Genomic DNA, 64,020 nt, shown 5'->3' with positions numbered 1-64,020 from the left:
TCCATGTCTTTCTTTCTTCAGTCGAAAAGAAATTAAGGTTTTTAATGAAAACGTTCCAGAATTTTCTCCATATAATGGAGAAACTTTTCCTTTCCAATTTTCCTGGCCGAGAACCGGTGCTTTGGCTGTCGAAACACAAAGAACTGGTTCGCGAGTAGACACCGGCTCCGAACTGGCTCTCGAAATGCTTTGGTAGAAAAGGAGTATGTGAGATCAAATGACAAATCTTGAGGAAACTTAATGCAGCTCTTTCCATAAGTGAACACGTCTGTCAAGCTTTACAATCAATTATGAAATTGAATGTAATCCAGAAAAATCCCAAAATTTGATTATTTAAAGGAACCATGAAATAGTTCTTATCACATTTTTCTACCTTAATTTCAGTCTCTTCACAATATTAATTCATTTAGTCATAGCAAACAGAATCCATTCTAGAATGTGTTTAAGGAATAGATCACCGAAAAACGAAACAAAATCTGGTCATCATTTCCTCACCTTCATTTTGCTCCAAAACTGAACAAGTTTGCTCTTTTTTTGTGGGACTCAAAAGGAGGCCTGGTGACCACATCTGTGAAATTCAAAGAGAACATCATTAAGAAAAAAAAATGCAGAAATAACAATCAAAATGTATTTAGTAATTTACTTTTTTTAAAACATAGCCCATTCTAGAATGCCCCTCTGAAAGGAATAGATCACCAAAAAATACAGAACTTAACTATAAAAATAGTCCATATATTAGTAACACTTTATTTTAAGGTGACATAGTTACTATATTGAGAGTCAATTATGCATAAGTAACTAACCTTACCCTAACCAAAATAGCAAGTAAATGTAGTTGATTAACATTACTCAGCAATAGTAAGTGTAAATAAGTACCGAGTAATATTAATTAACTACATTTACTTGCTATAAAGTTACGACTAGGATTAGAGTTTGGTTTAAGGTTAGTTATGCATAGTAGCTATGCATAATTTACTGTTTACTAATGTAAGTAGCCTATATGCAACAAGAACACTGTAAAATAAAGAGTTACCAAATAAAGTGTAATTCATCTTTTAAACAACCTAAATTTCAGTTTTTGAGTGAACTTTCCCTTTAAGACCACCATTAGACTGAAAAATGTAAACACAAGCCTACCTGTAGCTCAATAAAAATGTCCGTGAAGGGGACGCTGGGAGATTTACACTATAGAGTTCTTCGACAGCTGCTAATAATCATCAATTTCACACAGTTGCCCAGCACACCGTGTAGCACCTGCTAACCCACCGCTGATGGGGTGACTGAAAAGCATCTGATGGTAAAAGCGACTTTTTGGACCCAATCTTGCCTGACTGTGCAGGCTGACAAAAGATTGGCAGCTTGATGCTTTTACCCCTGGCAGGCGCTCCGCAAAGCAGGCCAAGAGAAATTGTTTAATCTGAGGTCTATACAATGGGGTCACGGCCGAGCACTTTGGCTGGAGTGATTTTTCTTCAACAGCCTAAATGCTTTTGTGTAGCGCTGGTCAAGAGGGCAGCAGTTTTTATCTTCCACGAAGCTCAGACCAATCCGAAAACAAAATCTCAAAAGTTTAGTTGTGTCACAGACGTTTTGAAATTAAACAAACAAATTCATTCTAAAATATTTTCAAGAACGAATTATAAGTATAAATATAATAACTATTTCACATGTAAGTCCTTTAATTAATACAGACAACACGATATCACATTAATATTAATTAAATAACATAGCGTTCAAACGGTTGGGGTCTTTAAGATTTTGTCTATGCTCACCAAACCTGTTATTACAATTAAAAACAACACTTTTCTATGTGAATATATATATATATATATATATATATATATATATATATATATATATATATATATATATATATATATATATTATAAAAATAATGAAAACTTTAATTCCTTTTATTTAATGGGACAAACTGAATGCCAAAGTGTAATATGTAAGGTTAGGGGTTTGTTCAAATAGTAATCCTTTCATTTGCCACAGCTTTGTAAACTCTACAATTATCTGAAAAAGTGATTCAGATTCAGGGATGTGTGTTGTGTTACACAGTACACCCTCCATCAATGCAGCAGAGATGACCAGCAGACCTTGATTTTACCGTACGCTTACTGTTCCTGCTGTATGAATCAAACCATTCAGCTCAGCAGCAGACAAGGGAAACAGAAAAACATTCAGTTTTGTTCACTTTTGGCTTCCAACTCATTGTATAGCCATTCACACGCCAGTTAAGGTCAAATATAAGGTAACAAAGCAACAGCCGAGTACCTAAGAAGATGAACAGATCTAAGATGTAGCGCTTTAAACTAATGTCATCATAAACGCCCTGTGTGTAATCCCCACTCTTATTTTAAACCAAACATGGTCACAAAGTATTTAAAGCACACAGGACATGATTTAAGTGATGCCAGAAGAGTCGTTTTAATGATTTATTTGATAAAAGTGTAAATTAAGATGACTATTAATGCAAATCAGTGGATTTCAGAAGACAAATTAAGCTTGTTTGGTGTACTCATTCCCTGTGGAGTTCATTTCAGTAAAAAAAAAAACTCAATTTTTGCCACATGGTAGAAGGAAAGCATTTTCTGTCTGACTAAGCAGAGAATTTGAGCTGACAAACTCCTGCAGGTCATGAAACGGCACACAGAATACGTTATGTACCCTACTGCAGGGCGCAATACTCACTTCATTTGTTAGTTATACTGTACAATGAATCTGTTTCCGTAGCCCACAACAAATAGCTCACAAGGTCATATTTACACAGTTATGTCGCTACTCTGCTTTGTGGTTTAAAGGGATAGTTCACTTTGAATGTTCACTATGATGTTTTAGCTTACCTCAAGGGCATCCACAGTATTTTCAATTTTGACATTTTTCGGTCAAACCGTTGTCGTCTATCAGTCTTATAATGGAGGCTAAGGGGGTCCACCAAAAAGCATGCACAGAGAAGTCAAAATTAAACATGATTTAATGACTTGTGAATGTAAGTACACATTGATGGCCTAAGACACGAAACGAGCGGTTTTTGTGAGAAAACGAACAGTATTTATCTAGTGTAATCACAGTGACGTCCAAGTGATCTGAATCAGTTGTTCAATGTGCAACTGAACCGAACTGAATCAGTTCAATGTTACGCCGGAAGTGATCGCTTGCGTGTGACGTCACTCAATATTTACACAGAGATTTCGGAAGTTTTACCTTTTACTAAACATATTTAGACATACCGAAATCGTCTTCCATTGCGGTTTCCCGTATATCTAAATATGTTTAGTGAAAGGTAAAACTTCTGAAATCTCTTTATAAACAAAGAGTGGCGTCGGCACGCAAGCGATCACTTCCGGCGCATGCGCAGACCGAAACGCCCGTGCCGTCAGATCATTTTGTCATGGCTATGATTACAAGAGGTAAAAACGATATAAATACTGTTCGTTTTCTCACACAAACCGCTCGTTTCGTGTCTTAGGCCATCAATGTGTACTTACATTTACGAGTCATTAAATCATGTTTAATTTTGACTTCTCTGTGCATGCTCTTTGGTGGACCCCCTTAGCCTCCATTATAAGACTGATAGACGACAACGGTTTGACCGAAAAATGTCAAAATTGAAAATACTCTGGAAACAAAGACACCTACATCTTGGATGCCCTTGAGGTAAGCTAAAACATATAAAATCATATCATATCAAAGTGAACTATCCCTTTAAAATAATAGGTCACATATTAACTTTATTATTTAAAATAATAGGTCACAACATTAAAAGCCGAACCAAGAGCTGTATTATATATTTAATATATAGTCTTTTTGTAAATGTGTTTTTGTGTATTTTATTATTGTAATAGGCATAGTGTACCCTATGTTATCTTATAGTGTTATTTAGATATTTTTTAGTCAATTTGCTATAGACCTATAAATGTATTTTCTTGTTTGTATTGTAATGCTTTTTTACATCTTGGCCAGGGGACTACAGATGAAAAATAGCCTTTTGGCTAATTCTGGCTTTTTTAACCATGTTTGTTCATGCGTTTTGTGAAATTGCACTGTCCCCTTTTAAATAAACCAATAAATCAAATCAAATCAACTGAAGGCCCTAAAAACTTAAAATAGTGCTTACAATGAAATAGAAGCATTTTAAAGGGATCCTCCACCGTTTTTTTAATATTAAACTATGCTATTCCCTTAACTAAGACGAGCTGATGCACACCTCTCTCGTCTCAGTGCGTGCGCTCAATCGCGAGACACTTTGATAGCCCAGTTTATTCAATAGGATCCAAGCAGAGAAGCGACCAAACACCATCATTAAACGGAAAAGAGCGGCTTAAACATTCTGCCAAGCATCTTCTTTTGTGCTTCAAAGAAGAAAGAAAGTCATATGAGTTTGGAAAGACGTGAAGATGAGTAAAAGATGACAGACTTTACATTTCCTGCAATGGCAGAAAAACTGCAACGGATGTTCATTAAAAAAGGATCACAAGTTACGAGCGTGTAAATCCTAGTGTTATGTGCAGCAAATCAGACTTCAAAAAGGTACGTTTCTTCTTTAATTTGTCCTCTTCATTTTATGAATGAAATCCAACGAGAAATGAAGAGGGGTCTGTTCTGAATAGTGTGAAATGCAGATGTCCTGTGCTGAACCGCCACCGAGGACTCGATTCGGTATCATCGAGAAAATACACACACATTTCAAGGCCACAGAGATTCAACAGACACATGAGGAAACCATTCAAGTGGCTAGAATGCCTCTTTCACACCAGCCATCTGTGAATGTGTCACTAATATCCATTATACATACACTCTAAAAGAACAAACATGATATGTGGCTCCAGTAAACGTTTGCTCCTGCTTGGAAAATCAATCCAAGCTTTTTGCAGTAGCACCGGATCAAAGAACCGCATGATCCTTTTAATCGAATCTGGGAAAGATCCCGAAATCATTGGTCGTGGTCTATAGGTAAGTCTCTTTCTACAGACATCCATCTCACCTTTGAAATGTTTGAGAAAGCAGGTGCCAATTCACACAAGACTGATCGAACACCTACTGCATCAGATTCAGGATCATTGAGCGTATTCAGAGTATACTTTCTTGAAGTCATTAATAAATTGGGAAATCCATCCGAAAAGTTCTTGGGAGTCTTGATCCAAAGGCTCTCCGAATTTTACCTGTTGACGAAAAAGAAACTGAAGAGTGATATTGTCGAGTCAAGTTTATTTATATAACAATTGATCAAAATTGCTTCATATTGTGACTGTAACCGTCTATTTCAAATTCAAAATACAAAATATAAAAGTTCTAATTTAGTTCCTCTGATCAAATCAAAACACCACAAAATACCACCTTGGCACTGTTTACACTTGCTATTAAGATGGTAAGACACTCGGTCGATCGAATCAGGGAGACACATTCTCGTTTACACCTGGTGGTAAACCGAGAATTCGGGGAAGGGCCTATGGGCGGGGAAATGTATGGGTTTTTTTTTTCAGATCTTTCAACCTGATGCACAAAAAATGCTCTCGCAATTTACATATAGATAACAGTTTATAGATACCAGTAAGGGTAACATATTCATACTAAAAGCCAAAAAAATGTAAATGAGGCACTATTCGAGGGAACTGCCATTTGGGTGTGCATTGTACCATTGAACCATTGTAGACGTTATTGAGTGCACTTATTCAATCTCACATTCAATCCCACTACTGGAACTTCTAGAAATCAATTTGATATTGATATGAGGGTAGGTAGGCAGGCATAGATTCAGAAGCATAAAGCACTGTGAGTATTACATACAACAATAATAAAACAATGCATTGGCATTTACTTTTGATACTTAAGCGAGTACTTCTGTACTTTTACTTGTAACGGAGTAATATTTGGCCAGTAGTATCTGTAGTATATTTGACCAGTTGAGTACTCTGTCCACCTCTGAGAAACATAACACATACAATACAGCTCAAAAGTCTGGGAAAGTCTCTTTTGCTCACAAAGGATGCATTTATTTGATTGAAAATACAGTTAAACAGTAATATTGTGAAATATTATTACAATTTAAAAACACTGTTGTCTATTTGAATATATATAGAGACCAAAATTGAAATCGCCCAGTTTAATATTTTAAGATGTAATTTATTTCTGTGATGCAAAGCTGAATTTTCAGCATCATTTGCAGTCTTCAGGGTCACATGATCCTTCAGAAATCATTCTAATATGCTGATTTGCTGCTCAAGAAACATTCCTTATTATTATCAATTTCAACATTGATCTTTTTCAAAAACAATATTTTTGTGGAAATCATGATACATTTTTTAAGATTATTTGATGAATAGAAAGTCTAAAAGAACAGCATTTATTTGAAATAAAAATTATTTGAAACATTATAAATGATTTCACTGTACCTTTTTTTATCAATTTTAAAAGTTTATTATCTTATATAGTTTATTATACATACTGAAGTGGTAGAGTAAATGATATTGCAACATAACAAATATGATCAATTTCAGTCTGAAGTGTGTCAAATGTCATTATATGCTGAATTTTAGGATTAACTTTGAAATGCATGGTGGCCCAAAAGGGCATAAATTAGCAAAAAAAAACGTATTTATTTTTTAAATTCATTAATATAGAGTTGTATTGATTTTTTGTCTAATATATTTTATATTTAAAAGTTTGTTTTTTTAATATTACTTTTTAGACATTTATTTTATTGAAGTATTCTTTCTTCATAACATTTGTTAAACTGCTGCATTTCTAGTTGCTTTGCAAATTTTTGTAGCAAATACCCCTCTGGTATACCCAAGACAATCTTCAGTGCTCATATCATCTTTAGTGCTATAAACAACCCATGAATATCATGGAGAACTGTCATCATAAGTCATTCTCAATCCAGCATCATCTCCCTCACAGTGAGAGGGGAAAAAACACAGTAACCTTGGTGAATGGGTGGGCTGAAATATATTCCCCTTTCCCAAAGTCCACCTGGCACAGATAAGCAGAAAAAGCCAATCTCCAGATAGCCAGTGACTCCGGCCCATCCATCTCTCAAGGCAACACAGCGGAAGATATTGAAATAATAACTCAGGGATTACCAATATGTCAGTGTAGAGCTTCCTCATCTCCTCACACCTCTTCATCAGCTGTCTGAAATCAGCCTCTTGCTTCTCGATGGCCATCTAGAGCGGGAGATAAAGGAACAGCAGGTGTTTCGGGTGTGCATTTTCCTTCTTTCTGTTTTTTGGAGAGGTAGCGCTGGCATTCTTAGCGCTCATCCTCAGAGGATTTTCATCACTGATATTTCTCTCCAACCAGACCACATCAGAAAAAGCTTTTATACAGTCAAAAGATGTAACAAACCACAAGCTCACAAGGGTCTGTGCTTCATATGATCTGAATTAACTTCCTTTCTCTATGGAGTTGTGAAAGAATGATAAAGTACATTGGATTTTTTTTTTTTTTTTTAAGAATATCCTGGCCAGTCTTTTTAACATAATGGAAATAAATAAGGAAAGGGGCTGTCAAGCTCCAAACGGACTAATAAAAGCATTAAAATGTATTATATATTCTTTTGAAGTAATATGATAGCATTGTGTGAATCGTTCAGTGAGAAAAGTAGCTTTGTCCAATATAAGTAATTCTTTTGAATCAGATCTTTTGTTCCAGTTCACAAAATCAATCTAAATTATTAAATTCAACTCACTGACTTAATGATCTGATCAAGACAAGTAGATAATGGTTTTGCACAGAAGAAACCAATTGAATAAATCATATTAATCAGAAAGCATGACATTAAAGGAGTAGTTCACTCTTTAAAAAAACTTTTTCTGATAATTTACTCACCCCCATGTCATCCAAGATGTCCATGTCATTCTTTCTTCAGTCGAAAAGAAATTTAGGTTTTTGATGAAAACATTCCAGGTTTTTTCTCCATATAATGGACTTCAATGGGAACCAAACGGTTCAAGGTCCAAACAGAGCAAGGCGACCATTTGAGCTTATAAAACTTAAACTTTGTTATTTTTTTTTTTTAAATGAGCGATCGTTTTGCTTGATAAGACCCTTATTCATCATCTGGAATCGTTTAAAGCCCTTTGAACAGTTTGCACTGAAACTGTCTTTTGGACCTTGAACCGTTTGGTTACCAGTAAAGTGCATTATATTGAGAAAAATACTGGAATGTTTTCATCAAAAACCTTAAGTTTTTTTAAAAGTGAACTACACCTTTAATATCTATATTTTGTATGTGATGTACAACAACAAAGCAAAAATAATTGGGTAAACCAGTAAATTTACCTTCAAGTCTTTGATGAATTTGGGGTGCTGATTGGCCGCTGTGTTTTTCCGTTTTTGTGCTTTCCTGTACTGGATGACTTTCTGAAACTCGTTCTTCACAACTAAATAGTGAGAAGGGGGGGATCTCTGTTTGAGGAAATTTTTAATGGAGTAGCTAAACTCTATGAATAAAATTGCAATGCTTTCATGCATTAATGCCCAAGCAAGCCAAGCAGCAACAGGTTTGAATCGAACGCTCTGCTGATTAAAAAGTTATAAATTGTATGAAATGCCTGACCACACTTGAATATAACAGTGAAAGGGTTTGTTGATACTCTGAAAGCAAAAGTGCTCAATCATGCATCTACAAAACAAGTTTGGTGCAGAAAACATCAGATAAGACCACGTACCATCCACCTCAGCTGTAAGACCTTTAACCGAAGCTGCAGGAAAACCACAGAATCACACAATCAGAAGGCTTTCAATCAAATCAACCCCAAAAACATCTATCACATCTTCCCTTCCAATGAAATTTTGATTAGAGTACCGCCAGAAGCAGTCTCGAATTCTGCAAGCTCCAGGAAAAAGGTGGCCAAACGTGGTTCTCGCAACATGATCTGCTCCACAAGGGCATGCAGCAAGGTGAACTTCCGATTGTTCCCGCGCAGCTGAGAAAGCTGGAAAAAGGAAGGGAAAAATAATGATTGTGTTTATCCATGCACCTGCACTTGAAAAGAAGATGGTACATTCATGTGTTTTCCGAAACCTATTGAGCTGCCTATGGAGGGAGCATTTTAATGCATCATAGACACTTTTTTGACACTTTGTACTCCATAAAATACAGAAAAAAATAATAAAAATTAAAGTTAATAAAAATTTAATTTAATACAATTCATATTCATATATATATGAATATATATACAGTATACACTCTTAGAAGAAAAGGTTCTATCAGCGCTACGTATTTGGAAACCCTAAAAGTTCTATACAGAACCCTTTTTAAGGGTTAATTAAAGATGAACTGAACTGAAAAATTTCGACTTTGAAAACGTGTTGTTTATGACAATTAAAAATAAATTACACTAAACATTTTTTTAAAATATATATTAATATAGCTTTTTTAAGCAACGCAAAATTGCGCTTGTTTGCGCTGGCAGTTCCGATGACGTCACTGGCATGGTAGGACCCGCGGAACGCCATAGACAACAGCTGTAGGTCCTGTATACACAGACGAAAATGAGCACTTTTAACGGCATGGATTACGCATTTGAGCCCGTGAGGGACAGGCCGGTAGTGTCTGACGACCACCACATGGAGGACGATCAGTTTCAGGCTTCACTTGCAGTACAGGATCGTTAGGGGGAAAGTGACTGTGGGCGCGAGCGCTGTGGAGCATAGACACTGCACGGAGACGATCTGTTGCAGAGAGGTCAACATGGACATTTATTGATCGGCGAAAAATGCATCACCATGCACCGTTCATTTCGGATGCTGTTCGGTGAGAGAAACGTGTTGAAGGAGGCTATGCTGTCTCTAATGGATGTCCGAGCTGAGACGCGAGCGCCCCATAAGTAGCAGGGTATTTTACGAATAGGTGACGGCTGGGCTAACTTGTTATACTTTTCTCAGATTGTTTAGATTAACAACGTACTGGCAGTTCACTCTATGGGCGAGGGTGCATTTAGGAAGGAGAATCCCATCCTTTACAGTAAACTATACATCAGGGATCTTTTCCCCCTCACCCGAATATCAAGGATTCGAGTAACGTTAACGTGATGCATTGAACTTGTAACTTGTGTAAATAAAACATTTCATGCATTGTCAGACGTTTCATGTACTCATTGACGAAAGTACACATCTCTAAATAGTGTGTCGCTAAAAAATCTGTTTCCTCAGCCATGTCAGCGAGCCTCAGACTGTTTACAAGCTACGGCTGTTCTGCTGGTGCGGGTAGGCAACGGAGTGGCTTACCATGCCAGTGACGTAGTCGAACGTTGAAATCCAACATGGCGGCGCCCGTGCACCAAAAACAACACTTTCAATGTACTATTTTATCCCTTTTAACAAATTCTGCCATTTTAAAAATTGTACCAATGAGAATAAATAAAATACATCTGTTATATCACCTTTTCTCAAATTTCAGTTCAGTTCATCTTTAATAAGAACACTTTAGGGTTCTTTGCAATCAGGAAAAATGTTCTATATGGAACCTTTTGGGTTCATTCATTATCATTTGTTTTGTCCTTTCCGGATTAAATATTTCATATTATTGACAAACATCAATAATTAAACAAATAAATAAAACATCAATAAATACATTCATAATGTATTTATGAATGCATGAGAATGATTAGAATGGTTAGAAAATGTACATATTTATATAATTTTATGAAGTTAATCAATATCACACGAAGAGTGCCATTTTAGTTTTTCTCCTCCAAAATAAACAGCATGATTAAAATGTGATATTAAGTTACTACAACAGTTTAATAAACAATAATTTAACAACAAAATGTTGCAGAATAATGTACCATATGAATGAACAATAGCCTATAAAGAACCTTTGTGCCAAAAGGGTTCTTTCTTGTCATTATAGAACCTTTTTTTTAGCATAAAAGTTTCTTTGGAGTTGAGTAAAGAACTCTATGCTTCATATGAAGAGTTCAGATGCAAAAGCCTCTAATGTGCCATTTGAAATTTTCTTCTAGAATGATCATTTTTATCAAGCTTGCATATTTAAGTTCAGTGATTTCACTTAAATGGCAATGATAATTACCTATTAATTGTTATTTAAGTGAAATTACTGAACTTAAATATACAAGTTTGATAAAAATCGTCATTAAAGAAGAAAATTTCAAATGGCATTTAGAGGCTTTTGCATCTGAACTCTTCAAATATAGAACCCCAACTCTTTATTGCAGTGAAGGCATTCCCAGAATTGCATTGTGACAAACTAAGTGAATAAAATAAATAAAATATATATTTAATATAATATAAAATAAATAAAAGTATATAAATATTTATTGATTTATATTTGTGTTGTAATGCTTATTAATGCCATTAGCAACAAAAAATTCTATAGGAATCAATTGTCGGTCAAGTGCCGAGTGCTATTTGTGTGACAAATTGGTCACTTATAAGGTTCCATGACAATCGGGATGCTTTCTTATGTTGGCAGTAGGGCAGAGGTTTGGGAACGGTTGGTCATATATCCCATCTGACCAGAGGGTGTTATATATTTAGAGGATCAGGTAAACAAATATTTATCTTGGGTGTGAGTGTGCATTTGTGAGTATTTATGCATGCACATGCACGCATTTCTGAATACCAATACCTTGCCCAAGGCCAGAAAAAGAGCGAGGTTTGACAATTCAACACCCACGTGCATATTACCATCAACTAAAAATGGAAGATAATGTCCTTGTACCAAAGAGCACCTCTATTGTGCACATGAGAAAAACCAGTTAACGTTTTTCCAAAAGGATCTCCTTGACATCTGAAGGTTCTGCTCTCTGATTAACCACACAGACAATAAAAATGCTGTTGGAGTACCGCAGCAATGCTTTTAAAGATTGGGAATTTGTACAGCAAGCTAAAGGGTAATAATGATAAGGAATGGATGTCTTGATTCATCATGCAGAATAAATATAGTTGCTATTTCACAAAGGTTTAAATGGTAATGTGGATCATTTAAAGGGACAGTTCACCCAAAAATTAAATCACTTCCTCACCCTTGTTTCAAACCTGTATGAATTTCTTTAGGCAGATATATTGAATATTAAATTAAACGTCCCCAACGCCCAGCAACAGTGGCGTATCATTTACGCACCAAAAAGGTAAATGATAACAGAATAAAACATTTTGGGTGACCTATCCCTTTAAGCACTGAAAATTCATAAAATAGTGCTAAACACAAAACAATCTTATCTAAATTGCATCCTCTTAAAAGAAATAATATGTAAAGTGAGTGTGCATGCTACAAAAACCAGAGAGCATGTTCAAGAGTGATTGTTTCAACCGATCTTCATATGAAGAGGCCTGTAGAGAACAAGAGTGGTGATATATCAAGCTCTCTAGACCCATTCTTTATGGTAATGCATGTAGACATGAAACCACTGCAACAATTTCAACAGCCGCTAATTTAAAACTCACAGGGGGCTAAATGCTAATCTTCAGATGGGTGGAAAATTGGGCTATCCTCTGTTTCCAGTTTGTTTTGTTTACCATTTCAATCCCCGGACCCATTCTACAGAACTATAAGATGACCTGGAGGCATCAAATACACTGTTTGTTCGAAGCTTAGGCTTAGTTCAAAAAGGATCAGTTTCAAAAAGTCCAAAAGTTTTGGGTGAGTAAGATTCTTGACTTTTATTCAGCAAGGATGCATTAATATTGATGAAAATAACGGAAAGAAGGAAAAATGATCATGGTTTCCACAAAAATATGAAGCAGCACAACGGTTTTCAACATTGATAATAATAATAAATGTTTCTTGAGCAGCAAATCATCATATTAGAATGATTTCTGAAGGATCATGTGACACTGAAGACCGGAGTAATGATGCTGAAAATTCAATTTTGCATCACAGGAATAAATTACATAATAAAATATATTAAAATAGAAAATAATTATTTTAAATTGTAATAATATTTTACAATATTACTGTTTCTGCAGGATTTTTGGTCAAATAAATGCAGCCTTGGTGAGCATAAAAGACTTTCAAAAACATAAAAAAAAACCTTTGATTGGTAGTGTATTAAATATTGATTTCAAGTTATTTTATATGATGGGAAAAGAAGAGATGGGATTTAAAAGATACATAAAACAACAGTTATTTATATTTAGCTGTGATTATACAAAATTATCTGACTGTAAAATTCTACAAATGACCAATCAGAATCAGCCTGTAAGTACATATTGGTCTTAAATGTTGTGATACCTTCAGATTTCATTACACTGGTAACAAAAATATGATATATTAAATTATATTTTTGAAAATTGTAACTGCCCTGTACTTCATTATAGAGTGAGAATGTTGTGTTTCTATGGAGGAATCACAGAGATGCTGCACTCATTAGCAAAGGAGGAAGTCATTCAGCTTATTCTGGAAGTGCCCTTAAATCTTGCTACTGAGGAACTGGGTTTACAGCATCCTGGCCGGAAAAAAATCGATACAAATTACCACCATGTGTCGCTAATGACTCAGCGAGCTCGGGAAAAAAGCCATGCCGTGTGGCTAATGAATTGGGCCTCTGCGGCAAGAGTTTGTAGAAATGAACAACAAAGAGAAACTCATAGGTACTGCATGTCTGATTTATGTAGTGGATGGAGTCATATAAACATGACAAACCTATTGGGAATTGTTGAAATTTGATACACGTCACAGTACATATATGCCATGCAATGCATCATAACTGAATGCAACAACAGGGTTCTGGAAATACTAGCTTTGCGTTAGTTCTGTCGTGATGACTTGTTTAGGTACGTCACTCATGCGTAAATTAGGTATCTATAATTAAGAGTAATTACTTCACTCATTCATTTTGTATTTCTTGTTTTTGAGTCTTGGTAGAATTTAAAATCTTATTCACTTTATAAGTAAACAGATTTTTAGCATTAATGTTTAAAGACAGACTGACCATAATCCCTGCGGTTGTAAAGCAATGATTTATGCTTTTGAAACTACAAAAAAAAAAAAAGCAATTGCTCACTCCAATGAAGTAGTTTATATATTTTATATATATAAGTTTATATATGAATATTTTTTATATGAATATTTTTTAATACATATATGAATATTTTTTAATACATTTACAAAATACTGTTTTTATTCTTAAGGAACAATATTAAATCCAAGCTAAAATTAATTAAAAATAAATAAATAAATAAAATAAATAAATAAATAAATCGCAATATCAATTAATTAATTAATTTATCAGTAATGCGCACCAATTTTCAGCATCATTACTCTTTATCGTCACATGATCCTTCATAAATCATTCTAATATGATGATTTTATGCTCAAGAAACATTTATTATTATTATTATTATTATTATTATCAATGTTGTGGACAGCACATTGCATTTTTTTAAGGATTCTATGACTGAATGACTACTTTTTCTATGACTACTTTTTTAAGGATTCTATGACTCAACTTTGCTGAATAAAAGTATTTATTTCTTTAAAAAAAATACTACTGGTTTTGAATGGAAGAATATGTGAGAGTGTATTTCAGTAGATTTTTTTGGTTCATTTGTGTGAAAAGCTGTGTGTACAACACATTGTGACTAAAAACAGAGACAGCTACTTCCTGAAAACAGGAAAACCATAACTCATATTATTAGTTACCCTTAATGCTGTTACCAAGGCTAAACAGATAGAACAAAGAATGAAAAAGAGAGAGAAATACAACCTGTATGTCAATAAGATGTTTTATTTGCCCTGCTCTCCTCGCCATTGCCCAAAGGTCATTTGCTGGCGGTGCGGGTCCTACCTTAGTTAAGGATGAGAGGCGGAATCCCTTGGTCCTGTCCTTGCCTGCGTTCTGGTTGAGGTAATTGCCCACGGCCAGAAGGTACTCCAGCACACTGACAAATGGCTCACAAGCCCACAGCTGCTGGCACATGCGGATCTTCTGGATAATCAGCTGCAAGACAAACAGAGAGGCCAGAACATGTCATCTCCAACTAATCCAACTGCAAACTTTTCCCTGCCTCTCACTTAACGGCCACAGACACTTAAGCACAGCCGGATTTCTCAGCGGTCTTGTTGACACAGACCGTTCTTGTCAAGTGTGTATCAGAGCCTACATTGGAAGTGCTGTAATATATTATTTGAAGCTGGAAAGAAAGATAACCTGAGGATTGATAGCCGTTAGGTTAAGGGGTTCTTACTGAGGTAACAAGTATAAGGTACAATCAACGACTGCCATTCGTCAACAAGACACTTAAATCAGTGCTATTGCAAAGAGAGCTAGACAAGTATACGTGCCAAATCAAAACTCTGAACAGGATGGTGTATGACTAAGATTGATATTACAGAAAATGGTGCCAGTGAATTATCTATTTAAAGCAACGTGAAATCAAAATTGACCCTGTTTTCTTCTTTAATGCAAGTAACATTTAAAAAAAATATATATATATTGTTTGTAATTATTTATTAAAATATAATGGCTTATTCGACCTATGCAACAACATTCAGCTAACATCATCTCAGGAAAAATAACAGCTATTTCATCAGCTACTGTTGTAAGTAATGCGTCTTTTCTTTTTAAATAAATGCTGGCTAATGCAATAACAGCTGTGGTGATGAAATAAATAATAACATAATGAATTATTATAATATAAAAACATTTTAGAGAGTGAACGAATGAAGTGATTCACAGGTCAGAATATAGAATAAAATTAAAAATAAATAAACAATATCAAAATTTGTAGGAATGAGTGAAATTATGATCAAAACAAGCAACTCCATGCTGAAATTCAAGCCTTGTATCCTACAATATTCATCCGGAGCAAATGAATCGAGTGAGTGAGACGAGGCGGGTTTGTGTGTGACTCGCTGTCGGAGAGATGCTGGTGTCCGGAAAATGAGCATTGAAAGCATTTCAGATATTTCAGTATTGATATGTATCGAAAAATCTGTATTTTTGACAACACATTACACTTAGTTTATTATTTCAGGTGCCCTTTTAAAAGACTACAACTGAAAAATGTATATTATATATAAAATTCAAGCCGCAAAAGTGGCTATAGGAGTGACTGCGTTACACGCCACTGCTGAAATACAGGTAGGCGGGTGTTAATGTCAAGCCCTGGATGTACAGATACCAAAATGCATAAATAGAAATAAATTGCATTTGTGAAAACTAAACTTACAGTGGATCAGGATACAGATTGAATCAGTAAAATATTCCAAGAACCACACTGGATTACTTCCAATTAACTTCATCAAATTAGATATACCATATTAATTGAGGCTGTCTGATTAACATTCATATTAGTAACAAGTTTATGGTTCTCATGGGGCAAAGCCCTTGGGATTAACAGGTTTGCGAACGGCATTGTGAGCCATCCGTTTCTTTTTCAACCCGTCTAACAATCTGGTGTACTGAACCCCTGAGCAAAGAGCAACAGCAGAGACAGGAAAAAGTCCAGACACACAGCTTGAGTTGACGTCTACGAAATAAGAGACAAACCATTCGACCATATGCTCATCTATTTCCATCGCATTCGCAACCTCAGCCTCAATCCATTACCTTTGAGCCCTCTCCTTCATATCTACCTGGTGATTCACACCTTTAAACACTAATTTAACCCAATGCTAATCAAGTCCCAGTGGGTTGAAGCTTCCGCTAAGCTTCTTTCCAACACTCAAAATGAGTGATCTTCTTGCATTTGTTTTTTTTACTCTAGTTCTCTCAAACTCCTGTGTTTCGGTAACCTCGTGAGCTCTTTGAGCATTGCACGCTCTCTGTTTACTAAAAGCTCACAATGCCACAAGGAGTTAGCATTCCTCAGACAGCTTTTAGACAAAGCACAACACACATAGAGAGCTCTTCAGTATTCCCCACTCTAAGCCAGACCAATTTTCCACTCTATAGCACCCAGCCTGTCAGATGGTGGCTAAATCCGCCTTAATGTTACAAGTTTAAAAAGTCAACCATGTCAGACAATCCTATGGATTTAATAGCAGGTGTGGAAACAGAAGCCTGAGCACTTGTTTTGGGAGCTCTTAACAATGGAAGACCTTTTCTTGGGGTCCAAAGTTAACACTATAACATTTTCAGACACAAATATAGCGTGGGTCTTAAAAGGGATAAGATCACCCAAACATGATGACTCGTGACATTCGAAACCTGTATGACTTTCACAACACAAAAGAAGACATTTTGAAGAAAGTTCGGGTCAAAATAAACACTGACAACATTTGGACCCCATTGACTTTCACTGTATTGACAAAAAATGCATGTTCAACAGAGGAAAGTCATATCGGTTTGAAACGATATGAGAGTAAGTAAAAGATGAAAGAATTTTCTAATTTTGGTGAATTATCCGTTTACGTCCTGTCTGTATACTTGAAGTGGACTGTCTTTATAAAGTATCTTCTTATTAAACGGTCTGTACACTTACAAAGTTTTCAATGCTTTGTTTTGCATGTATGGACCCTCATTATGTTACTGCGTTAGTGTGGGGCTATTTTGAGCCTTGTTAGTGGTATAAACTAGCGATATCTTTTTACTTAGTAAATGCCCCCAGTACTAGCGTTATACACTAAACAAACTCTTTACATTCGATTATCATGAAAACAAATCTCAGAGAACGGTTGACTAGGTACCAATGTTTTCTTTAAGCCCTAACCAAATAGCTATTAAGGAATTTTAGATTTCTGTTGTAAATAATGTTGCATTTCAGAAATACTTCGCATTTTAATGCTTGTTAACATGAATCTAATAAAAGGTTACCAGAAAAACAGCAAATAGCGGAAGATTAGGAAAATAAGCATTATCAGACCTAAGGTTCAGCATGGCAATAGAAAGTTAATTTCTAAAAGACATTAACATTAACTTGTTAAGGATAAACACACATTAACAATGACTAATAGTATATTTGAAGAGTTCAGATGCAAAAGCCTCTAAATGCCATTTGAAATTTTCTTCTTTAATGATGGTTTTTATCAAACTTGTTTATTTAAGTTCAGTAATTTCACTTAAATGGCAATGATAATTACCTATTAATTGTTATTTAAGTGAAATTACTGAAGTTTGATAAAAAAATCATCATTAAAGAAGAAAATTTCAAATGGCATTTAGAGGCTTTTGCATCTGAACTCTTCATTTATAGATTAAAATGAACTTAGATTCATAAATGCTGTTCATTGTTAGTTCATTACACTTACGGCATTAACTGAACTTGTAAAGTTTTATAGAAATATGGCTAACACTTCACAATAAAGGCCCATTAGTTAAATGTTGGCTAATGCATTACATACAAATTAACTAACAATGAGCAAATTCATTTGTTACAGTATTCATTTATAGATAATACAAATACAACTGTTCATTTTTCACATTTTCGTCAAAGTGGGAACAATTCAAATCTGGCATCTTTGACGAAAGTCAGTGACACCACGAGCCGAGCAAGGTGGACAGAACAGCAACATCGGCTAAAAAAGCTGTCAATTCCCTGAGGCGAAAAAAACGTAAGCCCTTACTGACACACAAATGCTGAGTCAAGCCTATTCCGATGCCATACAACACCCATAACCTCTGGACCTCTCCACACTTACTGGCTTAAACTTCCAGCCCTCTGTCCAAGTACATAATCATCTGTTCACACAGAAAAAGCTTCAGAAGACGAATGTCACATCTCGCATCCCTTTAAAACACTACATTAGTTCATTACAGGGATTTCGGAGCACTTAACATGAGAGTGAGAGTCAGGTGGGTTTAAGAGACTCAAATAAAAAAGAACTTTTGAGATGCATTGAAAGTACAAGAGGGATTTACAACTTTTTTTTTTACTCACAGGTAGAAAAAGCCTTCAGAGTGCTCTTTGGGTTACATCTCCTTCTCCTCGGCACTACCTCTCTCTAACTAATAAATGACTTGAAGGAAATTTGCCATTAGGAACTCCTTCAGCCCACTCTAAGTGCTGATTCGTTGGGAACAGAGCCCCTGTGTATTAATGCATGATTCTTTTTTCACCTAAAGTCCATTTCATTTTTTTTTTTCCAAGCACCAAGCTGACAAGATTATCTTTTGCATTAGTAAATTATCTTTTTTATTCCTTCTCTTTGCTTTTTTACATCCCCCTTCGTTCAGCCGTGTGCCTCAGGAGCCACTGTTGCGAAGCTTTAATACTGATTTCCTCCAGACGTACTGTGAGACCCGAGTTCACATGAGATTGCTTTTCCACAAACAAACTTTTCATTTTCTTCTTCTGTCAATCATAAATAATCATCAGTGCAGTACTATCCTAACTGCGAAACAAATGCCAGCACAAACACAAACATGCAAATGAATACACGCACACACCACATGCTGTTTATCATAACTTAAAGGTAATAATGAATGCATCCAAAAGTGCCTCTCTTTTCTTGTATCATCTGGAAAAAAATGAGAATGAGCCCTATTGGTAAGTAATTCAGAAACAGAGAGGCAAAAGAAAAAGAGCAACCGAGACAGGCTGACACAAACATGACTGACAGGTGCATATGAGGTGTTTGTAATGCGAGTCTGACCGGCGTGAGGTCCTCCATACAGATGGGCAGCTCTCGCAGCGTGAGCAGCAGGTCCAGGCGGGCGCTCAGGTCCGGGATGTTACACATCTGAGGAAGAGGTGATAAATCACAAAGATATGTCACAAAGATATGCAGTGACACCTTCACACATGCTCTGCGTGGTTCGTACGGGTGAATCTCACAAATTGAAAATGAAATAATCCAGGTCATATTTCACACCAAAAGCAAACAAAAACCAAAAAAGGACTCTATAGGATTCTACATGTTAAAATTTGTTAATGCATGCATAGGAATCATGTAGTAACATTGAACAATACATTTTTATAGCATTTATTAATTAATTAACTAAATATTAAAATATACTAGTATATGTAGATGTATAATGTTTTTGCACTTTGATACATTATTTTCATGAAAAAAAAAAAATTATTGTTTATTTTTTCATTCTCATTATTTTTAATATCAATTCTATTTTAATAAAATCAGTAAATTAGTTGTAGTACAGGGGGTACAAAACACCTTTGGATATTTAAGTATTTTTCTATTTAAAAAAAAAAATATATATATATATATATATATATATATATATATATATATATAATTTCTCACATTATGGTAATGAATAGATTGTTGTGCATTATATCCTTTTGAGAATTTGGCAGGAATTAAACTTAATTTTCATGAAAATAATGTCACAATGTTAAAAAACAAAAAAAAAACAATGATCCTATTATTAAACTATTAATATTATTGTTATCCTATTATTGTTTTTATTAAACAGAACATTTTATATAATTTTAGTCTTTTAATATTGGGGTGAAATATGACATGTTTTTGCCTGAGATTCATTCATACACATTCAACAGGTTCCCAGATATCAGCTGAAATACAACACATCACGTATTACACTGAGGTTCTACACGCACATATATATTTCAAGGTAAAGATATTTATATTTTACATGTTTTATAAATTATGTATCTCACATTTCTGATGCAAAGTGACCACCACTGCTGGAAGGTGTTCTAGTAAGATCTCATTATGCAGGAACGATGTTTGCCAAAAATCGTGAAACACTAAAAATCACTTCTATAAATTCCAGCCTCAAAACTTTGGAACGGACTAGCACTGTGATTAATGCATCACAAACGGCATGTCCACGGTTGTTAAAATTGGAAACAGAAGACAGCAAGTGCTAAAGTCTCTTAAAAAGAGACGTGTGGTTCATTTGCAGTGTGAAGATGAAGGTTAAGAATTCAAACCAACAGCTGTCAAATTAAATCCCCTCATGGATTTTTCCACATAATGAGGATCAGAAAAATTCGATGCACTTAGACACATGAAAACATGGCCCTGTGCAGTGTGCACATGGCCCAGAATCTGTAGGTAATGTATAATGCGGATTAAAATACATGAGAGATGGGACGCTTCTATAAAATGCAGAGTATAGTCATTAATGATGTCAACAACAATGTCTGGATGAATCTCATGAAGCCTTTTAAGAACATAGCAAATAAAATAAGAAATTATATTTCGCAATTGAAACTTGTTTTGCATCAATTTTAATTTAGAATTGTGATATTAAGCACATTTTCTCAAACAGTAATACAAAATAAATGTGAAGACACAATTCTTAGTATTTATAAAGTACTTACACATCATGGGGCCTTTCATACACTAGCATTATTGGCATGTAAATAGCGAATACGCCATGTTACGAGCGCAACTGGCATTTAAAGGGAATGGGAAATGAGACTCTGATTGTTTTTTGCATGTTATGTCCAAAATTACTCATTAAGAAAATAGGCACAACACTTTTAGACCATGCACTGGGCACACTGACCATTATTCCCGTCATTAAACTAGGAAAAGTGGATTCGGACACGAACTAAGTGTGCGCTTAGATGCTTAAAATAGGGACCCATGTATTTGCAAAGATGGTAGTATATAATAGTATACATTTCTTCAATTTATGTTGATTTGAAATGTACACACACACACACATACATACTGTATATTACATCCATTATTTCAGCGATTACCTCCATCATGTACTGGTCCACCACATGCAGTTCAGTCAAGTCTCCTTTATTTGATTTATACATCTCAATGTCATCTGCGGTGGGCACGTATCTGATGAAGAAAACAACAAATAAAAACATGGCAAAGCACTGAAATGTCTGCCCTCATTTAGTTTTACACCGGTCCAAACTTTCTGCTTCATAAATGCTTCATAGATGACCATTTTAAGTGTGCACGATTCTAAAAGGATGTCACACAACCCTTGTTTCTTTTTTACAAGTTGACTGCCAAGCGAGCCTATTTTCTCCTCCAAGATTGCCTCCTTTTCTCTTTGCATCTCTCCATCTAGTCCTCTTAAAAGGGCGCATGCTACTCTGATTTGCAGTGGCCCGAGAAACAGAGGTTGATTAAAAGCCAAGTTGCAGTCAGCTTGTATAAAGTGCTCAGGTAGTTGATGTTTGGCTGTACCTGACTTGCATCCCTGTTTGAACTCCGCTCACCTGCAAAATGGACCTGTGTTCAGGTCGTTTTAGTGTGTTTCAAATCCATACCACACTGACTATTTCATGAGCCCAAGGATGTTCTGATGGAGAAACAAGCTAACTAAAGCCACCATTAATATTGCAGTTTCAGCTGGGACCATCTCGATTAAGATTGTTTTCAGAAGCCCATGTGGCCGCACTTAAGATTTCCATCGTATTTGGCTAAATAAATATAAATCACAGTAGGTACATTAGATTATGCCTCCACGAGTCATTTAAGGATGATTCTTGCAGTCAAATGCAGAGGAGAAAGCATTTCTCCAGCTTCCCTCAGGGCAACTCAATAGTTTCCTTTTCCTCAAATACATCAGATAAAACTTTTATAAGCAGGCTGTTCTGTTAAGAGAGCCTGGCATATGTTCTTTTATATTAGCATTAAAGCAACGCTACGGTGTCTTCCTCAACATGAACTGGCCGTGACTTCTCGTGGTCTCTGTGGTCTTCATTACATCTACCACTGGAGTATCTTACAAAACACAGACCTCACTCTGCTGGTCTGCTGATCTCAACCGCATATTTTATAAAAGGGTCATTAACTAATAACATGGACAAGAATTTTTTTACTAAATACTAAAACTGTGTTTGACCCCCTTTCGCCTTCAGAACTGCCTTCATTCTACGTGGCATTGATTCAACAAGGTGCTGAAAGCATTCTTGGCCCATATTGATAGGATAGCATCTTGCAGTTGATGGAGATTTGTGGGATGCACATCCAGCTCCCGTTCCACCACATCCCAAAGATGCTCTATTGGGTTGAGATCTGGTGACTGTGGGGGCCATTTTAGTACAGTCAACTCTGTCATGTTCAAGAAACCAATTTGAAATGATTCGAGCTTTGTAATGTGGTGCATTATCCATTAGGATGGGTACATGGTGGCCATAAAGGGATGGAAAAGGTCAGAAACAATGCTCAGGTAGGCCGTGGCATTTAAACGATGCCCAATTGGCACTAAGGAGCCTACCACCAGCCTGCACAGTGGTAACAAGGCATGATGGATGCATGTTCTCATTCTTGTTTATGTTACAAAAAATATTTCAAATAAATGGTTCTTTATAATAAAAAATGGATCACGCTTTCCAAAATAATATTGAACAGCAAAACTGTTTCAAAACAAAAATCTCAGCATTGATAATAATCAAAAAATTTTCTTGAGCACAAGTTCAGCATATTAGAATGATTTCTGAAGGATCATGTGACACTGAGGACTGGAGTAATGACGCTGAAAATTAATTGTTTCGCCATCAGACATATTGAAGAAGTTCCATAAAGTCTTGTGTGTCAAATTATCATTTTCAATTAAAGGGATAGTTCACTTTGAAATTAATTTTTGATATGTTTTAGCTTACCTCAAGGGCATCCAAGATGTAGGTGTCTTTGTTTCCACAGGATTTTCAATTTTGACATTTTTCAGTCAAACCGTTGTTGTCTGTCAGTCATACACTGGCTAAGGGGGTCCACCAAAGAGCATGCACAGAGAAGTCAAAATGAAACACGATTTAAAGACTCGTAAGTGTAAGCACACATTGATGGCCTAAGACACGAAACGAGCGGTTTGTGTGAGAAAACGAACAGTATTTATATCGTTTTTACCTCTTGTAATCATAGCCATGACAAAATGATCTGACGGCACGGGCGCTTCGGTCTGCGCATGCGCCGGAAGTGATCGCTTGCGCGCCTACGTCACTCTTTGTTTATACAGATTTCGGAAGTTTTACTTTCACTAAACATATTTAGATATACGGGAAACCGCAATGGAAGACGATTTCGGTATATCTAAATATGTTTAGTAAAAGGTAAAACTTCCGAAATCTCCGTGTAAATATTGAGTGACGTCACACGCAAGCGATCACTTCCGGCGTAACATTGAACTGATTCAGTTCGGTTCAGTTGGACATTGCACAACTGATTCAGATCACTTGGATTACACGAGGTAAAAACGATATAAATGCTGTTCGTTTTCTCACACAAACCGCTCGTTTCGTGTCTTAGGCCATCAATGTGTACTTACATTTACGAGTCATTAAATCATGTTAAATTTTGACTTCTCTGTGCATGCTCTTTGGTGGACCCCCTTAGCCTCCAGTGTATGACTGATAGACAACAACGGTTTGAAAAATGTCAAAATTGAAAATACTGTGGAAACAAAGACACCTACATCTTAGATGCCCTTGAGGTAAGCTAAAACATACCAAAAATTAATTTCAAAGTGAACTATCCCTTTAAAGAGACCAGCATAACCTAGTTTGGATCTAAATGGAATTTATAAACCTCCTGTACACGCTTTTAAAACTTGACTTAAAAGCATCAAAGCAGCAAAACAACACCACAGCCACAGACATCTGTCTGCATGTGTTACTAGACAAACAATTAATCAATACACATTCAATTTAACTATTGTTTCAGGTGTGGAGTTTGGCAGGCTGCCTCGTCTCCATGTATCTCTTACCTCCTGAGAGAGGCAATATGCTCGTCTGAGAGACCCCCTTCCTCTTCATTTATAATCAACAATTTGTCCTTGAGCTCTTTTGGATGCACAGGGAAACTTTTGAGGAAAATATCTGTGGGGACAATACGCAATATATTTACACAGGTACACACACAACTCTTGAAACAACCTCTCCTGACCACAGATCTCCCCCACCTGTGGTGAAAAACTCCAAGCGCATTTCCAAGACAAAAGTGTTGTGCTTAATTACCTCTCTATACATGATCCAGGGAGGGCCAGATGCATGCTGATTTGCATTGTACAAAACCTGAATTGATGGGATTTTCATTTTACCTAATAAACCTAGCTGTGCTGAAGTTGCAAACAGAAAAAATGGGAGCTGTGGCAGCTGGGATGACGCTCATTACAGCAACATATTCACACTTTGATTGAGTAGCACAAGGTTCAAGGGTACAATCACAATGTTAAGCCTCTTTTCCTGTTTGCACCAAGTTGCACTACAGAGAAACCATTAGTTGTGTGAATGGAAGGTTCTTTCATGGTTAACATGATTTCATCTCGGCAATGAGCCAAGCGAGAAAAACTGATTTCATGCATTCTTCTAAACATGGGAGGCCAACAGCCTTACAAACACAAAACAGATTAACAGAGTATTTAGCATTCACAAACACTTTGATTGATTTGATTCAGCAAAAATTAAGAGTGAGTCTCTAGAATTTATCCACTGTGGCTTAACTGGACCGAGAAAAGTGTTTTAATATCAGTATTCGCAGTAAATCTCTTTGTAAAAAGACAAAAATGTGACTCCCACTCCACATGAGCTTGATGATTGTTTTATTCTGCACACTGCCACATTCTCAATTATAAAAGGGTGAGCACACTTAAGCAGTTAGTCATTCCAAGTTTTTTTTTCTTCTAAACAAATGAAAAAGTTCTGATTTGATTTATATTTGTGTTTATCTCATTTTAATGAATATTAATGTGATATTTCAATATATGGCTCTGTGTCAATCTAGAACTATGGACCAATGGTGACGCTTAAGCCCGCCCTAATTTACATGAAATTCGAACGGCAACATTTGGAAGCGCAGGACACAAGAAGAGCGAAAAACATGAATTTAAGTTTTGTGCAAAATATTTTTTAATGTGTCATGCTTGTGATTTTTTGATTGACGCTTATTATGACCACGTTCTTTGCTTTTCTGATAATTTTGCATTATATTTTTCAATTTGTGCAATATATTTTTACATTTTTGAATCACGCTTATTATTTTTTGATCCGTGGCCGCAACACATTTGGTGGGATTTTGATCCCATACAACCGTTAAAAAAACTCACCAATACTAAACTGAAAAAATTTAAATAAATGATTGAGAATAACATCTTCACTGCATTAACACATCATTTAGTACTTTTATGTTTCAATTATATGCCGTTCATCTTATTTCAGTGATTGCACTGAAAACAGCCAGAGCTGTAGAGGCTAACAGGGACTTCAGACTACGTTCCTCACTCATGATTCCAGTAGCTCACCACCAGCCAAACCCCTATGAAACGTCTTCAAGCTGTAATCATGGGTTTTCGATTAGCAATTTATGTTCTTTATGGGTGGTTGGAGCAGTTGGAGCAAAAAAAGTTCAGATACATTAAAATGGAGTACTATGATCCAGCCCTTCAATTCAGAAATAGGCAGGACAGTTTGTTTTATTTATGAAGACCGTGTGGTACCATCATTGTTCAAGGACTGGACTCAAAGAGTGATGCTCACTTTAAAGCCATTAGCTATACTGTAGCTCTAAGAAAGGTTGAAAGAGAACATATATAGTCATGTGAAAAAGAAAGTACACGCTTTTGAACTCGTCAAACAAGTCCTGACACGTAAAACCATAGATATCAAAAAGGTGCGCTTTGTTTTTCATATGACTGTATAGTGGGTCCAAGAGTCTGAGACCATTAGTGAAAATGCTTTTCTTTAGCAGCTTTCTAGTTAAAAACGCAAAAAAAAAAAAAAAATCATTACAAATAAACACTATATGGACAAAAGCATGACCATTACACCAACGGGGACTGTTATGACATCACATTGGTCCTCCCTCTGCAGCTATAACATCTTCCACTCCATTCTGGAAAAGTTTTCCACAAGAGTTTCTCATTTATCTGGTAGAGCATTTGTGAGGTCAAGCATTGGTATTGGATGGGGAGGTCTGGCAGGCAATATCTGTTCCAGTTCGTCCCAAAGGTGTTCGATGGGGATGAGGTCAGGGCTGGGCTATGTGAGGGCCAGTCAAGTTCTTCACATCCAACCATGTCTTAATGAGCCTTGCTTTGTGCACAGTCATGCTGGAATAGAAAAGGGCCTTACCTAAAATGTGCCCACAAAGTTGGAAGCATAGCATTGTCCAAAATGTCTTGGTATGCTGAAGCATTAGGAAAAGTAAAGGGCCAACCCATGAAAAATAGCCCCATACCATTAATAATGGTATCCCAGAATCTTCCAAATTCCTAAAACTTTCTGATTATTTTCTTGACTATTTTCAATTACATTGTAGTCTCAGACTTTTGGACCCCACTGTATATACAAAACTATATATGGGGAGAAAAGGTTTATTGTGAGATATAATTTAAGACATCAATGACCGTAACCTTTTTCTCCTAGTAATCTCATATTTCATGTGTGTCACCTCTTGAGTTTAAGAGATCTCAAACTGTGCCACCAAAGATCCCAAAGCCTACAATTATAAGTCAGAGATCTCGTCTTAAATCTTCAGAGACATGAAAGTGCAACCTCGAAGCAATAAACTGTCCTCTGGATAAAAGCGCAGCCACTAATGCTGACTCTAAGGTTGTGTTAAAAGTCTCAACAGAGTCCTCAAAAGTGTCTGGCATTAGATTAGTCTTTGAGTTTGTATTATTAGGACCTACGTGTGCTATAAAATATAGCAAGAGCCAAATAAGTAGTCATATTACAGGACATAATGAGTCTGTTCCAAAAGCTAATGAACTGCCCTGTGGCCACCTACCTAAATATGCAGTTTTCTTCTAAGGTAGCATTGTAACAAAGCAGCAACCATACAAATAAGACTAGGTAATACACTTAATATGTATTTTGATCAAACTGGTGCAAATCAGGGCACTAGCCTAAATAAGCATATAAAATTCAGTTAAAACAGGTTTATTATTGAATTGATGAGGAGCATGCTTATTGGCAACGATGTGATCGCTAACGAATAGGGTTAAGGACCAATCAGCCTGCGCCATCTAGAGTTTCGTGACAGAAATTTGTATTTCAAATAAATGCTGTTCTTTTCAAAGAATCCTGATAAAACATTGAGCACGGTTTCCGTAAAAAAAATATTAAGCAGCACAACTGTTTGATAATAATAAGAAACATATCTTAAGCAGCAAATCATATTAGATTTTATATTGTAGTCATTTTTCCACAATATTACTGTTTTACTGCAAATTTGATCAAATAAATGCAGCCTTAATGAGTATAAAAGACTTTAAAAGCAATAAAATATCTTACCGACCCCCAAATTCTGAACGGTAGTGTACAATGTTCTTAAAATACTGCTTCTGTAGACAACTCACAATTTTTTTTCTGTGAAAATCAAGCTTTTAATGTTGTTCATATGTCTATGTGGTGTTTCTAATGTGCTTTAAGACAAACCATGTGTAAATTCATAAGTCAACATTATTGCAAAGTATTTTCTCTTTAAAACTGCTGTTTGCTGGTGTTTCTGACGACACAAACTACCTTGTAACCAATCGCATTAACCGTGTGATCGTCAATGGGTGGATCTCTGAGCTGCTGTGAGTGAGTGGAGGCGGGGCTCATTTGCATATTCATTGGACTACGCAAGGATATAAAGTTACATTCAAGCTATTTTAAGGTATTTTTTTCAAAGAAATAACGGTCCCACTTTATATTAAGTGGCTTTAAGTACTATGTACTTACATTGAAAAATAAGTATAATGTACTTATTGTGTTCATGTTGTATTGTAAAACACTTTTGCTGCTATTGAGAGTAGGGTTAGGGACAGGTGTGGGTGTATGGGTAGGTTAAAGTGTAAGGGATGGGTCAGCTGTACACAATAAGTCCATTGTATAAAATTATTCGTTTTAATGTAAGTTCACAGTACTTAAAGCCACTTAATATAAAGTGGGACCGAAATAACTTTTAAAATTTGTCATTTTGGTGATTAAAGATGAGTTTGAAGGGATAAAGTTATTGGCTACAGGGAGGACTTTAAATAATATGTATAACATAACATAACCATTCTAGACACTTTATTCAAATAAAAAAATCTCACTGCGCTATGATTTGTAGTCATTTTGTTTATTTATTCACACGAAGGGGTGGTAAAGTTTAGCCGAAACTACTATTTAGGGATAGAAAGCAGATTTATGATAAGGCCCAGACACGAGTGAAATGCACAATCGCATAATTCCTCCATCTATATTTTCACTGCATAGTCATCTGTGTGCCGAGCAACTTCAATCTACATCTGCTTACAGTGTGTGTCTGTGGAATAAAGCTAAGAGTCATCGCATTTATAACCGTCTGTATTTTGTGTAATGCTTCAGTGAAACTCTGTGATATTCGCAGACGTTAAATACTATGAGCATTTCCTTCCACGCTAAACGCAACCACAGATGCCGTCATTCAAAAACTCCTAAAAACTCAATCACCTCGCGAGTCTCTTTCCTTTTTCATGCAGTCGGGGGAGTTTTCTGGCTGAGTTATTACTGATCAACATGCAATATTCATCTGAGAAGGCATTATCATTTTGCCGAGCTCCGTAGCCCTTTGCCCCTTCGTGTTAGACTGGCTGAGAGATAAATTGCCTGGGGGTTGCTCTGGGCCCTGATTGCCTAGCGTCGCAACTTGTCAGAGACTGGGGAAGAGGAAGAGGACACTTGGAAGGCATGAGATATCTGCCACATAGGCTAGTAAGGGTGCCATGCATTTTTCATAGCGCTCCCCTAATTGAGGCACCTGTGAGAGAAACTCTGCTGCTGGTGTTATTGTTTTCGTTCCGATTTACAAGGATTTGCTCTCTTTTGAAATCCAATCTCTTTTCTTCCCGAGTAGACGAGGCCATGCTTTACCTCTTTGTGAAGAGCTAAGGTAAAACTTGTGGAAATGTCTTTTATTTTGCATAAAATGGTGCTTGTCTAGTAGAATCCAACAGTAAAGCACGAAATGTGGCCTCAGCATTTTTTTTATAACATTTTCTAGGGGTGTTTTAAATTTTAATAGCCGAGATCACAAGGACCTACTTTTATTTGCAAATCATTTTTTTTGATCTTTAATGCTTTTTGGAGTCAGTAAACACTAAGTAAAAACAAAAAGCATTTACAAAGCTTCTGAAGCTATTCAAGTCTCATATAGTGGCAAAAAAATTGTATCCAAATAAACAGGGTGGTCAAAAATACCAGATGTTTTGTGCTACCTCTGACGTGCTTAAGAGAATATCAGCATCATTATTGTCTAAGATAAAGCTTGGCTTCTGGGAAACACGCATCACTAAGAGGTATTTTCAACAGAACACTTGAAACCCAGTGTGATGAATCAACATATTCCATGCTTTAGTATCAGTTGGCGGGCACTGGAACATTGCAGTAACTTTTTATGCTGCAATTTCCAAGCAGTGTATCCGTCAGTTTGATGCAACACTGCCACCTAGTTGTGTCTTTTAGAGCTCTTTTTTAGAGATGGTCGATATGTAAATTGTTCCTGAGCATTTGTTCTGTCTATACTCAATTTTATTTTTGTAGAAAGCTTAATCCAAAGGTCCAAAAGTCTGAGAAAAGGCACCACTGAAAATATAACATTTTTCTAATTATAAAATATTTATTTCATTACAAATTATAGCAACTCTGAATTTCAATCAACCACGCCATTGTTATTTTAGTATTATTTATAATTTACTGTAGTATTTATTAATATTTTTAATTGGCTTTTTAAAATATATTTTCAGTTTTTATTTTAGTTTAATCATTTTGTTTTGTGCTTTTTATTATTTTTTGTTTTTTTATAATTGCTATCAAAATCATTATTAATCTTATCTAACATATACATTTTGACAACACTATTTTATATTTATATTTAAATGTATTATTATTTTAGTTGTAGTACTTTTTCATTTGTAAATTTTGTTTTAACATGTATTTAATATAATATTTATTTTATATATTTTTTTTTCAGCTTAATTTCAATTAAAGGAAACCATTCTTAATAGTTAAGTAAAATCTTACATATTTCTACATTTATTTGTTTATCTTTTTTCAAAATGATAATGCTAAAGTTTGATTCCAGGTTTAAATTCGAAGATATTTTATATTTTGACAAAAGACTATGAATTGAAAAGTAAGCTTTTTAGCAGACTGCTCTGTGAGTATTTTAGAAAAGAGAATTGTTTCTTGATATTTCTTATGCTCATGTGTTTATTCAAGGTGTTTGCAATGGCAAACCTTACTGTTAGTATTGTTCATACTTTTTCACAAGCCAATTTAAGATTCGGACATGAATATTCATGATAATCAGCAAATCAGCATATAAGAATGATTTCTGAAGGATCATGAGACACTGAAGACTAGAGTAATGATGCTGAAAATTCAGCATCATTAAATTAATTAAAAAAAAAAAAACATTAATAAAAATTACCAACCCCAAACTTTTGAATGATAGTGTTCTACAATACATACAGCAGAAATTAGCATTTGATGCTCAGAATTTCAATGTGATCTCCGCTTTTTTTTGCACAAAGTGTTGAACGGTACATGACAACCTGAAAATGCATTAATAAATGCATTTTAACCTTCCAGAAGTCCAAGCCAAAACAATTGCTTAGAAAGGTGGCACACCACTCTTCAATAGGTCATTTGCAAAAACCTCTAATAAACAAATGAGCATAAGAAAGATCAAGAAACAATTCCTAAATTAATCAGCGTAGTCTGCTAGTGTTTTGTTAAACTACAAAATCTATTGAGGACTTAAGTATGTGAGAACTAAACTGTGTGCAAATTGTTTTATCAGATCCATTGTTATTCCGAGCCAGAGGTTTTTAATGGTCCTCTCTGTTGCTGCTCTAATCCTCCCACAGAGATCGATAACCCACACCATGACTTATTCCCACAAGCTCTACAACAAATACACCATTTATAACGAGACACGGCCTGACATTTCTCCTCAAGCAACAACATTAGGCCATGATGGAAGTTCACCTACAAATGAAAACCTGTCATCATGTCTCATGTCGTTCCATGTCGCTAATTTCTATTGTGAAAATGAAAAGGTACTTTGCATTTAAAGATATTGGCTGATAGCCTGAGAGATACTGCAATACTTACTGAAATTGTGAGCGATCCTTGAATTCAACATGATTTCCATAGTACTGGTGGACTCCGATCGGTCTGGGCCGCCTAACTCTCTCACTCCAAACAGCTCAAGCAAGCGTGAGGTGTCAATTTCAGTCTTCCTGGGGTTCCTGCTAGACCATATTGACTTCTCGATCTGCAAAGGCAGGGAACAGTCAATGCCATTATTTAGCAAATGATTACATATTAAGAAAACAGATTTAGCACAGCAATATGGAATGTTGAATGAGTCCTTTAGTCTGAATTTACAAGCAAACAACATCATCGTACCCACATTTAAAGGAGTAGTTCACTTTTAAAAAAACTTTAACGCTCTCCCTTCGCTTGAAGAAATCAGGACAGAAGTGGTTGAAAGTGGACAAAAGAGACGGATTAAAACACCAGGTGTAAACGAGAGTGTGTCTCCCTCGTCTACTTGCGATCCGCATCTTAACACCAGGTGTGAACAGGGCCGTAGATAAAACCCAACACAAGAGCAGATACCTTATCATGAGCCACTGGGTCCCAGTGAAAAGCTTTTGTCCTCTCTGAAAGCTGCTTGGATCTCATGGGCAGCGGAGGGGGCAAAGGAACAGGCGGTACAGGACCTGGGCCTGCTGACGGCACAGGCAAAGTCAGAGACGGCGATGGGCATGTGGCCACTGGTGAGGTTGGCTTGGGCACAGATCTGAACTCTGCTGTCCGGGCTGGCTTCGGTTCTGACGCTTTCATGGAAACGATTTCTGGCTCTAGTGTAGTTGGATTGTCTACAAGCTCAGCTGGGAGTGTTTTGGGTAAACGTGGTCTCGGTGTCGGTGGCACTGGTGGAGGCGTGACCTGCACGCGGTCGTTTGGTGTCTTACTTTCTGACTTTGTACCGTCAATGAGATCTCTTTCAGGGGCTTCATAGAAGTGTTCATGTTGTGACTTTCGTTTCCAGTCCACACATAATTGTTTGATCGCTTTCACCCAGGCGTCTCGCTCATATTTGATTGCCTCTGAGGTCATATATTCGCTTTTTGGTATTCGGAACCTGACAAAGATAAAAAAAAAAGAAAAAAAAGAGTGTTGTTGAGTTAACTTTCGGTCACACATTCATTTCCTCTTGACTAGTATTTATTGAGGTAAAGATCAGGGATTGAGAAAGAGCACTTGACTCACAGGAAGTCATTCTTGTCGTTGATCAGCGTGAAGGTGTCGGTGGTGCAGGAGGTCTCCACCCTGACATTACCGTCTGAGAGATGGATGATAACAGCTGTCCCATCAGCCTCAGCACACCTGATATCATCCACACTGTCGTAAATGTCTGAGAGAGTCCAGACGGTCTCACTGGAGGAAACCAAGTCGTCTGGATTACTGCTGGCAGATTGCTGAGCAACAGTCCACAATGTCAGCTGACCAGTCTGAAGATGAGCTTCATATCTAAGAGTGCAGAACATAACTGTTAATACTCTTCAAATATATATATATATATATTTGCCCCCCATTCAAAGTCCCTTTCAAGGAAAGTCTGTTGAGTCGGCGGCCATATTTGCAACACCTATGTGCAGTTATTTCGGGCATCCAAGACCAACTCCTATCTATTTGAACGGGGGAATCCTGATCTCTCAAAAACTGTTTCCCATACTCACATTTAAATAAAATATGTCAAATTAGCTAAGAAATCTGACATGAACTCTCATAAATTGTTTCTTATGCTTGAATGCAGTTTTAAAAAAAGCTTATTTAAAAAAAAAAAAGTTTTTTTTTTAATGATTTTGAAATAAGCCTCTTCTGCTTACCAAGGCTGCATTTATTTATTCAAAAATACAGTAAAAACAGAAATAATGTGAAATATTATTAGAAATTAAAATAAATGTTTTCAATTTTAATACACTTAAAAATTTAATTTATTCCTGTGATAAAAGCTGAATTTTCAGCGCCATTACTCCAGTCTTCAGTGTCACATGATCCTTCAGAAATCATTTTATTTGCTTAAGAAGCATTTCTTATTTATTTTTTCCATGTTTATATATATATATATATATTTATATATATATATATATATATATATATATATTTAGGAATAGAAAGTATTTTGAGGCACACTGACAAAACAGAAATACAGTCTTTAATTGTTAATTAACTATATTTAATAAGGCTTTAAGATTGTTGACATGTGGCAAGGGGTGCCAAAAAGTGTCAAAGACATTGTATAAATCTATATTTCTAATACCAACATACTTTCTATACAAACTTGCATTCAATTTGCAAAAGAACAAATGTTGTGCTGTTTGCTGTGCAAAACATGTCGCAACAATGCTGGATCCTTGCCAGAAATGTGCAGTTGCTCAGGTTTACAGTTTTTGTTTATTGCTAGGTGGTTGCAAAGCTGTTGCTGATATTCTGGTTGCTATTTATGATCCAGTGGAAGCCTGTGGGATTTAATTTTGCCGTTTTTATAGGTAAATACGAATCGAATGTTACTTTAAAGTGACATACATTCTATAATTTAGTATCTATGGTTAGGGGTTTGTTCAAAAAGTATGAAAATGACCACTAAAATGTTAACAAACATGACTTGAACATTCTAGTGACAGGATGTTTGTGACGACCAGTCTAACTGGTATAAAAACTGCCGAGGGCTGTTTTGCTAGAAGCAGACAAAACATAAAATGTCAACAAAATTATACCTTTTCCATTTGAATGATGCCAGTCCTCCTCTCTGGAGTAAAAGCTGTCCCTCTTTGACGTTGTCCGGAGGCAAGTGTGAGCTTTTCCTTTCAACAGACCCATTCACAGGAGGGCTGTATATGTTACTGTAGATGATCTGATTAACCAGCAGCATGATCTGAAGGTGAGATTACATGGTTTTTGAATACATCAATAAAGATGCTTTATCATGGCCATGCAGACTCATATTAATAATAATGGTTTTAAAAAGACAGCAGATTTGATGTGTGTTTAATGATCTGCCAAAGACTGTGATTCAATGCAGATGTTCTCACCTTCTGCTTGTCCTCTAAAGACGCAGCTTCCAGCTCATAGTCAGACCGACCTCTGAACGAAATGGAGAACCTGGTACCTGTAGCTTCATGACAGTTTTTCACATCAGAAAAGAGGAGCTGGCGTTTCACAATGCCTTTCTCGATGCTGCATATTAGGCTTGTGCTGAAATCAATCTGAAGCATAGAAGCGTGCATTTTTGTTACATCGTGGATTCAAACGTAACATGCATCTACGGTACTCGATACACACCTGCAGCACTCGCTTCTGCCATATGTAGCGGTTGAACTTGCGGACACTGAAGTTATACTGTGACGGCTGTTCTTCCTTCAACAGAAACATGCAAAACAAAGAATTCAAGAATACTTCCAAAAAGGTCACTTTACAATAGAGATGATTAAAATCACCATAGAGAGCTGCTCTTAATATCAGGGACAGTCCCGCTACGACTGGTTAAACAACAAATCATTTCCTTAACAAGAACTGTGCCAAAACTAATCAGCTACTTTCTTATGACAAATGTTTAATGAAATCAGTCTGATTGAATTACACGACCAGTTATTTAAGAAAAGAGACAGTCATCCTCATAAGGTTACTTGCCCTTTAAGGAATCTGCAAAATGGTAATTTATTTAATCAAAATAAGAGGGATCACACAAGATTCTTGTTACTTTTTATTTGTCTGAATAAGATGCTGGGTTGTTTCAACCCAAATTTGGGTTAAATGGGGACAAACCCAAATGTTGGGTTAAAAACTTAATTAAAAAAAATTACAGTTTAAAGTCAAATTTTACATTACATTTTTAACCCAACATTTGGGTTTGTCCATATTTGACCCACATTTGGGTTGAAACAACCCAGCATTTTTAGGGTGTATTTAACAGATGTTTGCATATGGTCCACAAGATAAAAAAGGAGCGATTAAGATTTTATAAAAATTTATAAAAATGACCCCATTCAAAAGTTGACATACCCTTGATTCTTAACACTGTGTGTCGTTACCTGGATGATCCACAACTGTTTTCTTGTTTTGTGATGGTTATTCTTGAGTATTTTGTTTGTCCTGAGCAGAAACTGCCCAGTGTTCCTCAGAAAAATCCTCCAGGTCCTGCAAATGTTTCAGTTTTCCAGCATCTTTTGCATATTTAAACACTTTCCAGCAGTGACTGTATGAACCTTTTTTAATAGTTGTGTTTTCCATCAATTGTCCTAAAGATGGATCTCAAAATCATACAGTAACTGCTGGAAAGGGTTCAAATATGCAAAAGATTCGAAAAATGTCGTGGATCATCCAGGTGACGCACAGTATTGAGAATCAAGGGTATGTCAACTTTTGGGGTCATTTTTATAAATTCAGAATTCAGCTATTTTTTGTCTTGTGGATTATATAAACATCTTTTATGTCAACTATCTTATTCAGAACAGTACTAAATAAAAAATAACATGCATTTTGTATGATCCCTCTTATTTTGCAGATTTTGCAAGGTGTACGTAAACTTTTGAGCACAACTGTATATTTCAAATGTTGATAAGTTCTATATTGGCAATGATTTTTTTTGCCCAACTCTTGATCAATGTATATCACCTCCAGGTCTAAGTTCCTTTGTTTCTGTTCTGAGCCACTTCTAGCCTGATTTACAGCTTCGTCGATACTCATTTTGCCCGATTTCACCATGTCCATGAGGTTCAGCTGCATTTCGTTGCTGAGCTGTAGAAACAATGAGAGTTTAAGTCAAGAACTGTGATTATTCTTTAGACAAGCACATGCTGTCTCCATGGAACATTGTTTGGCAACAATGAACTAGCTGACAAAAGACTGTTGAAATGAGGAAGTTTTGATGATTTTTATTTTTGGCACACAATTTACGGTCATTGTAATCTTGTATTTCATGCTAGTGCACTTTAGCGGACACCTGATTCCCTATGACACATGTTTGGTCTTGTAAAATTGTAACTTTTTAATACACTATATAGAGACACTATATGATTCTTATTTTGGTTAACACAATCATTGTAGGACATCAAATGCATTATATTAATCTGTTAATGAATTGGAGAATACAGCTTTTTTTAATTTATGAATTCACAATACTACATTCATTTACATACAGCCATGTGTTTTTTTTTATATCATTTTTGTTTATTAAATCTAAACAAATTAAGCAGCTTAATGATTATCTACTGTTTTACACTGAATATTTGAATAATAGCTTTAAGAAATGTCTCTTACCTGAGGTAAATGCATCGTCTTTCTATGATTCATGTTTCTTCATTGGGCTTCAAGAGACCAAAACATGACAGTTCAACCATCAGTCAAACTGAGGATTGAAAAGGTGTGTGTTTGTGTGAGAGGGAACTTGGTAGGCTTGTATGGAAGGTGTATTTATTACAAGGCAACTTCCTGAAAAGCGGCTTACCTGAAGATAAAAAAAGAAAAAGGTGAAGTCATACATCTCCACCCTTTATCTGACTTCTCGTCTTTCTGTGGGACTCACCAAAATGCGTGTCTCTCAGTGGAGTCATTTAAAAATCTAAATGGCTTATGTATTATGTTTTTGTCTCTGCTGTTGTGAATGTGGTTGGTTGTACTTGAACTGTCAAATTTGATGTAAAAAAAACATGTCCACGTTTGTTTAAGTTGTAACGCAAAATTCAACCACAAGATGGCGAACATCCACTACGACGCAGTAAAAGACAACTAAACTTTAAATAAAGTACAAACTAGTTCTATATTAGTGTTGTGATCATGAAAGTGGTTTGTAACTTACCCAAAACCAACTTTAAATCAGATATTGAAGCTGTAAAAAAAAATATTTTTAGCTTAAATGCTATGACGACTATTCACCAAGTTAAACATGTAGATTCAGACAAAATATCATAGTTACTACAGTTATTACAGAATATTTCTTATTCCTAACGCTTGGCGGTAGATGGCCGAGTCCATTTATTAGCCTAATACGTTAACATTTTAGCCATAGTCAACGCTTCATTTACACATGTGCTGGCTGATGAGCTGTTGCTGTGCCTCTCTCAACCACAAAAGCCTTCTTTCATCAGTTTTTTTGCACCCTTCTCTTTAACTTTTGGCAATCTATAGAACTCGAAAGGTATTTTCCCGATGCGACCGATTAGTACAGACCAAAAATCGACCATTTTCCAGCAGAAATAATCAGCCAAATTTCCCGGTCCGTTCAGTTCAATGGCATTGTTTATGTTCTGTAGCACAGAATCTGTGCCTCCAAAATGGCCGACTTCTTGATTGATGACGCGTCGTGAAAAATCGGAAAAATCCATAAAATCGGAATGTTTTTTGATACCTTGGCATTAATAAAAAATAAATAAATAAAAATCGGAATGTAGAAGTGCTCAGTTTGAGAGAATCCCAGAGAATTAACGGTGTTACATTAGTTCCCAAGCAAAATAGAGGAGGTTGATCATGAATTTGATAAGAGCCCGCAACACTATTTATAGGCAAGATTTTCGTGCTAGAACACTTTTTCAGCGGGAATGCAAATTATAACAGAACACAAAAGCCACACCACACACATATGGCTTTTAATTTGTTTATTTCATTAGAAAATATGTCACTATCATTTTAAAGTTTTTTCCATAGATCAATTTTCTGCAAAAATAACGATTGACATGCTTGTTTGCTTCGCGGTTTAAAAAATGATCTGGGCCGATGTAACGTAGGCTATTAAAAAAAGATGACACTGTTTACATTATTTTGATGAGTTAAAGTAATATAAAAACATTGTTTGAACTCTTGAATACACTTTCAAGCATTTAATAACCACAAGCAAAGTTTAAACATGTGTTATTATGTAAAGTATCAATCCCCCCAAACATGCTCATAACTGACTCCGGCTTAAAATAGCTTGTAGGCCTACGTCAAAATAAGTGACAGACTGAGAAAGGGAAGTGTTTACATCCTATTTCATTTACGCATAGTCAAGTTTACATATTCATGCAGATGTATTTTGTATACTGGTGTTTCTACCTTTTGCATATTTGTCAATTATTTAACATATAGACTGTGTGCTCATATTGTCTGATACCCTACAGATTTGTTTTATACAAGCCCCCTAGACCGTGTAACATGCCCTATAATAGCCCCCTCCCTCTGAGAAAATGTAACATGTGATGTCCATATTCTCTGAACTGTTCCTCATGGGACTGAAGGGTTTTTCACTAAAATGTTTAATTACAGTATGCCACACTCAAATCATTCTCAGAATGTATACCTGCATGGTGAGGAAGTGATACAGTAAGTATGAAAAAATCATCCAAGCGTGTCTGAAGTCAGACGTCACTGTGCTGGGATCTGACTTGTTGAATCATTGATGATCAGAGAGTATTTATTTTCTTCCATGGTATGTCCCCAAAACTACTCGTGTAGTCCAAAACAACTTCCTTGTTACATGGGGATTTCCTCCTGCTATCTCTTGAATCCAAACCTGGGCTTTTTTCTCTTTTTTTTCTAAGGGAGAGTCCTAGGGGTGGGATTCACCTGTGGCTGTTAAACTCTCACGCTATCATCTCTTTTCTTACTGTGGCAAACTCTCAAATGAGCTCTTTCAAAGCATGCTGGCATTATCTCAACATTTTTGTCTTATATTCTTATGGGCTATTGTACTATATTATATATCCTTCTTCTTATATATTATTTAATATTTATTAATATTTTTAATGTACATTTTTAGATTTTCATTTTTATACATATTTTATTTTAAGATTTAATTTTGTTATGTGCTTTTGTCATTTTTATTAGTTTTTCTTTTTTTATATTTTTGTTTAGCTTTAATTAATTTTTTATTTAAATTTTAGGTATTTGCCAAGACAACACTTCCTATTTTCTATTAAGTTTTGAAGTTAAAGGTTTTTTCACGTCTTTTATATTTCATGTTATTCCAGATTCATATAAAACAATCATTTTGTTAGGAGCGGGTCGAGTAGGACCCGGGTGGAGGGGTTACATTGGTGCCGTGACCCGGATGGGAGTGAGGTTTAGGGGGGTAAGTGTAACGGAGACCAGCTAGTAGTTGCTGTGCAAGTACACTTCACTCCTCTGATCTTAATAGGCGCTCTAGCGACAGACGCTAGAGGCTGTAGTTTTTAGCCTCCTTGTTAGAGCCTCCTTGTTAGACTCTCATGCCGGAGGGCTCGAGGCCTGCTCGCAGGGGGTCGAGTAGGACCCGGGTGGAGGGGTTACAATGACACACGGACCCAGAGGCCAACCAAACCTCAGTGCTCTTTGCTCCAGTTCCACCTGATCCGCCATGGGGACCTTTCTGATCTGCGGTTGTGGTCTTCTTCAGCTACGCCTGGTCATAATCCCTGTCCTGTCTCTAGTGTTTTGTAAGGACTTTTATGTTGAAGTGTATTCTTAGTTAGTTCCCATTATTTTATATTTTGCATGAAAATAATAATGTCATTGGATGGATAAATAATGTCATTTCCATGCAAGCCTTGTCACTGGTGAAGTGACTCATTACAATAACAACAGCGTTTGTCTGAGGAGGAAGTGAGAGTCAAGCTGGGAAGTTCTATCTGGTTGAGTTAAGTTAGATTGTTGAAGGATAAACCATCCCATGTTATAATCTGTCTTTTTTTGTTTGTTTGGATTTTTTGTTAATTATCGAAATAAAGAACTATCAGCTTTCCTTCTAGAACTCGAAACAGTACTTCTAATAAAATAATAAGCGTCATAACCAATCTTCTCAATAATCTTTGTCAGTCAATGCCTTTAAACCGACTTTAATTTGTAGGCTACTCTCACTTCTTGGAATAGCATGGGGAAATGGGAAATGGTCACATGTCACATGTGGGCGTGTCTGCGGGAAGAAATCCCCTCTTGCGTCTGTGATTCATAGTTGAAGAGCTGCAGCAGACTGTTTAGTGTCTTATGTGTTTGTGAAGCATTAACAACTGGTCAAAAGGATCCGTATCTAAAGATATTGCCATCATGAAGACAGTTTTCGTTATTTATTTGCTGGTAAGTTGTGTGCTGAGCGCTTTGCGCGTGCATGATAACTGCGCGTAAATGTTGGTGTCTGTTGTTATTTACATGGTTGATATTCATTGTAACAGTACTGTTATTACGTTTCAAGTGCATTTTTTTGGAATTTTTAGATTGGCGTTGGTGCTGAAAGAATGACTCGTAGCTATGTTTCAGGTTACTTTCACTTTCTATTTGAATGCGCATAATAGCAGAGAAGCGTACACTTATCTCTATAACTAAATGACATATGAAAACAAACATGTGCATTGTGTATTGTTAAATAGTTAGGCTATAAGAATAAGGTTGCAGTCTGCCTTGTTTAAAACGGTCATTCTTGGTGGGGATCTCAGGGACTTTCCGTATTAGCTACTGTAACGTCGTTTCATTTTTAGTGTGCCCTGTTGGTTTGTTTTGGGGTCTGGGAGTTCCCATGTCCTTAACCGACTTAACTAGCTCGAAAGCATACATTTCGAAATATAGGGTTGGTTGTTATTGACGCATTGTACGATAACTGATTATTAAAACGATTTTTTACTTGTATTTGCTAAATAAGATGTTTACAGTAAAAAAAAAAAGTAATGAAAACGACTGTAAACATATCAGTCTTCTTGGAAAAAGCTGTTTTATTCTTCATGAAGTGGGCCGGTCGTGTCATATCCTCATGGTCGCTAACATGTGGACATCACATGACCTGCCACAGTTTTATTCATAATGTTCCTCATGTCTTTCTCTTTGACAGGTCACACTGTTACACTTTGTGTTATGCTGTGAGGAAGAAATGCATTATAAGAACAAAAATGGTGATTGCTGCAAGAAATGTGGACCAGGTATGTGGATATAACAAATAATAAACTCACCATGCAGTAAAAAAGAGCTAGAGCTAACTTGAAAAAAGGCAACCTATCAGAATCAACTAGTTCGCTCCAGTTAAAGTCAACTTAAAAACCTTTGTTCATCTAATGATTAGCAGGTAGTTCTTTGAGTTAACTTGTTTTTTTTTTTCAGGTTAGCTAATCTTTTTTTTTTTTTTTTAATTCCCTGCTTTGTCTTAATATTGCCCACCAATAAACCCATCAACACTACCATATTTCACATAGTCTTAGTCCTCTTTTAATGTACGAATCTCTTAGTTGAATCCGAGTGGATAGTTACTCTGAGTGTGTCACAGGTAAGAGGATGATGATGGACGACAACTGTCAGGACCCGCGCTGTCAGGACTGCAGAATCGGAGAGTATCAGAGCGGCTACACAAGTAATACCAGATGCGAACGCCAGCCCAGCTGTGACGCAAGTAAGAGTGTATTACTGCTGAAATATTAGGTGGTCGGGGAGCTGTTAATAAATACAATGTTTAGTCTTGGCCTCAAAATTCTGTATGAGACAAATGTATGATTTTTTAAGATACACATTTAATTTTTTATCTATCAATATCTACAATAAATAGTTTTAAAACTTAATTATTCATATATTCATGATAAACCTGAGGATAAATGAATCTGCTAAATGAATACATTTAAATGTAATCTCTCCTCTTGCTTTTCTGTTTAAATCAGATTTACATTTAAAGCCACAAGAGGATAAACCCATAACAACCCGTCTAAACAAATGCGTTTGTGAGCCTGGATACTACTGTACAGAAGAGGATGACTGCAGCGCTTGTATGGAACACAGTGTTTGCAAGCCAGGAGAGAGAGTCGCCAAAAAAGGTTTGTGCTGTCAATACTTGCTGATTCTGTCCTGAATTGCACCTCCAGAATAATAATATGCCACATCCCTGTTAGACTATCACTTCAGATGTGATTTAGAGAATTTATAATCATTCTGTAATCATCTGATTCGCCTTAAAGACACCTTGGAGGAATCTGTTGAAGGCTGGTGGTCAAATGAAAGGTTATACACTGTAAAAATGAATACGACTGAATATGTTAAATCTAAATCAATAGAATTGAGGCAACAGATTACAATCAATATTATTAAATTTAACAAATTAGAATTGAGTAATAACTAACCAAATGAATTACTTAAAAGTTGAGTAGAATTTATACATTTATTAAAACAAAAATATCAGAAAAACAGACTAAAGTCAAAGATGAATTAAGAACTCTTTTTTTTTTTAAATTGCCAACACACCTGATGACACCTGATGATAACAAGCAGAAACACTGAAGGAGAAAATATATTTTTAAGTCACCATTATGGAGATCGGTGTGTGTTTCATTTGGGCCAATTCTTAATTCTTGAGTTCTTTCTTTGACGTCAATCTGTTTTTCCGATATTCTTTGTTAAAGAAATGTAAATTCTACTCATTTTAAATGGTTAATATTTAAGTAATTCATGTGGTTAGTTATTACTCAATTCTATTTGTTCAATTTAATTAATAATATTGATTGCAATCTGTTGCCTCAATTTTTTTGATTAGATTTAACATATTCAGTCATATTAATTTTTACAGGTTGGTTCAAACCTCTGGTCATGTTTAATCTTTGCCCCTCATCTCCTTGTATTTACACAGGTACACAGGAAAGTGATACTAAGTGTGAACCCTGTAAAAACGGAACATTCTCCGATCACGATTCAGCCGACACTTGCAAGGAATGGACAACGTATGAAAAATCGTTCTGATTTTTTCACCTATTTTAAAAAGATATTAATGCATTTATTCTTTTGCACTTTCTACTCATCAAAGAATCCTGGGGGAAAATATATCAGGCCTTTCACATGTATGAATATAATATGAAGCAGCACAACTGTTTTTAACATTGATAATAAGCATCAAATCAGCATAATAGAATGATTTCTGAAGGATCATGTGACACTGAAGACTGGAATAATAGCTTTGAGTTAGGAATTAATTTTGATCACAGGAATAATTACATTATAAAAATTAAATAAATTAAAATTAATTTATTAATTAATAAAATTAATATAATTTATTAATTATAAAAAAAATTATAATACATTAAAATAGAAAATAATTATTTTCACAATATTGCCGTATTTTTTGATCAAGTGAATGCAGAATAAGAGACTTCTTTCAAAAGCATGTACAAATGTTCAATTTTTGTTTATTATATTTTTTCATTTGGCCATCATATTTATAGCTTTATATTAGAATTTAAGTTAAGAGTTTTATTGACAATCATACAAAAGTTTATAATAGTTTTAAATGTCTCTTTTTTTCCTGTGTTTAGATGTGACTACGGGTATGATCAAAACACTCCTGGCAGTTCAACTTCAGACCGCAGCTGTTGTGAGTAAAACAGAATCTTGCAGCTTTTTAATCGCTATGAATTTTAAATGGTAAACAGAATTGAAATCGTTGTAGATTTGTTAGCTATTAAAAGACTTAATGTGGGTGTTGAAAACACAGTAGTGAAACCTGATAGTTGTGTGGGTGGAGTCCAGTTCCTGGACATTTGTGTGTTCACTTTTGATCACTCATGCTTATTTGAAACAAGACTGTGAAGCGTTTGCACCAATTGCAATACACACTCAAATGTTTTACAATGCTGTCAGTAGTATTGGTCTGATTACAGGTACCTTTATTAAGCATGAGGAAGTCTTCTCAGTTTGTTGTATGTTTTGTTTTTCTCATTTCAGTGGGTTCACCCGTTTACAGAGCTGCCATTGGCGTGGGAGTTGCAGTACTTGTGTTGCTTTTCATCATAGTTTTAGCTGTGTATTTTCACATGTTAAAGAGTAAGTACTGCAACCTACAAATTATCTACAATAACACAAGTATACTGTTTTTCACAATAGAGTGCCACAGAGCCGCCCACTTTTTCAGCGACATTGGTTCCGGAAGGATTTATTCCATTCATTTATTTTATAGGGATAACTTTGATTTGAAGCAAAAAGCATTTGAAAATCAGACAAAAATACAAAGCCTCAAGACTGTGTTCTTTACGGCTTTAGAGAGTGAAAGAACTACAATCCCATGAAGCTTTGTGTAGAGCATAATCAAATTAAAATTATATAGAAATATAAAACTACTAATTATTAGTTTTACAATTAAAAATATGTATATATATATATATATATATATATATATATATATACACATACATACAATTAACTTTTGTGCACAATATGCACATATATGCCAATATTTTCAGTAGCACCTCATTGCAGTACACGAGATCCAGAGGGCGGAGTTGGATCCAGATCTAAGGGGTGGAGATGGGTAGGATTAGGGGTGGGGTTAAGTATCAGGGGGCGGAGATGGGTAGGATTAGGGGTGGAGTTAGGGATCAGGGGTGGAGATGGGTGGGGTTAGGGATCAGGGGGTGGAGATGGGTAGGATTAGGGGTGGGGTTAGGGATCAGGGGGTGGAGATGGGTAGGATTAGGGGTGGGGTTATGGATCAGGGGCGGAGATGGGTAGGATTAGGGATCAGGGGGCGGAGATGGGTAGGATTAGGGGTGGGGTTATGGATCAGGGGCGGAGATGGGTAGGATTAGGGATCAGGGGGCGGAGATGGGTAGGATTAGGGGTGGGGTTAGGGATCAGGGGGTTGAGATGGATAGGATTAGGGGTGTGGTTAGGGATCAGGGGGTGGAGATGGGTAGGTTTAGGTGTGGGGTTATGGATCAGGGGCGGAGATGGGTAGGATTAGGATCAGGGGGCGGAGATGGATAGATTTAGGGGTGGGGTTAGGGATCTGGGGGCGGAGATGGGTAGGATTAGGGGTGGGGTTAGAGATCAGGGGGTTGAGATGGATAGGTTTAGGTATATGTAAGGTAGGAGGAGTTGGATCTGGATCCAACCCTGGATTTCGTGTTCTGCAGTGAGGACCATCTCAATATTTTGGTGCATTTTGCTGACTTCTACTTTCTGATTGGTGAAGTTTTCAGCGCAGAATCATGGGTAATGTAGTTTTTCACCACAAATTCTGCAAATATTTGAAAAATAAGTTGAAATAATGTGGGCTAACAGCTTCAAGAGAAGCAAATACAATCGATTAAAAACCTCGTAGCTCACAGTAAGGCTGTCTTTAAAGGTTTAAAATTTGTCATTTAAAAATCAATTTCCCTATATGGAGAAAAGGATTTTTTTTTTCTTCCGGAATCAGACTGTTTCACTCTATAGGCTTTTATATTACAATTTCTATGCGATCAAGTGCTCATTATATCTTTCAGAAACAATAAACAGTCATTGATAATTGATGTTTTTACTTTTCTTCTAGGAAATCAGGGGTGGAAAGCGGTAAAACCGGTAAATATTTACTATTTAATCATATGCGACATTCAAAGTCACGCACTGCATTAAATTCGAAAACAATGTGTGGAAATTAATTATAATGGTTATTTTGTTTTTAGTTCGCCGAGAACCCAATGGTAACGCACTTAAACATAAAACCGATCCATCACGTGGCAGATCCTGAGATAGGAGACCCACTGAACAACCAACAGCCTGAGGAGGACTTTGACCCCAGCGAGCCTGTGAGCCCCACGCCAAGTAACATGACAGAAAATGGAAATGTTGTTGATCAAGAACATGGCAAGGAACATATCATTTCAAGTACTGAATCAAATGCATATTCATATTCATATTCATAGAGCAAAGTCTTGTACAGCGTACAGAAATCTGTCCTCCCATCATGGTACAACCATCAATGAATGCATTACATTATAAAGCACTGCATTGCTCTAAACGTCCCCAAACCAGCATGTGTCTTATACAATCATACAAGTGTTTTTTCATGACTGAAACTGTTTCTCCATAGCATGAGCTGTGTGTTTTCAAACAAATGCTGTAGAAACTACTCTGTGCTGCTGAGAGTGTTTGCCATGTCCTGTGGTAGTTATGAAATATAATCCACCAACATAATAATCACAAGTCCAAAATAGAAAGCACATAAACAAAATTGTAGTGGTGGTTGAGGATAGCTTTTTGTTGAGCTAGCATACACACACACACGTTTCCTTCTTCTAAAAGAGCAAGGAAGAAAAGTGGTGACGCACTATAAAAAAGTTCCTATGGATGCTTTTCCCAGAATGCTTGACAAACCACAACTTTCTTGAATGGAAGTAAACTTTTCAGAACTCTTCAAAACTTTCCTAGTCAGAAGTGTTAGCTGGGATGGAGTACAGCGTTGTACATAAAAAAAATGAGTATATTGTTATATTATGCTCAACATCATGTATGTTTTAATATTTTGGCGTTTTTGTATGCATTTGTTTGCTGTTAGACAGATTGTTAAATGGGATTTTGGTGATGCTTTGTGTTGTTTAATGTAAATATGTCCATTGAAAATCACAATTTTTGTTTGTGAATTTGTTCTTTTATTGTATTTTATTTCAGGTGTATGTAAAATAAACTATATATCAAAGCATTCCTGATAACGCCTCTATCATCTACTCGCCACTTATGAGGTGTGAAATGTCCACAGAAAAAACTATTGACAAGTGTTATTGTGTGAAACTGAGATGCATTGTGGGATACTCTGATTGTCCACAAGAGGTTGCCATTTACATGTCTGTGGAGTTTTGGGAAAAATATAGCTTACAGTAGCCTAAAATCACATTGCAGCATTTTCTTAATTCAACTCACTTAACTATTTTTGGAAAATATACGTATTGATGTAAATATTTCTGACTTGACACATTCTTATAAAGCTCATATTTGTTGTATACATCTAAACAAACATAGCTTGTTGAACTATGAATCATGGTATAGCATGCAAAGCATAAGACCATATGCTGGGATCAGGAGGCCCTTGTGGGACACATTGATTGCCGATTTAGGCATTGTATCTCACACCATTGTTCAACACCTCAATCCTTATCTCAATATCACAGCCTTTTGCCTGTCATGTTTAGACTGGGATTACACATCATTTGGGCCACTGAAAAGGGGGCATTGGAGGAGATTGTTGTGCCCAGTGTGTGTTAGCTGTGAGTATGTGCTTGGGGGGTGGCTGGGAGGTTCTCCTTTTTTGTACCCAGGGGTTTTCTCATTATCCTTGGATTAACAGACCACAGACCTTTGAATTTACATGGAGGCCATAGTGATTGGCAAGGAAGAGTCTTCCTTTTATCATTCCCTCTGCAGAGGGGAGGCCGCAAAAAAACAGAATATTGTCCGGAGGCTTAATCATGTTAGTGTGTTTGAGTCTGAGATTTATTAAAGAAACCAAAGGATGCAAGATTTTTGTTGTTGTTGTTGCCAGTTTTTTAATTTTAGATTTTTTTCTCATGCCAGTTCATAATAGGGTGAAATATGCATTTTAATCGCTATCAGCATGACTTAATATGTATCATTATTACCATTACATTTCTTTAATTATATAATTCACTTTTTAACTTGTTGTGTCAGAATACTATTTATTTCCACATAAGTAACTTGTTCAGGGTTTGATCCTAGCTTTGAGCACCAAATGAGGGTGTAAAGCCAGGTCCTCTGGCACTTTCCGTCTGTCAAGTCGTGACTAAACAGGAGAATAATCTTAATTATCACCCTTTAAGACGGAACAATTCATGTCCTTAATCCGCGATGCCTTGAATTGTTTTAACAGATCAGAGCTAGATAAGCAAATCCCTTAATAGTAGTGTCCTCACTGATAACATGAAGCCTAAATCCAGCCTTGAAGTGAAACGCTTTGAACGCGTCTTGATCTGCCTCGAAAATCTGAGAATTCCTTTCGAACGACTGCAATTTTCATATTCATATATATATATATATATATATATATATATAAAGTTCGATTGTTTACATGTTTTTTTAAAAGGTTTTGGAGAGTTATGATGGCTACATCATCTGTGACTATAAAAATAAAACTATAAAATAGTTACTAAATTCTGATTGGATGAGCCGCGCTCCAAAGCGTTCTCAAACAGCCAATATTTACGTAAATGTATGTGGTTTAAGATTAATCTAACTAATGTTTTTTTTTTTAAATGATAACCTATTCGAATCAATTGTTTTTATCCCATTGCTGTTGTTGATATTTTATTTAAAAAAATCGCGTCTGATTTGCACTCGTAGGCCTTGAAACCTACATTGTAACGTCGAATATTACATTTAAAAAAGCAATTTTTCCGATAAATAATGGTCTATATTTTACTTCTGTTGCCAGTATTTTCAATGTTTTTGCAGCTACGAACAATATAGGCCTTTTCAGTAATTCACTGAACAGATTTTCGTGGTTTATTGCTCAAGTGAATTGGTCTTTCAGAAATTCAATCGATATGCTTCTGTAAAAGCAAAACAATGCAGAAATTCGCATTTGAAATCATTTCTCATTGTAAAAACAAACCCCCAGATCATTAACACTGCAAAACCTTTAGATTTTTCAACGTTTTATTTTAGCAAAAATAAGTCAGCAGGTAAATGCATTTATAATTTAAACAAAATAAATGTACAATATTTACAGAACACGTTTCCTTTGGTTTTTAAACCATGCAGGAATTTTGATTAAATCTTTTATGCAAACTTCCACAACAAAACGTCCCCAATGGTTTCAAAGTGCAAAATTGAGTCTAGAGTGTTTTGGATGAAGAGTCTCATTGACTTTGTTTGAGTAGGTCGTGTGTGGAAAGGTTCACGGGTGAGTAGGAGTCTCTTGAAGGCCATCCAGCCCACCATTTCCCAAAGTCTGGGCTTGGACGGTGTTTCAAATCGCTTGGTTTCTTGACGATATCAGAGGTCGCGGTTTCCGCGAGAGACCAGATTTTAGGTTTCTGGGCATCAACGTTTTGCTTACACACCTCTCTTTTGGTCTCACACGATGTGTCAGACTTGTCACTTTCTTTTTGCGGATCAAGTCCTTCCGCTAAACGGTCCTCCACCGTGACATCCTCCTCCTCATCAACCGTTTGAGGATCGATCTCATCTTCATCCTCCATGCCTTTCCTCAAGGACCCCTCCTCTTCGCTCTCACCCTCCTCTTCCTCATCCTCCTCATCTGACTTTCCTTTGGAGGCCCAGCTGACCCGGTTCTCCTTCTTCAGGCGGCGCCGGGCATTGGCGAACCACGTCGACACCTGCGTGAGGCTCATCTTGGTGACGATGGCAAGCATGATCTTCTCGCCTTTAGTGGGATATGGGTTTTTCAGGTGTTCGCTGAGCCAGGCCTTCAAAGCGCTGGTGCTCTCCCGGGTGGCCACTTTGGTGACCCGACTGGGGTCATCAGCTGGCATGGGACGATAAGGAGTGTAATAGGGTCCCCCACGTCCGAGGAGAGCTTGGTGATATGGTGATGCAGCTTTGAGGTCATAGGAATTGCTCTGAAAGTAAGCAAGAGATCCAGTTTTAGAATATGAACAGTTTTGCATTACAATAAAGACAGTAAAGGGATTGTTCACCCAAAAATGAAAGGTCTGTCATCATTTACTCACCCAAAACCTGTTGAGTTTCTTCTGCTGAACACAAAAGAAGATATTTTTAAGAATGTTGGCAATCAAACAGTTGACAGTAGCCTTTGACTTATTCCTACCATGGCAGTAAATGGCTGCCATCTACTGTTTATTGCCAAAATTCTTTAAAATAATCTTCTTTTGTGTTGAGGAGAAAAAACTAAACTTGAAGTGAGTAAATGATGACAGAATTTTCATTTTTGGGTGAACTATCCCAATTTGTATTTTTAATTCTATATACACTATAATTATACATATTTTAACTTTATGCAAAAAAAAAAAAGACTGTTTTTTTTTTTCTGCAATGAATTGCAATGCAATATGAGAAGAATTCAAAATACTTACAATGTGTGCAATGTGTCCCGGATGAGGATAAGGGATGAAGCTGTACCCCGGTATTCCTGAGAAAGGTAAGGGTACCCCAGCCATGCCCACAAAATGTGGCGGTGGCTGTTGCACTCCAGGTGGGCAGCCCAATAATTGATATCCAGCGGGCATGTTGATGTTTCTGTCCATGAAGAAGTTTCCAAACCCCGTTGGTGAAGCAGGCATCCTTACTCCCTGAGCTCTAGTGTTTGAATGACACTCCCACGAGTTCACGGGCTCTCTTTATAGGCGGAGCCGCATCAGTGGGCGGGACCAGAGTGGGTGATTGACAGCTGTGATCCGAAGGATTTCTCTGGGAGTAAATCCCTTCAAAGGAGAATTTCGGTTGTTCCTTTTAACGGCCTCTAAAAGTCTTTAAACTCATGATGCTTATCTCACGCTTATCCGTACTGAAGAGTGGAAAATAGTAGGGCTCCGTTTGAAATTCGCATTTTCTGGAGATGCTCTTGTGATACATCCACCTCAAATAGTTTCACATAATTAAAACTAGGCAACATTACGTAGTCTATAGTCTAGTCTACATGAAGAAAATCCGGCTGTTTTAAATTATATAATTTACAAAGTTTTTTCAAAAGTTAAGTCAAACGAGACGGCTAAATGATTTTATCTAGGCCTAAGAAATATTTTTTATTATTTATAGTGATGACAGAAGAGCAATTTTTAGTTCCTCAAAGAACATTTCAGTTCCTAAAAGAACCTTTTTTTGTGCGAAGAACATTAAAAAATAAATCTAAAGAACCCCTTTTCACTTTAAAAAACTTTGAAGGAATGGAAAGTTCCAAGGATGTTAAATACGTCAATAAAGAACCTTCATTTTTAAGAGAGTATATTTAATCTTGTTTACATGAAGCCTAACAATGAATTGAATCAAGCTCAGTCGGGAAAACTGAAAAGTGATAGCCTACTAAAGCTATTCGGAACAAATGTCGCACATTAACGTCTCAGAATAAACTTTTCTTTCCATCTTGCTGAGACTGTTTCATCTTTTTGTTTGAGCAAACCGATAGGCTACAAGACACAACATGACGAGCCATTATCAAAATTTGATTAGCAACACGGTGCAATGTGTCTGAAGCGTTACAAAAGTAAGCAAATACCCTTTAACTAATTAACACGGGTTTGAAACCTTTAGTCGCTTTGATTTGACATTAGATCTGATGTAAGTCTAAAAAAAATGTATAGGCTATGTATTTAGCATAGATTGGGCGTCTGATTAATTGGTAGGCCTAACAAAAATAGCGGCTTTTTTCTATCTCTTTTTTTACTATTATGGGCTAGACCTAATGCATTTTTGCTATTTTCATTTTTAAATAAGCATCGCTAAAAAAGTTCTTTAGTTATTACACCATATTATAGATTTATAGGCCTTAACGAATCGTAACGTGAGAATTTTACATATTTTTGCATATAATTTTATATATTTTACACACCGTTGTGTAGACGTTGGCTTAAAAAAAAACAAAATCTGTCTACACGACGCTTTTATAAATCAAATAGGCTAAGCGGTTTTTATTTTCCAATGCAATGCATTTAATTTTTTTTTTATCTTATTTTTTTTTTCGTTCGGTTCAAAATGAACATGGACTATGAATTATTTGGCTTTATTGTGACCGAACATCAAACCTATTTTAAAAGGGGATGACTTTGTTTTCGCCCGCAACAAACCAGTACAATTGTCGTAATTAAATAGGTTTAAGTGAAACAGGTGTCGACTAATGTATATGGTAATTGCAGCATAACAGATGTTAATGTAGGGAGATACTCAGATAAGATTAGAATTCCTAAACATACATACCAATGCCCTGGAAAGAAAAGCACAGCAAACAACCTGATAGCAGGGGGTGCAGGCAGTCTCTGACATTGGAAATACAAGTTTTTGTGTTGTTGAAACTTGCTCTTTAATCTGTTATCTAGTAAACAGAGAAGTGGCATGCATTGTTTCCTAAAAGTTTGACAGAGCCCTGCCAAATAAAGTTGAGTTATTTCTCACGCATCAAATTTACAGCTAAATATGCTATATGTTTCATACTCATCACCTTTTATTTGGAAATGTTTATCAAGATTTTGTGTGGTGAAGGTGTGAGACATTTTAAGGGCTGACAGACAGATAGATAAAGAGAGAGAGAGAGAAAAGGGAGAGAGTTTGGAAGCAGGGTGGGGCTCGGATCCCCTTGTGCCAAGAGCAAATTTACTCAAGTAGCACAATGGTCAAAACGGAGTGCAAAGAGCAAAGCTTATGCTGCATCTCTGGAGATAAGCAGCTCAGGGCTGTGATTATTGTGTTCCTCACACACTCGGCTTTCTCCACTCTTTCCTCTCTTCTCGCACACAATACAGGTGTACTCATGTTCTGACAGGTCCAGTTAAGACTGTTTGCTCAGGGGATGTCAGTCATTTGCCCGAGAGGAGAACAGTGTGAGATAGTAGTCCAACATATTGCAGATAAGAGATGAGCTTTTTTCAGTCTTTCGCCACAGAGACGGCAAACGAATCGAGATCGGCATGATCAGAGATTTCTCCTGAGAGCCGGATTCAATTTTTGTTTCACTCTACTGGAGCTCATTTCAAAATTATTGTGGTTTGTGTTGTGGTTAACCAAACAGATCAACCAGATTAATCAGTGCAAACCAACAAGCATGATCAGAGAGAAAAAGGCCCAGTACTTAAAGCTTAGTGTTACCAAAACCATAAGGTCAGCCTGAATTCTCAATAACTTCAGAGAGAATATAGGTGTACTGTAAAGATATTTGTATAAGTCAAAAGAAATTATCTAGACATTGGTGTGAACATAAATAAATAAATAATATATATATATATATAGATCAAATTGATTAATTGCATCTAACACAAGTTTATAAATGTGTGTGTACGTATATATATATATATATATATATATATATATATATATATATATAAAACTTATATATAACTTTTATATTGGATGCGATTAATCAATTTGACAACACTAATATATATATATATAATTGTTTATATGTATATATATATATATATATATAAACAATTTAAGTGGAATCATATGCGCCATATACAGCAATAAATAAATAAATGTGCACAAAACTTGGTGTTACTATAAGTCACACTTCAAGATGGCTGTTGAAAGTCAAATAAATTACAATAAAATAAAATCAAACAAATCTTTGGTAAATGTTAAAATTGTATGGCAGAATCTTGTTTTATGGATATTATTATGACAAAGAATGTGATTTTTATTTTGCTGTGTATTTATACTGCATACCTTTTCCATAGTACAATTTAGGCCTAATAGAAAAAAAAAACTTCTCCAAACATGAATAAACAAACAAACAGAAATCATAGTTACTCGTGGTGGGGACATACAACGGTTAAACATGTCGGGACAAACCAGACTGGTCAAGGAACTCCAAAACTGAAAACCAAACTATCTGTTTTTCCCCCAAGTGGAATTCTTTGCAAATGGGAGGATCGTCCATTGACCAAAGTATGCGTGTCCTAATGAGCTGATAATGACAATGGGCAGAGGTGTGACTTCATTTAGCGCTCATCACATACCGCTGAGCAGACAAAAGGCTTGAACATGTTATTAGAATGGCCAATAGTCAGGTGTCAAAAAGACCCGTTAACAAACGCATGAAGGGAATCCACAGAGAGGGTTTCACACCTTCTACATGTTAGTTTTTCTTTCTGGAAGTTGTTTCTTTACAACCCGTTCTGAGGTAAGGAGAGATGCACCATTACAAATCAGACCTGGTGGAATTAAATCATACACTGTGTATTAAGTCTCTTAGTGTTACCTATCTAAAAGAATACCAGCTAATAAAGAAAAAAAATCATCAAATCTAATTTTACTAAACCAGAAAAATGTAGAGAAAAAAAATCATTGGAATAAAAATGTAAATAAATTAATTGATACATATGTTACTTTAAGGAGCTTTGATCCGAACTTTTAAATTAATTTTCATTGCATGGTGTTGTTGACTGAGTTATGTTCTTTTAATATGGACATGAATAAAACTGGTTATGAGTCTTTTGAATGTTACTGCATTAAATGCAGTTTTAGGTTTCACAGTGTGGAGAAACATAAACGTCCATTTGTGGTCTAAATTGCTCTCATAGCCCTTTTAAAATGAAGTTTTACTTTGATGTGGGCCATTTCAAGACAAGACAGGCCTCATTCTGAATGCCATGACCTCATAGAAGTGTTGCGCACCTGAAACAATGCTGTTGTTTTTAGTGTTCAAACCCCTCATTTTGAGAGCTAATGAGCTATGCCAAGGCCACAGACCTAAACAGAGGGAAGTCAGCTGAACGTGAATGTTATCAGCCTCTCTCACCTCCCCTCTATCAATCACCCCCTCCACTATCCATCTATCTTTTGTCATTTGTGTTATCAGCCCCACTCTATCACTCCTCTTTACAGAGAAGTGACATTGCAAGTACTCACCAATGGGAGGATGCCTTTGTTAGGGGTCTGGAGCAGTCCCGCCCACTCCTCTTTCTCTTTTGGGGTGTGATTTGATTGACAGCCCCCGCATGGGGTGAGTGACAGGTGGCGTTGGTTAGCCTGTGACGGTTTGTGCCGTGTCTTGGGGTCCTTCCGCACGAGCATCCTTACAGTGTGTGTGGTTGAGAGTACTGTGCGATGGTCCAGGTTCCTGATGTGTGATCTACAGCCTGAATGAAAGACTGGAACACTGCAAAAGAGGACAGAACAAGAGAGTGAAGAGAGAACATCACAATTCGACGCACAGACAGATAGAACGATAAATTGCATGATAGACTGAACGATAAACTACATGATAGAGATAGATAGATATACTCTATGATATATTAGATAGATGTTAGTTAGATAGATGGATAGATAGATGGATGGATAGATGGATAGACAGATGGATAGATAGATAGATAAACTACATGATAGACGAGACATACAGACAGATAAACTTAACGATAAACGGCATGATAAATAGGGTTGGATAAATAGATGGATAGATGGATAGATAGATGGATAGATAGATGGATAGATGGATAGATAGATAGATGGATAGATGGATAGATGGATAGATGGATAGATGGATAGATGGATAGATAGATAGATAGATAGATAGATAGATAGATAGATAGATAGATAGATAGATAGATAGATAGATAGATAGATAGATAGATAGATGGATAGATGGATAGATGGATAGATAGATGAGTGGATAGATAAATAGAACGATAAACTACAGACATACAGATAGATAGACTTAACGATAAATTGCATGAGATAAATAGGGTTAGATAGATAGATATATAGAATGATAAACTACATGATAGACAGACATACAGATAGATAGACTTAACAATAAACTGCATGATAGATAAATAGGGTTAGATAAATAGATAGACATAGATAGACAGATAGAATAATAAACTGCATGATATAGACAGATATATAGACATACAAATAGATAGATAGATAGATAGATAGATAGATAGATAGATAGATGAGTTGGATAGATAGATAGATGAGTTGGATAAATTGATAGATGATAGATAGATAAATAGAACGATAAACTACAGACATACAGATAGATAGACTTAAAGATAAATTGCATGAGATAAATAGGTTTAGATAGATAGATAGATAGATAGATAGATAGATAGATAGATAGATAGATAGATAGATAGATAGATAGGTAAACTACATGATAGACAGACATACAGATAGACTTAACGATAAAGTGCATGATAGAAAAATAGGGTTAGATAAATAGATAGACAGATAGATAGACAGATAGAATAATAAACTGCATGATATAGACAGATATATAGACATACAAATAGATAGATAGATAGATAGATAGATAGATAGATAGATAGATAGATAGATGAGTTGGATAAATTGATAGATGATAGATAAATAGAACGATAAACTACAGACATACAGATAGATAGACTTAAAGATAAATTGCATGAGATAAATAGGGTTAGATAGATAGATAGATAGATAGATAGATAGATAGATAGATAGATAGATAGATAGGTAAACTACATGATAGACAGACATACAGATAGACTTAACGATAAAGTGCATGATAGAAAAATAGGGTTAGATAAATAGATAGACAGATAGATAGACAGATAGAATAATAAACTGCATGATATAGACAGATATATAGACATACAAATAGATAGATAGATAGATAGATAGATAGATAGATAGATAGATAGATAGATAGATGAGTTGGATAAATTGATAGATGATAGATAAATAGAACGATAAACTACAGACATACAGATAGATAGACTTAAAGATAAATTGCATGAGATAAATAGGGTTAGATAGATAGATAGATAGATAGATAGATAGATAGATAGATAGATAGATAGATAGATAGATAGATAGGTAAACTACATGATAGACAGACATACAGATAGACTTAACGATAAAGTGCATAATAGAAAAATAGGGTTAGATAAATAGACAGACAGATAGAACGATAAACTGCATGATAGACATAGATATATAGACAGACAGACAGATAGACTTAACGATAAACTGCATCATAGATAAATAGGGATAGATAGATAGATAAGTATAGACAGAATTACAGAAAGATTTAAAGGTTTTAAAATGTATTATGATTGATAAGAGAGACAGATATATAGGTATATGTATAGTCAGACAGACAGACACAACTACAGAATGATAGACAGACATATAGAAAGCAAGACAGGCAGATAGACATAAATACAGAAATATAAAAGCATAGACAGAAATATGAGAAGACAGTCAAATGAGAGCTCTGCCCCATATATATAGGCTATATGTATATCCAAAATGAATCGTGTCTATATTGAGCATGATGATCAGTGCTCAGAAACTCATGCGGTATCGACGCGCGGCAGCGAGACTCGCTTAACAAATGCACCCCTTATGCGGCCGTTCTCTCCTCACAATCAATACCTGGTGTGCTTGTAAGGCATCTGTGACATGACATCTACATTTTGGGTCATTTGTAAAACAAAGACTACAAGGAAGCTGGAGGCCTTGAGCTGCGGGTTTCAGTTCCCCCTCCCCGGCACAATGGCGGCCCTTAACCGCAGGGGGAGCGGCCCTCAGATGGAAATGAGCAACCGAACCAACAATGTAGCGCCTAATCTCTTCAGAGAGCTGGGAATCAGTTACACAGCAGTAGAGGCCTCTCCGTGCTTTTCAGCGCATACGCAGACACACACACACACCCTCCACCCCCCTCCTGTGTAGCCACAGGCTCTCCCCTTACACATGGGCCAGATACAAGGTATCCCCCTGCAACAGAAGGGGCAAGAATAAGTGGGGCGTGGGGTGGGGCAGAGCCCTCAAAGCACGGGATTAGAGCTAATGTGCCCTCCCTGGGTTCTAATCTCTTCAGAGGAGCAGCGTGTTTGAGGACTGCGGGGCAGTCAGATAAGTATCTATTACAGCAAGTTCCTCTTATCCTTCAAACACCCCCATGCCCTGTAGGAAAGAGCCACAAAATCACTTGCCTCTCACTTCTGTGATACCCAAAACCCGAAAGCAAGCGCTGGCCTTTTGCGACTAAGCTGGAATTAAGGGCTCAGGACCTTACGGAGGGCCGCCAGGGCCCATATTTGCTCCATCTGGGGAGCTCAAAGCAGAGCGAGAGATGGGAATCAAACGAGGAGAGGAGAAAAGGACCGAGGAACTGGGGTTTTTTCTTCTTCTTCTTCCTTCTCGGGTGTCGCTGGGAAGGGGATCGGGATCGAGGTGGAAGATCTGATAGGGTGTAATCTTGTTAGGGTGATCCACGAGAGTGATGAAAGAGTCAGCATGCTAGAGGCCTGAGGAAAGGTGGGAGACTGGAACACTTCAGATGTGGGAAGAAGCTTGTAACCATTAAAGGAAAATCACATAATAATAACGAACTGGAGAAAAAAAAGCACCCGTTATCCAAAGCACAATTTATTTGTCCTTTTATATAAGAGAAAATAATTTACATTATGTGGGTAACACCATCAGACGTAAGGTTTACTCAACATCACCCCCTTTGGAATGCAAAAGACACTTATTGTAATATAAAAATAGGCTAAAAACAAAGTTAAAGACAGCAAAAATAAAATAAACGGCTTCAGCAAAGGATCTGAAATTGATAAAATTATACATTTAAATATTTTAAAGGGAATTTTTTTTTTCATAGGGATTAGATTTGTATTGTAAAATCCTTGGCTGGGATATTATTGGCTGATATTATTTTTCACGGTCCACAGAGCCTCGGTTACATCATCATAACAGAAAAGATATTTCAAAAGGTGGAGCAAGTCATTACATCTCGTTGAATTAATTAAAAGTTTTTTTTACACTGAAAAAAAAAACATTTTTTAATAATTATAATTTTATATTGTTTATTTATATGCTATACATGTACACACAATATGAAAATAGGGTATTTTTTGGTACATTCTCACCCAGCCATAAACTGTGGTTCTGACATTTTAAGTTTTGTAAGGTGAAAATAAGGCAAATAAAATACGGCGAATAAGTTGGACTTAAGATACACTATGTAACTTTTATATTCAAAATTAAGTCAAAAAATCATTAATCCTTCTTCCAAAAAGTGTTTTTGTCTTACCCTCAATCACTATTGTAAGCATATTATAAGCCTATTTATATTTTAGACCTGTCGTGGAAATTGTGTACATACGCATCTCGTGTCTCATCATATCTGCAAATAGAGAAAAGTTGCTTATATATATATATATATGTATATATATATATATATATATAGAGAGAGAGAGAAGCATTGACATAGTTTGTGATACTGAGTTGTTCATACTTGCTAAAAACTTTGGATCATGAGATGTAGGGTAATTTAAAATGCATTGTTTCATTGCTCAGTAAAAGTTGTACATTTTTAAAGGGATACTCCACTTCTTTTGGAAATAGGCTCATTTTACAACTCCCCCAAAGTTAAACAGTTGGGTTTTACCATCTTCGAATCCATTCAGCCGATTTTCTGTTATTTAGAAGAATGTCAGTAACCACACAGTTTCTGGTCTCATTGACTTCCATAGTAGGAAAAAAATATACTATGGAATTCAATGAGACCAGAAATATTCTAATAAATATCAGAAAATTGGCTGAATGGATTAGAAAACGGTAAAACTCAACTGTTTAACTCTGAGGGAGTTGTAAAATGAGCCTATTTCCAAAAAAAAAAGTGGAGTGTCCCTTTAACCTCTTAATTGAACAGGTAGTAGAGCAGAGAACATAAGACATTACATCACAACATGTCACATTCTGCTGTGGCCGAATAGCTACTTAAAATGTGAGTGAAACTTCATCATACTATTTGTGTGGAGAAAAAAAAGCAGCAAAGAAAACAAGTGCGTTTTCATCTGTAAACCATCCGATTGGCACTAAAGCGAGACCGAAGATGTTTGGACGTCGCACAGTCTACCGTGAGAACTTTCTGGGCCTAAACGCAGGCAGCATGAGCTGATGAGCAACGGTCCTCTCCTCCGGGACGGCCGCGAGCTCCTCCGCCGATCCCCACTTCTTCATGGAGTGAAATAATGACGAGATCTTCCTGTTCCTGCGCTCTCCGGCCTGGGTGAGACTGTGGCACTCGCTGACTTCAGCTTGGAGAACAAAACATCAAAGCAGAGTTAAGAAGAAGACCACACTGCGAAAGAAATAACATGCTGGAGGGACAAATAGGGTGAAGGCAAACAGTCTAAAATTGATCCACGAGGCACCCCGTGGATTCAGAGAAACCACATGCCAGCGCTAATGTGGAAAACATCCTCAGTGCTGCTGTTCCACATGTGCCACAGGTCTGAACGGACTAAACACCCACATGTTACAGAGCATTTATGCATAGAAAAACAACTCACAAAGCTCATGGTCTTCTAATCGTGTATCCCGTAAATGGAGGTAATGATGTGCTAGGCGACCGCTGTAGTCCCGCAGGTTCTCCTTAGCTCCTGTGAACATGTTCACATTTCAGCAAGGTTAAATTGAGCAAATTAAGCGGTAAGATTTAGTGCAGCACAATTACACAACAGTTCAATGACAAGTAAATGATAAACACGACAGCAAATGACAATGTAACCTGCTCTCTAAAAATGACTTGCATGTTTTTCCTCATACTTTAATTAAATAAATAGTTGCATGTCACCAAACATGTTGAGAGAGAATTATTAAGTAATAAATAAATGACAAATATTTTAATAAAGTTACTTCAAATGCAGTGAAATATGGTAAATTGTTCATAAAGAAACATTCACCTGATATATCAGGAAGAATTTGCTTTACTGGAACATTTGACATGTTAATGTAATTGTAGGTCCCACTTTATATTAAGTGGCTTTACGTACTATGTACTTACATTGAACAATAAGTACAATGTATTATTGTGTTCCTGTTGTATTGTAAAACACTTTTGCTGCTATTGAGGTGTGATCTGGGTAAGGTTAGGGACAGGTGTGGAGGTATGGGTCGGTTTAAGAGTAGGTTAAGGTGTGAGGGGAGGGTCAACTGTGAAATTACAAATGCAATTACATAAAGTAGTTATAGCTGTAATTACATGCTGGTATTTTTAAAATATAAGTACAATGTAAAAACATGTATGTACACAATTAGTACATATCAAATGTATCAAATTATTAATTTCAATGTAAGTACATAGTACTTAAAGCCACTTAATATAAAGTGGGACCTAATTGTAAAATGAAGTCTGCTTTCAAATGAATTCAAACAGACATTCTTGAATGAACGAGATGAGACAATTTTCAACAAAGTTTGTGAAGAAAATACTCACCATACGTCCTAACCAGCAGGTCAAATATATGTCGATGTCCGTGCAGTGCTGCAATGTGTAAAGGTGTGTATCCCTGTGAGAATAAGAATCAATATTAAAGATTGTCAAGAGCATGTCTAGATCATATTTCAGCTCAAAATCAAAATAATATAGATATATATTTAACAAAAATAAATGCCATTATATTAACTATGAAGATGCACGGTGACATTTTCGTGAGAATTTAGCCCATTTTACTCAGTCACAGATTTGGCCACTATGACTAGTGGTTTTCCAAAGTTATCGAGGGCTTGGAGCCAGAAGTGGCTTTTAACAAACTTTACAGGAGAGACAAAACAAAATTTTGACCACGCTTCAATCACCTGTATTATTAACCTTAAACCACAAACATTGCAACCACAGGCATACTTACATGAAATTAGTATTTAAGTAAAAAATGTATGGCATATTAACACAATGAATATGTTCTAAAACAAAAATTCAAACACGTCAGATACGCCTTTTTGTTGCTTTATTCAGTACAGTTTGATACTGTAAGATAGGCGTTTTTGGCACCATTGGATAGAGCTCATCGGGACCTTTATTTTGATATAAAGAACTCATATTCGTCCAAAATGCCACTTACGCCCCTCTGGCTCCAAGCCCTCGTTTTGTTCAACGTTTAGACATCAGTACCATGGGGAAAATCTGCCATATAGATATTTTTTTCACAGATATCACAGTTCACTTCGTGTATACAGGCAGGAGCCATCTTAGAAAATAGTCTCGATAAGTCGATCCTCGAAAGCCGTTAATACAGTTCAGATCACTCTGGTTTGACTTGTCGTGACTGTTTTCCAAAGATGGCGCCGCCTGTATACATGAAGTGGACTGTCTTTATAAAGTATCTTCTTATTAAACAGTCTATACACTTACAAAGTTCTCAATGCTACGTTTTGCATGCATGGACCCTCATTATGTTACTGTGTTAGTGTGGGGATATTTTGAGCCTTGTTAGTGGTATAAACTAGCGATTTCGTTTTACTTAGTAAATACCCCCAGTACTAGCGTTATACGCTAAACAGTTTTTAGAGATAAAACTCTTTACATTCGATTATCATGAAAAAACAAATCTCAGAGAAAGATTGACTTGGTACCGATGTTTTATTAGACCAAAGGTTCATTTTGCACCGGAGTTCTCCTTTAACGTCAAGCATTGTATGAACAGAATTTAAATAATGTGTCAATACATCAATCCTTCTTAAAAAGGTTTTTTCAAAAAAAAAAAAAAAAAAAAAAAAAAAAAAAAAAAAATCGCAATAATCTTTGTCCTTTGTTGCTATTGATATGAAACAAAGTCTCAATTTTTAAATTACGTCCATTTTCTTTAAAAATTCAAAAACATAAATAGCGTTTTGGCGCTGTGGCGTGAGATCGCTCTGGCGCAGCTCAAGAGAAGCAGCAGCGCTGATCTCTCTTCCGGTTTAATAATACCAGTCACAGCGCGAAATAAACATGAATGAGCATCTGAAAGTGTGTTAAAAGATAGAGTACAACTTATCGAAATCCGTATCATGTCACACTGATTCGCTCAATCAGCGTTTCAACCGTGGAAAGACGTCAGTTAAACAGCTTGTAATCAATGTCATGTATAATAATCAGCTTGTAATCAATGTATATGCATTATAATCTTAATTTTCTTCAATATTAAATGCATATTTGAATAAATCTGGCAATTTTTTATGACAGCCACCATTTAAATGTTTATATTTCATATAATCTTCTTATTATAAAATAAATAAAAAGTGTAATTTAAGTGTTTGTATAGCTACAAAACAGTTCATTATTACATTCATATTAGGCTAATGAAGCCTAGTAGGCTACAACTAGACTCCCATAGTTTACAGCATTTAAGAGATTTGATTCCCTTAAGAAAAATTGCCATTTATTGTAACTGATATCCAAAATAATCAATATTGAATCGAATCTTAATCGAATTGCAAGCTTGTGAATCGAAATCGAATCTAATTGTGAAATTTGTCTCAATACCCAGCCCTAATTATAAGCATTTATATTTTAGACCTGTTGGGATGGTTTATCGTGGGAAATTGCGTACATGCATCACTCGCCCGTCCGTGTCTCGTCATCTCCATAAATATAGAAAAGTTGCTCCGCACAGTGACGAAGAGCCGAATCTCAACCAAAACTATGTTCTTCCGCAAAATGCATGCAGTTTTTTTTTTTTTTTTAATCTAGAGGTCCAAAATGTACATTTAGAACCTTTAAATATAATATATTTTTACTTTGGAGTGATGATGTTATGTGTGACATTCACCCAAACAGAAAGAGGTTTGATAAATCGCACCACAAATCAGAAACGATAAGGAAACTGACGGGGGTGAAGGGAAATTCGACACTCACCCCCTAGTGCCCATGTCCCAATAATAATAATTTAAGAAAAACATATCACAAGAGAATCGGAGAGCGACAGAAAGAAGAGAAGAGGGGGAGAGAAAGACAGGACACAAATGAACTGAGGTTACAGCAACACAATCTAATGACAGAATCATAATTGCCTGGTAATTGAGTGAAATTGCTTTGCTCTGAGCCTGCTGTTGGAATAC

The 64,020-nt window shown here is 36.1% G+C and overlaps 4 protein-coding genes across 9 annotated transcripts in view; 1 reads left to right on the top strand and 3 right to left on the bottom strand.

Annotated features, from left to right (window-relative positions):
- Positions 1-3,696: 3,696 nt before the first annotated feature.
- On the bottom strand, positions 3,697-38,265 carry LOC120462826 (uncharacterized). 6 transcript variants are annotated; one of them, XM_039651520.2, is made up of 18 exons: positions 37,364-38,264; positions 37,099-37,285; positions 36,454-36,576; positions 35,122-35,196; positions 34,872-35,045; positions 34,557-34,714; positions 33,046-33,306; positions 32,389-32,917; positions 31,879-32,041; positions 24,522-24,633; positions 21,553-21,643; positions 19,511-19,597; positions 14,763-14,915; positions 8,816-8,945; positions 8,679-8,711; positions 8,290-8,390; positions 7,089-7,172; positions 3,697-5,168 (listed from the first exon to the last, which is right to left on the bottom strand). In XM_039651520.2, exons 2-18 carry the CDS (start codon positions 37,129-37,131, stop codon positions 5,064-5,066), a joined length of 2,412 nt encoding a protein of 803 aa, XP_039507454.2. In that variant the 5' UTR covers positions 37,132-37,285; positions 37,364-38,264; the 3' UTR covers positions 3,697-5,063. The 6 variants fall into 6 exon arrangements, with proteins under 6 accessions (XP_039507454.2, XP_088980253.1, XP_088980250.1 ...); XM_089124127.1 differs by having other exon boundaries at positions 5,030-5,168; positions 37,099-37,186; positions 37,286-38,265; XM_089124124.1 differs by having other exon boundaries at positions 5,030-5,168; positions 37,637-38,264.
- Positions 38,266-40,707: 2,442 nt separating this feature from the next.
- Positions 40,708-47,203, top strand: cd40 (CD40 molecule, TNF receptor superfamily member 5). Its single transcript, XM_039652894.2, has 9 exons — positions 40,708-40,863; positions 41,609-41,696; positions 42,038-42,160; positions 42,423-42,575; positions 43,382-43,472; positions 44,061-44,119; positions 44,470-44,568; positions 46,055-46,083; positions 46,188-47,203. The coding sequence occupies exons 1-9, from the start codon at positions 40,834-40,836 to the stop codon at positions 46,425-46,427; spliced, it is 912 nt and encodes a 303-aa protein (XP_039508828.2). The 5' UTR covers positions 40,708-40,833; the 3' UTR covers positions 46,428-47,203.
- Positions 47,204-49,158: 1,955 nt separating this feature from the next.
- On the bottom strand, positions 49,159-52,635 carry irx7 (iroquois homeobox 7). The gene is made up of 2 exons (XM_039651557.2): positions 50,571-52,635; positions 49,159-50,096 (listed from the first exon to the last, which is right to left on the bottom strand). The coding sequence occupies exons 1-2, from the start codon at positions 50,775-50,777 to the stop codon at positions 49,374-49,376; spliced, it is 930 nt and encodes a 309-aa protein (XP_039507491.2). The 5' UTR covers positions 50,778-52,635; the 3' UTR covers positions 49,159-49,373.
- A 5,909-nt stretch (positions 52,636-58,544) lies between these two features.
- LOC120463483 (ankyrin repeat domain-containing protein SOWAHC) overlaps positions 58,545-64,020 on the bottom strand; it is a 25,352-nt gene continuing 19,876 nt past the window's right edge. The window contains exons 10-12 of the mRNA XM_089124193.1: positions 61,418-61,490; positions 60,492-60,581; positions 58,545-60,236 (exon numbers count right to left, since the gene is read on the bottom strand). Of these exons, the coding sequence (XP_088980319.1) occupies positions 60,052-60,236; positions 60,492-60,581; positions 61,418-61,490 (348 nt within the window). The 3' untranslated portion in view covers positions 58,545-60,051. The remainder of the gene's footprint in view (positions 60,237-60,491; positions 60,582-61,417; positions 61,491-64,020) is intronic.

Source organism: Pimephales promelas, chromosome 20 (assembly GCF_988280905.1).
Source record: "Pimephales promelas chromosome 20, fPimPro1.hap1.1, whole genome shotgun sequence".
Lineage (NCBI taxonomy): Eukaryota > Metazoa > Chordata > Actinopteri > Cypriniformes > Leuciscidae > Pimephales > Pimephales promelas.
The sequence above is the reverse complement of the archived record's forward strand: the minus strand, read 5'-3'. Positions and strand labels throughout refer to the sequence as shown.

What these genes read in the sequence shown, in the direction of transcription:
- cd40 (XM_039652894.2), top strand. Translation starts at nt 40,834, where the DNA reads ATGAAGACAGTTTTCGTTATTTATTTGCTG. An exon ending in CTGCAAGAAATGTGGACCAG is followed by an intron (nt 41,697 to 42,037) that starts GTATGTGGATAT and finishes AGTGTGTCACAG; the next exon opens with GTAAGAGGATGATGATGGAC. An exon ending in ACTTGCAAGGAATGGACAAC is followed by an intron (nt 43,473 to 44,060) that starts GTATGAAAAATC and finishes TCCTGTGTTTAG; the next exon opens with ATGTGACTACGGGTATGATC.
- LOC120462826 (XM_089124127.1), bottom strand. Translation starts at nt 37,131, where the DNA reads ATGAATCATAGAAAGACGATGCATTTACCTCAG. An exon ending in AAAGGAACTTAGACCTGGAG is followed by an intron (nt 35,197 to 36,453) that starts GTGATATACATT and finishes TTTCTGTTGAAG; the next exon opens with GAAGAACAGCCGTCACAGTA. An exon ending in TGGACCAGTACATGATGGAG is followed by an intron (nt 19,598 to 21,552) that starts GTAATCGCTGAA and finishes CCTCTTCCTCAG; the next exon opens with ATGTGTAACATCCCGGACCT.
- irx7 (XM_039651557.2), bottom strand. Translation starts at nt 50,777, where the DNA reads ATGCCTGCTTCACCAACGGGGTTTGGAAACTTCTTCATGGACAGAAAC. An exon ending in CGGGACACATTGCACACATT is followed by an intron (nt 50,097 to 50,570) that starts GTAAGTATTTTG and finishes GCTTACTTTCAG; the next exon opens with AGCAATTCCTATGACCTCAA.